Source organism: Spea bombifrons, chromosome 2, assembly GCF_027358695.1.
Source record: "Spea bombifrons isolate aSpeBom1 chromosome 2, aSpeBom1.2.pri, whole genome shotgun sequence".
Lineage (NCBI taxonomy): Eukaryota > Metazoa > Chordata > Amphibia > Anura > Pelobatidae > Spea > Spea bombifrons.
In genome coordinates, this window is record NC_071088.1 from 110,383,915 (window position 1) to 110,456,003 (window position 72,089).

At 39.9% G+C, this 72,089-nt stretch overlaps 2 protein-coding genes across 2 annotated transcripts; both read right to left on the minus strand.

Moving 5' to 3' along the window:
• Window positions 1–2,393: 2,393 nt before the first annotated feature.
• FKBP11 (FKBP prolyl isomerase 11) lies at window positions 2,394–15,785 on the minus strand. The gene is made up of 6 exons (XM_053455578.1): window positions 15,597–15,785; window positions 14,281–14,343; window positions 10,086–10,173; window positions 5,512–5,545; window positions 2,993–3,063; window positions 2,394–2,631 (listed from the first exon to the last, which is right to left on the minus strand). The coding sequence occupies exons 1-6, from the start codon at window positions 15,708–15,710 to the stop codon at window positions 2,414–2,416; spliced, it is 588 nt and encodes a 195-aa protein (XP_053311553.1). The 5' UTR covers window positions 15,711–15,785; the 3' UTR covers window positions 2,394–2,413.
• Window positions 15,786–47,368: 31,583 nt separating this feature from the next.
• WNT1 (Wnt family member 1) lies at window positions 47,369–52,506 on the minus strand. Its single transcript, XM_053457661.1, has 4 exons — window positions 52,118–52,506; window positions 49,449–49,708; window positions 48,448–48,713; window positions 47,369–47,885 (listed from the first exon to the last, which is right to left on the minus strand). Exons 1-4 carry the CDS (start codon window positions 52,216–52,218, stop codon window positions 47,394–47,396), a joined length of 1,119 nt encoding a protein of 372 aa, XP_053313636.1. The 5' UTR covers window positions 52,219–52,506; the 3' UTR covers window positions 47,369–47,393.
• Window positions 52,507–72,089: the final 19,583 nt, after the last annotated feature.

Below are 72,089 nucleotides of genomic sequence, written 5' to 3' on the forward strand. Positions count from 1 at the left end.
ATTCATTTGTAGCAGTGCCAGTTCAGTCTGTGAATCATGCAGTTGTAACCTCATCCTAGAGTGAGTCATCTGCAGAGCACTCAGACACAGACTCTGGGGTCAGGTTACAGCTCATTAATTCACAGAGGAACGATGACTCATAGAGTCAGAGAGTCGTTCAAAGATTCGAATGATTCAAATGATTCGAATCTTACAGGGATCCGGATGTTACAGGGATCCGAATCTTACAGAGATTCGAATCATTCAGAGAATATTACTGATACCATACTTTTATAAATAAATACATTAATAATGTTCACTGCCCCCAGGATTTAGATTCCCCTGAGTTTGCCCCCCTTTACCTATAACTGCACCTTCAGTTAACTTTATTAAATTAACCCTCAGTCATCAGCATAAAATTAACCCTTATACCCCATCAACCATAACTGCCCCTAAATTAACCCTAAAGCCCCCATCAACCATAACTGCCCCTAAATTAACCCTAAACACCCCATCAACCATAACTGCCCCTGAAATTAACCGTAAAGACCCCATCAACCATAACGACCCCTGAAATTAACCCTAAAGACCCCATTAACCATAACGGCCCCTGAAATTAACCCTAAATACTCCATTAACCATAACTGCCCCTAAATTAATTGCATGTACTCCAGATAAATTACCTAATAAATTGGTATGGTTGATGGGGTCTTTAGTGTTAATTTAGGGGCAGTTATGGTTAATGGGGTGTTTAGGGTTAATTTAGGGGCAGTTGTGGTTAATGGGGTGTTTAGGGTTAATTTAGAGGCAGTTATGGTTGATGGGGTGTTTAGGGTTAATTTTAGGGGCAGTTATACTTAATGGGGTGTTAAGGGTTAATTTTAGGGGCAGTCATGGTTGATGGGGTGTGAAGGGTTAATTTGAGGGGCAGTCATGGTTGATGGGGTGTTAAGGGTTAGTTTTAGGGGCAGTCATGGTTGATGGGGTGTTAAGGGTTAATTTAATGGTGAGGGTTAATTTAATTAATTTAATAAAGTTAGCTTAAGGTGCAGTTGCAGGTAAAGGGGAATGTAAATCCTGGGGGCAGTGATTATTAATGTATTTATTTATAAAAGTATGGTGATATTATCTGAATGATTCGAATCCCAATGAAGGCAGAGAGTCGTTCAAAGATCCGGATCTTACAGCGATCCGGATCTTACAGCGATCCGGATCACTGTAAGATTTGGATCCCTGTAAGATCCGAACGACTCTCTGCCTTCATTGACATCACTCGAGTAGGCAGGCAGGAGGGTTCATTGACTAATGAAAGGGGCGGGGCCAATCGTTAGTGTGCCTGCACGGAGTTACTGGAAAACAGTAACTCCTGTGAGTCACACTGAGTGATCCGAAGATTCGGATCATGAATCGGATCATTTCAGTGAACGAGTCGAAATGATCCGATTCACTTTAATGATCTGAACTTCCCATCATTAATTGTTAAGTGAAAGAAAGACCAGAGAGCAGAGCTTGGTGTCATCCAAACAATCAATTCTTGGAGGTGCATCATTTGGCCAAAAATAAAAATGTATTATTATAAATGATCCCATTGTAATGTTACTATTTACATCTCTTTAGCGTCAGAGGGTTAAGAAATAAAAATGTGTGGTCATGGAGAGAGCCTGCATCTAGACACTTTCTATTTTCCTCAGTAGGCCTTGTGGGGAATTAAACTTGAATTACTGGTTATATGTAAGCATCCAATGATGTGAAAAACACATAGAATGAAATCCTAGGAAGACTGCCATTATTATGGTGTTGGATCCGTTAAGTAGACAAACCATTTGGTTATCTTTCATCATGGTTTATGTTACCAAATATACTGTCATTTCCATATATTTCGGATGGTAAAAGTCAAGACTGATATATCATGGGGGTTTTATTGTACTGTCTGAACGGCATGATTTACTTTTCTATATACCATCGATATTAAAGGGGTAAATGCTGTAATGGGCAATATAGGCTCTGTATAAGGGATTGTCTTTACTAAAGCCTATAAGGTTATAACCTATACTTTCACACTGGTCTTGTGTCTTTAGGTGTGCTTTTCATCTCTAATTCACTCTTGTTCCCCTCTACCCCAATGCAGTTCTTTCTGATATAGAGTGTAACTTTATTTCGTGGTACAACTTGTTTGTCCATGTGAAAAATAGGTTGTATGTTTCTCGCTCTGTTATCATGCATTGAGTGTTTTCTGAGTAATTGGTGCCATGAATTATGGACAAATACTCTCTAGTACTGGATCTGTTTTTATTTTTGCAGCATGGCTTTTTGTGGTTTTCTGCTACAATATGCCAGATAAAAATCTTTTTTTTATGAAAGCTAGATGTGACACAGTGACATACTGAAAATGAAAAAACGGATTGACTCGGTGGTTTGAGAAAGCGAGAGTCTTTTATTTCTTTTTGGCTTTGTTCCGTTTTTCCTCTTTAAGCTTTTTCTTAGACACGGCAGGGGATTTTGATTTGGAGTAAAGGTGGTACCCAATAAGCCCCAGCAGTGTGGGCACCAAGCCAATGCATAGCAGGGGCAGGACTTTATTCACAAATGTCTGCCACTGTGTGGGCTTGGACAACGATATCACCTCCGTCTCAAACTGCAGCACAGCGTCACCTGCAGGGGGTGGACACAAGGACAAGAATTAGAGAAACAGCGGAATAAAATCATATTTTAACATCTTTGGCCAAATTGAATCCGTATGATAACTAAAGTCTGATTATTTTCTTGTATGTACTACATGATCCAAAACACATTTGCAACAAATAGAACAATATCTCTGATGCAAGCCAAACCCTGATTTGTCTATTCTTCCTTACCCTAGTGCTTGTCTCTTCTACAGCCTCATTATAGTTGGTATATATGGTGTTCATGGCCAACTAGGCCCTATTTACGCATAGTTAATGCTAATACAAGCATGTTTAGTAAATATACCGGTGTGGCATAGTCAAGGTTAAACTACATTCCAAAGGTGTACCTGGTATAGAAGGTGGATATCCTCTCTTGCCATATGCCAAGTGAGGGGGGATAATCACTTTGCGTTTCTCTCTGTAGATAAAAAGATTACAAAATAATCATCACTCAATAAGACATCACTTTTACACTGTGTGTGGGGGAACAAGAAACATGCCCTGATGGGTATACTCGAGTACCAAAGTTGAGAAGCTCTGTATTCCATCCGAATAATCACACCAGCGCAGAAACATTTAAGCTAAGAAAGGACCCACTGTAGTGCTCAGATGAAACACGCCAGGGGGAAGAGATGCCAACCCATGCTGCTGTTCTTTGCAAACAGCAGGTAGCAGTTCGTGTGAGAAACATTTCATCCCCCTTACCTAAAGAGAATTTAAAACAGAGAAATAATATATAGGGGTGCTGAGCCATAAATCTGTCATAAAACTCTTCCATCTGACAGTGACCTCTGGGGAACCAAAAGCTTTGGTGACTTCTACATTTTCTTTTTTTTATACAGGCCTGATAAAATGCATCAATTTCAACTAAATTCACAATACTTATATGTAGATGACCCAATTAAGGGTTCTTAACACTTCATGCCATTAAAGTATCTATGGATTTCTCAGAGGAAACGAGCAAGTATGACACTTAAATTATTTAGCAGAAGCACAGAAATTCAAAAGGGCCACACTTACTTTATAGACTACCAATGACCTTAGCGCTGGCAAATGTGTAACAATAAGTCAGTGCTTAGTAGTGGACGATGAGCGAAATATAAAAAGAACAAACATTGGAGCCATACACCTCGCTACTCCTTATCTCTATAGAATGACGTTCCTGCAAGTGAAAGCCTCCAGCATGGAAAAATTATTCCATTACGTCTTAACATGTGCTATTCTTAATGTCAATTACGCATGTTTTCAGTTTTAATGTTATTGTTCGTTTCCCCCCTCCTTATTGTAATAGTGCTGTGCAATCTGCTGGCGCAGTATAAATAAAATGCAGTAAAAATAATAATAGGGTTTTTGCTAACCTCAAAATGTCAGGTCTGCATAAAGTGTGTATATATATATATATATATATATATATATATATATATATATATATATATATATATATATAGTACAACACAGTGTTTATATGTCTGGTATACTAGCATGGGTGTGAAGCTGCTGGATTCAGCCATGGCTAAATGCATTGTGAATGGGTGATCCCGATGCCCGTGAGAAGATGCATGTGTTGCTGTCTGACTGGTGCCAAGAGGCCGCTGCCGGGAGAGTAAATAAGTTCCTGAAAGACAGGTAGCGATGAAGCTAATTGAGTTGGCAGCTGTTACCCAGGCGGCATAAGCTAATCTGCCACATCTACCTGAAATCCATAAATAAAAAGGTGTTTTTGTATTTTGCTGGAGGCTGCGCTCATTACTGAATCCAGTGACCCTGTCTATGCTGTTGGTAAGGACCCCTGTCTTATAAACCACGGGAAACGTTCCCAACCCACTCTACCCAGGGAACAGGGATCTGTTCCTTTAACATCTAGGAGACAGAAAAAAGGGGTATATATTTTCAGAAGGATATTATAACAATTTGTTCCAAACCATTGAATTGTATTTATTCAAAGTTTTGACAGGCAAGGAAGAAATACCATCTGTATACAATGACAGGGTTTAAATAGAAACATAGATTTTGACAGCAGGTAAAAACCAAATCGACCATGTTATCCGCCTTAAAATCCCATCAATGTTTCAGCTTTCTCCTTTCTCTGCCCTCAGCATGCATACCCATTATAGTTTTTATATGTTTTATCAAGTAGACAATAATTTAGTCCAGTAATTATTTTGTTATTTACTATTCTTGGAAGTTTGTAGGCTAATTAAACACTTCACCTACCTCACTATACATTATAAAAGGCCAAACTCCATCAGCTTCTCCTACAAGGAAGACTCTATTAGAACCTTATTTGGTCCCTGGTTGTTTCTTATATTGATATATTGTAAAAATCGAAGCATGATGAGCTTTCTACAAATGTATCTGTGCTGACAGCAAATACATTTTGTATGATAATCATAATATTAGATGGCAAGCAAGTATGCCCTGTTTTTGTAGAACAAAATGTGGTTTCCTTACAAACAAAATCGTGTATCATTTTGATTTATTTTTGGTACTTTTCTCAATACTCTTTCCAGCATAGAAAAAGCTTAACGGAATTTAATTACTTCCCCTGCGTGACTGTGGACTATATTTTTACTTGTTGGTGTTTATAAAGATGAACTGAGCCCCGCTGAGGGTACTGCTGTACACAAATTCACCAATTCTGCCCCCTAAAAATAAGCTTTCAATAATAATTCTAATTTGACAAACCATCATACAATGTAATATCTTGCTGATGTTGAAGGCTCAAACCCCCTTCTTTCTGCCATTCCCTTTTCAGAAAAATGGAACAAGTTAAGTGGTGGACCCACATAAATCACCTCATTTGATACAATGACGGAAACGTAAAAACAATCGGTATAGCTTGGCAGCATGTTGCCATTGCACTTACCCAACACACATGCCTATGAGGCTCTCTTCCAGACCTAGAAATACATAAAAATGGCAGACGTGTTATTGAAGCAATGGTCCCACTTGATATCACTTCATGTTTCTCTGATTGCACAGGAAAGCACAAATACACAGGAGGTAAAAATTGGTACCCCCTAAACCCTTATTCCAACAGCTCACCTCAAAACACTGACAAAAAATCACCGCACTCCGTCATAATGTGTGTATTCCACTGTATTCGACTGGATGCAGATTGGAGGATGCTCAGTACTACATCCATTGAAGTCACTGAAGCAGGAGCCAATCACATGTGTGCCAGCAAAACATCCGTCTTCTTATAGCATACATGAGCACGTGCAAGAAGCATACTGAGGTATGCTTCCTGCTTTCAATGGAAGCAATTGGGGGAGGACTTAAATAAGTCTGATTCACACCTGTGCCAGTTTACATGCCGTAAAATATGAAAAGAGGGTTGGAGTGCTCCTTTAAATGTAATTATTTGGTTTGAAGGATAATGTAAAGATCCTGGTTCATCACAAATATTATTTTCCATACACAATCATAGCTTTGTTCCAATATAGAATAAACTGAATAGCGCTCATTCTATGGTACTGGCACTTTGAACATCATTTGTTGTTGGGCCTGAAAAGGTATATACCGTTGTAAAACAACTTGAAAACATAGGAGGGACTTGGATTGTTATGCCTCTCTCCAAGTGAAATGTGCAGCATTTGAGAATGAATCACTGCTTGAGGACTCGGCAAAGGACCCTCAACGTGAGAAAAGGGGAGAATCAGACACTTTCACATAGACACAAAATGTACAGGAACAGGAAAGGAACATGGACTTCATTTTTAACAAATAATACAACAAAATTGAAAACACCTTTATTATAGACCAGGGCTACTCAACCCTGGTCCTCAAGGGCTGCACACAGACCCCAATTTCTGAATATCACAATCAAAGCGTCCAAAATAAATCCTCTCCTACTGTCTCATTTCCCCCATCAACCACCATATAGATTATACATTCGCAAGAGCAGGGCCCTCTTATGCTTCTGTGCCAGTATGTCTTAACCTGTGTTAAATCATTTGAAATTGTCATCTATTTTCATTACCTCCCTATAGTAACCTTTGGTATCAGACAATACATATAATTCCTGGCCTGTTTGTGTCCCTCAAGGACTTGAGTTATGCATCCCTGTGAAAGATCATTCTCAGTCTACCTGGCAATTATCTGGCTTACAAAATTGTAATTGTTATTTGCCAAAGTTCCGCTCAAAGCAGGAAGTATTGATTTCAAGAAATCACATCGACACTTCATAAAACAACAGGCTAAATTATACTATCACAGCAGTAAAAATCAAATACATCTAGTGACAAGGGTCATGATCGACATCAGAAATGCCAAGGCATTTTTCTTTTGATCGATACATTTCGCTAAAATGTTGCTATAGATTGGAATGTATCGTATTTAGTTAAGATGATGTGAACCTGGGATTTGACTTCAGGGGTACAGTCAAAGGTTTTGTCCCGCTCTGATGTCACATCTACTTCCGGAAGTGAAGAGAAGAATAAGGAGGCGCAGGGGCATAGCAGCCAGTGGGCTCAAGTGCTCCCCTCACCTTGCGGTGTCCAGGGCAGCTGCCCCTCTTGCCCCATGAAAGTTACGGCCGTGGCAGAACCCTTCAAGGCGTTCTGAAATTGCATTGCAAACAGATTGAAGTATTATAAATACCCGAGATTTGGGGAAAGCATATACAATGCATTTTAAACCAGACAGAAGGTGTCATAGGTAAAAAGAATCAGGGCTGGTGTTCCCTTTAAATCCATAAACCTATATATCTCCTCATTAACATAGTAAGAGATTTGTGCTCGGTAATACACGGTTCTTCTAATGTCAGAGTTTAAATTCATGTCACCGCGCTGGCAGCTTCAGCCTTTAGAAAAAAATGCAGCTACGGTATAAGCTGAGATTTTGCACATAATATCTAAGCCTAAATAAAACATGCCACCGAATAACACATTCTGGCAGTTTTGACTGGCATGTGCTCTATAATCAAAATATTTTTTTCCTGAGCACTATTACCATTCGCTACTCGAAAGGTCCATTGAACACGTTAATAAGTGGGTTTCTGGGACTGCAGCTCAGCCACAATTTTCTGAAGAGTCTAGAAAAAGGACGGGATTGAAAAGTAAAAGAGATGATCTTTCCTTACCGTCCAAACCTATTTCAGATGCCATTCTGTACGTTTCTGAGACTCACGATTATAATATGTTATATATTCAACCTAAACTGAAGAGAAGATCACCTTGTTGCGTGAAGTTACCTGTGTGTTCCTTTGGTCAGGGCTGGATATTATACTTGGTCCCTTTGGCCCAAATAGGACAAAACCCCACAACATAAATAGCGAAGACCTTTATAGACATGGCACAAGTAGAACAAATGCGTGTATGGATGAGACTGGATGAGCTTGCATTATGGGGTGTTTGGTTTTTACCTTGCAGTAATGTCAATGAGCCAAAATGAAGGTTTTTTTGTTGAGAAATGCTTTCAGTAGGGTATGTTGATAATGGCTGTGAAACAATAGTCGATTAGCATGACCAAAATAAAATTCATCAGAGGGTGGAAACACTAAAAGTAATAAAGATGTACCATTAGATTATATTAGTCTACTATTTGATTTAACCTTGTGGTTCTCAACCTCAGTCTAAACCATTAATGTATGTCAGGAGTTGAACATTCTTGGAGACACTGTAAGGTATTTGTCTCCAGTTCATTCCTTTCTCTTCCAAAGAAGGACCTGGCCATAGCAAGTGTGTTGGGAGTAGCAGATATGTAGCGGTGTATTCACTATCCTTCCTGACCACTTCCTGACCACTCTGAACATCTGCTAGAAGGACTGGGTTGGCCCAGCATAGTGCACAGGTAAAGTGTAGAGATACACTTAAAGTCCAGGATTTTGTGTTGGCCCAGTGTGTTGAATATGAACATAGCTGGTGTAAGAAGCCACCTGTGTATAACAAAAAGGAACGCTTCCATACATAAATCTGTGCATCAATGTAAATACGTATAAATAAAACTCTACTAAATAATGAGACAGCCTTCCAGTGTTTCTGTATTCTCCTCTGATTCTGTATGAATAGCTAAGCTTTCTCAGCGTGCTTAACACACGGGAGGTGTATAATCTCTCAGCCGGTCAGAAGACTGTATAAAGCTCTCTGAAATTCTTCCCCTGCAGGCTACTGTGTGTGTGGCTAATGGTTTCTTGCATAGATTAAGGAATATGCATGCAGAACATTTGGAACACATTACAACGCACAGAAAAGAGACAACCCCTAATCTGCACCTCTCTCATGCGCAAAGTAAATGACTTGCCATCATACTTACCTCTTATTAATAACCAACCTATTGATATTGTATCGGTTTAAATATTTGGAACTAAACCAAGAGAAGAAAGGATTTCAAGCTCTTCTTTTAAAAAGATGGTGTTAAAAATATACAGCTATTGAAACTGCGTGAAGTAAGGTAAAATGTAATGGATGATAGTTCCTTGCCACTGTACATCGCTGCAGAATATGACTGTGCCTTAAAAATCAATAAATAATAATAATAATTTTAATAAATTTGATTACTATGGATTACATTATTGCACTTATTATTGCATTGGAGGCAGCAGCTTTTTTGAGTGATAGATAAGAATCTACGGGTAAGTAGATAAAGCTGCTTCTTAAGATAATTGTTGTCCAAATTTAGACATTGTCCACATTTATTCTTTGTTCTATAGCATTCGGAAGAGGATTGTAACCATGGTGCTTTTTGCAGGAGGGGGCTCACGTTTCTTGTGGGTTTCACAAGAATGCGAGGTAGAATCCGTTAAGGTATGAATGAATGAATGAATGAAGCATTGAGAAAGGGTCTACTGACCCTTTTTCCCTCGATGAAGATGTCTGTCTGACAGGTGGATACAATGCTGTTGTTACCACAAACCCTTTTATTTACTACCGGTATTTATTTGTTTAGCATATGGGGCCACAAACACTCCCCTTTTATACAGACTATATCTTGAAAGCTTACATTTTTGGGTATCTTAACTCCAGAATTATTATATTATATTATATTGTATATTAAGTCCAAAATATTGTTTTTATTTCTGTTGAGGAGCTGAAACCTTTAGGGGTACTGTAGGTGAACAGCTGGATTACATGTACCACAATTTGTAATGAGAAGCTGTAATGTTGATATTCACAGTTAGCTTAATATGATTTCTTGATATGATATATGCTCAAATAATCCCCTTACCTTTTCAAATGTTTTCCTTTCTCTATGTCTAACCAAAGGAAGGCAATACGACCAAGATCCTGTGCCAACCCTAGACCTCCATAGGCTCAGCTCTATCCAATCAACATATTAATTTAAAAAGAACCAAACTAAAAAACACAGGTTACCTCTCAAACATGGCTCTTTCCAATACTTGTATAGTATGTTCCGTGCCAGTCTGTATTTGCACATCTTAACGCACATCACTATTTCTGGCATATGAATGAATGATACAGCCTTAAAAGTACCCCTTACCTGGGATCACCTGCTTCTTTCCAATTTCCACCACAAGGGGGTCCCGAGATAGGGAGCTGTCTATTACACGTCCATCGTCCAACCTTCCCTAAAGCCACAGACAAATATACTCTAGTTAAATGGTACATAATGATACAACTGTATTATTTATACAGGCAGCAGCTGCTTTTTCTTACCTTGTTACCTTACTCAGAAAAAAAAATAGCGATCACCTCTTACTCCTTAGATCTAGGCTCTTCAACTTGCCCTTTCGGAGGGGCAGCAATTGGGAGGCAGAACTAACAAATCCATTATATCAGAAACATAAAATTTGACTGCTCATTTTTTTTCCTGATGTAAAGACTCAGACCTTAATCTGTCCTTGGTCTTGTCCTAGATTCAGGATGGCTTCATTCTTATCCCATGCGTGTTTAAAGTCCCTCACTGTAATAGCCTCATCTCAGAATAGTTCTCCAAACAGGTTCTACAGTTATATGCACCGGAGAAAGCTGAACCTCTGCTTCATGGACAATAACATTAATGCACTTTAAGACAGAGAAGACAGCCCTGCTCTCAAGAACAGCTATTCACACACATCAGGCCGCTTGGCCTTTAAATGGATTCCCAGTCCGCAACTAAAAGCTTATAATTAATACTTTTTTTTTTTAGACATGAAAAGAAACTGGCTTTATATGCTCAAAAAAATACATAGCGATAGTGAGTGGGCTTAGTTGTAAAGGATGTTAGTGCAAACCTTGCATTTTATTGAAAGCTGTATGTCAGGCTAATGAGAAGTACCTGCTTGAACTTTACCTAAACGCGATGTAATGGTACATTTAATGAAAGCCAGTCTGGCAGATTTCAATTGCTAGTCGCGAGGGCTTTCGGGGGAAACTAGAGAGAAATGAATACTAATTTTCAGGCAGCATCTTTAAGATATAATTGCTTGCCATTACTTTTCCTTCAATGGGGGTTAAGCATATTATAGTGCAAAGTGGCAAATGTGGTCTAATCACCATGGCAACCTATGGAATGTGTCTGCAGTACAATTAATCTTTATTCATAAACCTACATGTGCTCTGCAAAAAGAAATAGTAAAATGAACAATTGTATTAACAATTTTACTTTGGAATATTGAGTGGTCGATGAATCATCATACAAAGTGTGACTGTTTTGGAACACTTGTGTCCTTTTGCAGGTTGTTTGAACAAATCTATGGATATGTTTTCTGGCTCCTAATAGGTCAGCAAGGCTCCTAGATGCTGCACAAATCCAACACGGAATCTATGGGTACATTCATCTCCTTCCTTATTTTTCTCATTGGTTAATTACCTTATTGGGCATGTGTGATATCATTCGGATTTTGATCTCCACAAACAGCAGGACCATAAGACTGGTCTCCAAAGTCCATGAGCAGCATAGTCACTACAAGCTATAATAACCATATCTAGGCACTTCTCAGGGCAGGCTATCTGGAGCCCTCCGTCTTCTAGCTTTGTGTACAGGGACATGCCACACATAGAGGAGTTGGAGGGGAGTGGGCAGGGAGTAGACCGAATTGGGCCAGGAGGCACGTGCCAGCTATGGCTTGTATGAGAGTTTCCGGGGGTTGAGCTCCCCGTTGGAGCTTTGCAGCCAGCGATGGCTGCTTTCAAAATATAGACAGAGGAGACGCTGCAGCTTCTTCCAAAGGCATGCGTTTTTTCCACTTACTGGTAAGGAATATCGCAATCTCCCTTACTGTTAAAGTTGCTGTTCCACTAAGAGGAAACACTATTTTGATTCTAATATGGTCTGCCTACATTGTAGGTTTAAATAAATAAAACACCTAGAAACTTAATTGCTTCTTCTTGGGGATTTTGTTACCTCATTAATTTTTATTTCTAAAAATAGTGCATAGTTCTACAGCATGCAAACAAATCAATTGGCTGATCGTTATTACAACCATACAGCGATCATATTTTTTCACATAAAAAGTCTGCTCTGTTCTTTGAAGAATTTAACACAAAATATTGCATCGCGATCCTTGGTATAGGTGACTTGCTGAAGGAGAGCTGTCAACAGGCAAATTTACATTGAACTTAAGAACCAGGAATGGGGTCCGTACTAAGAGATCAACATAAAATGGCATAAGGTAAGTTGTGAAACTCAAGGCGATGATAATGTGGCTAATGGGTTAATCTAGTCCTGGTGGTCAGTGTACACTGCATATATTTTTCAACTCTAAAAGATAATCTCATCATACACTCAATCACAATACATGGCTGCTAACACACCTTTCAGATTTATGTTACTAGTAACTCCTATGTAACTGGCGTTTCCAAACACGGAAGATCTAAGACATTTATATTAATGTGTAGTAGCGGCGGTTGGGCAGCAAACTATACGTGGAGTTTTAGATGCAGCGAGTGAGCTGTATAAAAATTCTCTTTTGTGTATTCTGTCAAACAGAACTTGATGAGCGTTCCCATGTTTGCTTGCGATCGGCGGAATGTCAATATTAGCTTTATAGGAGTGAGAAGGTGCAGAGATTGAAAATATTGTTTTGACGACATACAAGAAAGAGAAAAAAAAAATACTTCCTGAAGAGTTCTTATCTTTTATATGTGCATTTTGCCAAAATAGGGCCCTGACCTTAGATGTCCTAGAAGAACACAAACCCATTTATTTCAGTGTGGGGTATCTAGTAAGATTAAATTAAATTATAATGTAATGGTACATTGACAGGTGCCCATAAGGACATACCTGCTTTACCTATGGAAAACCTAGCACCTTAAACACCACTCCTGCGGTCTAGATCCCCCCTCATTTTATAAACTTGCTTCTTATTAACAACTGGCAAATTGGCCCCATATAATGTATAGTTAAATCAGACTGAACTATGCAATTATATAGGGCCAGCAGGGGAAACTTGACAGGGATGACTATGTATAATGAAAGCTCAAACCACAATCTTCTTCCAAATTCTCTTACTAAATCCTCCTTTCGTAAAAAACAAACAAAAAAAACGCCAAAGGCACACAGGAACTTGTCACAAGGTCTATAAACTTTTTCATGTTTTTTATTACACCTAAGCGGTCTTTGGTCAGGATAGCCACATTCCTATCCCATGCATATGTAAATTCCCTTACTGTGTTAACCTCTTCCACTTCTGCTGGGAGACTGTTCCATTTATCTACCACCCTCTCAATTTGGTTGCATCTTTTTTTTCATGACACAGGGTTTGGATGACTCCGGAAAGCCTCATGTTAAAATGTCTTTATCACAAATCTTAAAAGAAACTGTCCGGTCACCCCAGCTTCTGTATGAAACAGGCTGCGGCGAAGCATTGCAGCCTATCTAGCATCAGGCTAGAGCGCCAGTGGCATAGACAGGTAGCAAGAGGGTTCAATACTTCATCCTGCTAGCAGGGAGACTGTATGAGGACCATGGGAACGCACTCCCACCTTCAATGTCTGCGTACATGCGCGGCGGACCGAAAGACAGCCAGCAGCTGCTGGGACATCAACATGCGGCATCTCTACGTGAAATACCCAAAGTGCAGCAGACACTGTATGTGACAGCCATCCCTGGAAATTAAAGGTTTTTATACTCTCTTCTTTTACAGGACTGCGTGACTATATACCATCTGTCCTGGTTTTTGGTTGTGACAGTCCCAACAGTGTCACTGGCCAATTGTTCTTACTATAATTGCACCGACAGGGTAAATGAGCAGAATATGTCTCTTTAACAGCTACCAGTAAGGAGGACCAATTTCATTTTTTTGTAATGCTTCTCTAATTTGAATTTCGCTTATAACCTAAAGAGCACTCATACATACATATATCCATGCTCCAGGAATATATTGTAGTAAATAACAGTTTGTAATGTGGTATAAATATAGAAATGATACATACAAACTGGGGGTATACGGTTGCTTTGACTATCCGGTCCCGGATAGATGAGGCATGTGTTCCATGGATCCTGTATTTCCTGTCGTGCGAGTTTCTTTTTTGGTTTTAGGTGAATCAGCACTAAACCTCTTTTAAAACAAAGGGTTAATCAAAGCGCCCCCAAGTCCGAATCTCCGCCCCGTCCGGCCCTCTCCCCGCCCCCTCCGCTGTCGCTCCTCCCCGCGGTGTGCAGGCCGTGGATAGCACTGCTGACGTGTTATTGTTGTTACAGATGTTACGGCTTAGGCCCAGATGTGGCCTTGTGGAAGTTAGCGGGAACTCACCGTGTAGTGGAGCTGAATAGTGTCCCCGTGAGCCACCGTATCCACGCAGGACTCGGGCTTCTCCTGCACGAGAGAGAGAGGGATAGTGACGTCTCAGAGACAGAACCGAGTCACACACAATAGTTACAGAGTGTTATGAGGAGCAGCAATAACACACACCGAGTATATCCTCTGTAAGAGAATACGCACCGTTGTGCTCTGCGTGCTGAGAGTTACAGTTCCCAGCAGCTGGAGGATATACGGTTTGTATGCTTCAAACGGAGGTGTGTTTAGGCGGCAAGATGGCACTTTTTAAGTTTTGTTCTGCAACCCCTATCATGCTGAGCCTGAAAGTAGCAAAATCTGGAACCCATAAAAGCTCGAGTGCCCATAAAGATGCCAACCGAAAGAAGCAGTGTAACTAAGAAGGGAGCAACAGGCGAGAAGTGATGACAGACAGGAGGATGGAGGAGCGGACAGGAGACATGGTAACGGCGGGTGGTGAGAGCGACTGCGAGGGGAAGAGGCGAGTTAGGGGAGCAGCAGTGGCCAGGCGTCCATCGGAGGGATAACCGGAGGCACCCAATGCGTACGGGTGGTATATAATGAACGGAGACAGGGACATGGGGTGTCAGGGGGACTATCTTTACATGGAGGATGTCAAAAGAATAAGGAGGACTGACATCGAGGCGGGGGAAAGCCACGGGTGGGGAGAGCTGGTGAAGACATGGCATCGAGATACGGATGTATACATATAGGTAACAGCAGGAGAAGCAGAGAACGCAAGAGTAATAGGGGGAGGAAGGAGGGAGCCTGGATATGAGGAGAACTGCAGGATGCGGGGGGGGGGCATTACACCGGCAGGGAGATGTGAAAGTGTGTGGATGTGGCATCAGCTGCAAGATCTTCGGCAGGTATAAGAAGATGAGAGAGGAATAGAGGCAGCCTATAGATTACAGCTGAGTGAGTGGTGCCTACACATCAGAGATAGAGGAGGGGAACCTATAGATCTGAGCTGAGCGAAGGGTTCCTACACATCAGAGGTGGCTGAGGGAAACCTATAGATCAGGGATGCGAGAAGGCAGCCTATGGAATCCCCACCTGTCAGAATCAGAACATATCGATTACCGTTAATTGCACAGCTGGAAACTTTCCTACCTGCAGACACGGTAACGGGGGGTGGGGTTGTGGGGGTCAGGTTCCATACGGAATGATAACAGAACAGGCGGTAATGTCTGCAAGAGACCCGGTGGAGACCGCGGCTGCTGGCTCCGGGGTTATGACTGCACACCCGGGATAACCCTCCTCAGACCCCCGTGTCAGTCTGTCATACTCACCAAGGTCTCAACCACAAGTTCAGTCGCATTGTCACCAGCCTCTTCCTCCTCGGCTTCCGCCCGGATTAGTGCAGAGGAGGAGAGCAGGAGCAGCGGCAGAAGCCACCTGAACATTGTCTGGGAGACAGCGCAGGACGGAGGGGGATGCAACAGCTGCCAAAGCCGGGGATGAGAGGGAGCAAGCAGTGCGGGAGCGTGGCAATGAGATGCGGGGGAGGAGCTGGCTGGGCGACCGGCCTCTATCACCCGCCCCGACACCTGTCCCCGCCTCCACTATCCCTGACAGCGCACTAACTCCCGCACAGCCGTATACCTGAGCATTCACTATAGGTAACCTGCGGGACCCCCCTGCTACTGTGCACTACAACTCCGAACACGCTCAGCCACGACAGAGCTCCCATTTCAGACAATTCTAGATATGCAGATGATGCCTAGTTCCACTAAGTCACTGCACTAATTGCACTCGACTTTCTCTCAGATTAATGATGATATCATTTTGCTGTTATTAGTACGATCAATTTAGCCTCTGTCGCTGAATAAATTGCACTCCTTAGTATATTAACCCTATTTTAGACATACCGAACATTTTTGTTGGTCTTTGTGAGTTTTCTGAATAAGTGTTTTACACACTCCATTGTTTTTATTAATTTAACACCTTTTGGTTATTGGGGTTTCAAGCTTTTTACCTTTTCTGGTGGGACTGCAATGTGACCAGAGATACCCCTGAGGGCTTTGTAGATCAGGGATATTTGTTGTAACTGTAGGGTACCCTTGATGAGGTCTTGGTAACATCACTTTAAACACAGTTGAGAGAAAATGGTGTAAAGGAAGAATGTTTTCAAAAATAGACACATTAATTTTTTTTTGCAAGGTAAGTGAACAGAAGAAAAATTTAAATGAGATCAATATTTGGTGTGGCCAAAAACCGCATCTGTTCTTCTCGGTACACCTGCGTAAAGTCATGGGTTTTGTAGGCATGTATGTGAATTAGTGAGTATTTGAGAATGAGTATGTATTTTTGTATGTGTGTGATCGCATGGATGTGTAAGTGGGGGGAAAAGATGGCACAAGCAGGCTGTTTCGGGACTAATTCTTGCACAGGGTCCAAGGTCTCCACTAATGCAGACGTTTTAAGGCAGACCGGGGTTTCCAAATGGTCTGTTGAAGCTCTTTTGAAAAAGTATAAAGAAACGGGCAATGTTGAGGGCTGTAGACACAGTGGGCATCCATGGAAACTTGCCAAAGATGAAATCTACATCATGCTTTCTTCCCTTCACAATCCAAAGATGTCCAGCAGTGCCATCAGCTGAGCATTAGCACAAAACAGTGGGACTGGAGAAGTCTGTCGAGAAGCGGTTTTCATGGATAACTTGGGGCCAAAATTGCATACCCCTGACAGGGAAACAAGGCCAAGCGACTCATCTATTCATGTAAACACAGGAACTGGGGTGCAGAGTAATGGCAGCAAGTCCAATATTTGGATGTAGCAGAAAGCAGTTTGTTCATCGAAGGGCTGGGGAGCCATGCAAAAATGAGTGTTTACAGACAACAGTGAAGAATTGTGGAGGTTCCTTGCAAGTTTGGGGCTGTATTTCTGTTGTTGGGGATTTGGTCAGAAATAATGCTGAGAAGTACAAGCAGAAACTTAACTCTTGAGCATGACAACGACCCCAAATATACAGCCAAAGCTATTAAAAACTCGACTTTTGAACAAGGTCCAAAATTATTTTAGTTATTTTCTAGTTTTTGATTATCATTTGTTTTTGTACAGCAAATTTCGTTTCCTGCACTTTTGGTTCGGACGAAATTCAGAGGGCTTTTTTTATTTGGAAACTAAATTCATTGCCTAAAATAAATATCTGTCTTTGTGTGCCCCCTGCCTTCTAGCTGTCCCCCATCTTTTTGCTCACCTTCTCTGGCTGTTGTCTGGCCTCCTCTGATCTGATGATACTGACAGAAGAGAGGGAAAGCGAGTCAGTGTGTGAGAGTTTGCAGCTGCAGAGAAGAAAGTGATAGGAGAGAGGGGAGGAAGAAGGAGCTATAGTGTACGCAGTGCCTGCAACAGAAGCGGACCTAAATTATAATATAATCCTTGCTTGTCTGTGGTGATAAATTAATGCAAAGCTTTCCTTACAGGCACTGAAATGGTTAATTGTCCATTGCACATTAATTATACTCTGTTTTTATAAGATGTATTAGTTTGATAACATTTGTTCCCCTGCCCACAAAGTATACGTTTAGTTACAATACCCGGTATTATGGAAAGACTGGCTACCTGGTGGCAAAGTGTCCTTGGATGTTTCTTTCTTTTGTAGCGAAACATAAAAAAAACAATTTCACAGCATATCAGACCCATTCACCCATCTAGTCTGCCTGTTTTATCTGCTGTTTTCTCGACGCATACATTAATCAGTCCTTGACCTTGTCTTACATTCAGGAGCCATGTGCCTATCCTATGCATGTTTAAATGATGTCTCTGTATTATAGCCTCTGCCACTTCTGCAGGAAGGCTTTTCCACTTATCGATCTTCCTTTCAGTAATGTAAATCTTCATGACATTAAGTAGAACTTCCTTACATTAAATAAATGTGAAAATCCCAGGGGTTCTGTGGACCTCAAGTTACTAGTTTTGACATTTTAGTCTGCACTACTGCTGTGGGAGCAGCACAAGATTCCCCCCAAAATAAAAATAACAGTGGCTTGAAACAAAAAAAAGTCTCACTCAGCTACCCAGACATATAATTGATTCCTTGCTTGAGCACAGGTATGGGACGATGCTGTGATGACCAAATGCGTTGGTTTTAATAGTCGAGGCTTTATACATGTTACACTTGGGATCGATGTTAGTTATTTAACCTCTATGGGTGTTAGGGTTGTATCATATCTTAGACAGCTAAGTGAGGCAGCAGTAGTTTTCTATTAAAGCCACTGTTAACTTTAAGGAATTTAGTGCTGCCTCCACAGCAGTAGCGCAGACTAATATTTCATATTTCAGTAAATTGAGGTCAAGAGAACCACATTTCTTGTACTACAAAACAGTTGTTTTGTCTGACTGGTTGCATTGTATAGAAGAGTAACTTAACACTAATGCACATCCCCGGGAATGTTTTCAACCTGCTGACCCCTTGAAATGTTAACATATTAATAGACCATCGTGAAGATTCTGTGTATCTACTTTCCAAATGCGTTAACCAAACGGCTTTAATACTAATCCTCATGAAAACTTAGATGTTTCCATTATTTAAGGATTAGGGCAAAAGACCTGAGACTCTGGGTCAAACCCTGTATATTCCCAGATATGCTAATAGGGTGCTGCACTTGAATAGGTAATTAATGATTTCATGAAGAAAGTTACTGGTGTGTTTTAACACTTTGTTTGTATGCATGGGTTTGTATGTATGTACAGTCGTGATCAAAAGTTTGCATACCCTTGGAGAATTGGTAATATACGTACCATTTTAAAGAAAACACATTTCTTTTATTTCTTATGGGATTCATATTCGACTGTAGGTTATAACGGAATGGCATAATCATAAAACAAAACAAAGAAAAAAAGTTGAAATGACCCCTAGTTCTTAATTCTGTGTATTGCCCCCTTTAGCATCACTGACAGTGTGCAGTCTTTTGTAATAGTTATCTATGAGGCTCCAAATTCTTGCAGGTGGTATAGCTGCCCATTCGTCATGGCAAAATGCCTCCAGGTCCCACATTTGAGATCTCCCCAGAGTGGCTCAATGATATTAAGGAGACTGATGGTAACTCTAGAACCTTCACCTGTTTCTGCTGTAACCACTGGAGGGTCAACTTGGTCTTGTGCATCGGGTCATTGTCATGTTGGAAAGTCCAAGAGTGTCCCATGCGCAGCTTTCGTGCAAATTGTCTGCCAGTATTTTCTGATAACATGCTGTGCTCATCTTGCCATCAATAATCACAAGATTCTCTGTGCCTTTAGAGAAGTGGGAAATTAACCTTTAATTGCCATTTTAACCTGTGTGTGTCACTTTGTGTGTCTGTAGCAAGGCCAGACATTCAAGGGTACGTGTAACCTTCCTGTTCATTTTCATGTTCGCCCGAATACGAATGCATAAGTCTAATAAGTACTGTTTTTTGGCTCTGTACCATTATTCATAGTAATTGTCCTGCTGCCCGGCATGGACTGCTTTGGGAGATCTCCCCTGTGTGGCTCATTAAAGTGAAAAATAAATGGTGGTCTGTCTGTGCTGGTGCCCTTCCTCCTGTCCCACTCATTTCTGTGGCTGTCCCTGCCCATCCCCACACTCTCCAGCACAGGTGTCCCCATTCCAGAATGTTACAAGGTGTGGTTTACTACCTTCCTGTTACTGCGTTTCAGCAGCATTATCCTGCATGTCACTCTATGGACACCCTTTCCTGCTTCCAGGATCTCTAAAGCCTCTGGCTTATATCAAGTATGTCTCTGCCAGCATGGTAGTGTCACGCATGCTGTATGTGATTTACTTATGCGTGTTACTATGAACTGCTCCTTTGCTTCCGGTATCATAAGCTACTGCTCCAATTGCTAATTGTGTTTTTCATACATGATCACTGCTGTGATCTGTGGAGTTCTAAATACTCCTCAGAAGTTCTGTTTTAATAAAATAAACTGTAGCACATTTCTTTACGAAGAATTGGTTGCTGTTAATCGACTCTTGCTTATTTTTGCTTTGCATATTGTGTCCATCTTATTCAATACAGTATTGTTCTTCAAGTAGTAATGTTCTGTTAAGCTGAATAGACACCAGAGTCTTTAGCCTGCAAATGAAATGTCTCAAAAGTATACGTAGTTTAGAATTTCCTTGTACAAAGTATATGTGAAAAAGGCACATATATATAGATAGATAGATAGATAGATAGATATATGCCGCATGCGAAAAAAACTGTTTTTTTTTTTTACAACATGAGTCTGTTGATCCAGTTGTTCTTAACACTATGCACCTAGGCATTACATTTCTAGCAGCAGGGAATTTAGATTGTGTCAAACCAGTGCGTTATCAGTAGAGATAAGTGTGTTCGGTTTCCTAGAAACCAGGCCTGCATCACACTAAGGCAAAGAATACTAAACGTGCAGTTGCTCATTTTGTGTACAAAAAGAGGACTTCAAAAGCAGGAGGCAAGCTGTCTCATATCATGATTTGGTGATCTCATCACCTAGCAGAAAAGGTTACAATGTAATTTGGAGCTAACGTGTCACTTTATCACCAGCCCATTCTTTGCAACAATCACTTAAAGCAACTAATCAATTACAGGAAAGCACACATATTAAAAAAAGGGAGCACTTTCTTTACATGGAGGGTCTCATGGATACTGGGGGTCCGACGGGGAAAGTTTCTGCAAAATCCCTCCGTGCAATTACAAGGGAAAACTAAAAAGGGCCAAGCCAGCTACTGTAGTGTCTCATTGTCATGCCCCTCTCCCCCTTACCTGCTCTCCCCAGCTGTCCTCCATCACTGCAGGCCTCCCAAAAGCTCCGCGGAGTAGGCCAAAGCTGCGGTCTTTACTAGTTGCTTCTACCCGCAATTGTGATCGTGGTAGCACGGTAGGCCAAAACGGCAGCCTAAAGTTACAGCAAACCCCAGGGAAGACTTCCAGGTGTTGCCCAGACATCAGCATAACGTTGCACTCCTGTGGAGGGGGTAAAGCCTGCCTCCACCATCAACTATCCACCAACGATGATCACACACAGAAACAGTGCTGTGGAATCACTCCTGTAATTACCAGTATTATTCCCAGAGCACCATATCAAATAGAAAATCTACATCTCAATCTATATCTTAATTTTCAATGCAGGAGTCTGAGTGGTTGCCTAACATTTGGAAGTTAAACTTGCCAGAGATCATTTGAATAAGATCTCTCATGGGATTTATTAGTCAAATAAAAAAGATCAACATCATCATTATTTCTATTGGATAAATGAACTTGCCATTGGCATTTTTAAGTCAATAGTGAAAATGTGAACCATTCTTTCACCATAAACAAGTTTTAATATCAGTGCTGTAAAACACACAAATCATGGATTTCATAGTCTAAACCATACTTCTAATTTGATTCACTCTGCAATAGATAAATTATAACTAACATTTCCATGGGACTGTTAGCTGTAATATAGATTTCTCAGACATGAACCACTACATGTCTAAAAGCATGTGGATTTCTGACCATCACACGTATAGGAGCTTGTTGGACACCCCATGCCAAAACCTTGGGCATTAATGTGGAACCCCTTTCCATCTGTAACAATCTCTACCCTTCTGGGAAGGCCTTACATAAGATTTTGCAGTGTCTGAATTTGTGTCTATTCAGCCAAAACATTGTTTGTGAGGTCAGACACTGGTGTTGTGTGAAAAGATCTAGCTCCCATTCAGTGTTCCATACATCCCAAAGGTTTTCAGTGGGGTCAAAGTCAGGGTTCTCTGCAGGCTACTTATGTTCCCCCACACCAAAGTCATCAAATCATGTCTTTATGGGCCTTGTTTTGTGCATGTGAGCATAATTATACTGCAATAGGAAAGGGCCTTTCCTAAACTGTTGCTACAAAGGTTTTTGTTAGTTTTAACATTAATTTTCACTGCAACTAAGGGGCCTATACAAACCCTGAAGAACAGCCCCAGTCATTATACATTAGGCACTATGCATTCCGCTAGGTGTAGTTCTGGCATCCGCCAAAACCAGATTAGTCCCTCAGACTTTCAGACACTACTCTAGAGTCCAGTGGTGATGTGCTTTACACCACTGCAGCCAATGCTTGCCATTGTGTATAGCATACCTGCTACAGTCACACATTTCCCGGGTCCTCTTCTGTCAATTTCGGGTCTATCCTGATGTAAAAATACTGCATATGCACAGTGCATTGCACTGTATAGGCAGCATTGCATTTAAACTGTTTATGTCTAAGACACACACAGCTTAAACACTTGTATATGAGCTCCAAATTACCCAGTATCTGTACTGCATAGCCTAGAACTCAATACTGCAGGGTCACACAGACGCTTTAGCAGCCTGCCTGTGCCACCTATGCCACATATAACCACATTATTGAGTTCCCCTGTACTAGAGGACTGCACTGGGAGGCGGGTCCCGCGGGTCCCGTGGGACCCGCCAAAAAACTTGCGGGCGCGGGCGGTCTTGCTGGGGCTGCGGGCGGGAGCGGGCGGTCAGGCACTGTACCTGCGGGTCCCGGTAATCCCGCGCAGTCCCGCAAGGCTGCCTTCTTGCTGCTCCCTTACAGTGTCTCCTAGCTTGCTCCGCCCAGGAACAAACCGGAGTCACGTGCTGTGACGTCACTTCCTGTGACTCCGCCTTGTTCCTGGGCGGAGCAAGAGAAGAGACGCAGTGAGGGAACAACTCGAGGGCAGCCGCGCGGGACTACGCGGGAAATCAGGTAAGGAGGCGGGCATGATTGGCCACAAATGTGGCGGGAGCGGACGGGATTGGCCACAAATGTGGCGGGAGCGGGCGGGAGCGGAACACCCACATTGCGGGAGCGGGCGGGAGTGGGATTAAAATCCGCAGGAGCGGGCGGGAGCGGGATTAAAAAAGTAGTCCCGCGCAGGGCTCTACCCTGTACCATGGTGTACCTGGAGCAACTTCATTCGCCTAGCTATTAACCCACTCTAGCATTTCAGTGAATATGTTACATGCACCTTTCAATTCAAGATCTGCACAGGTAAAGTTGTCCTTTGGAAGGTCAGCTACTATAGCTTACCTTCGAAATTTTGTGAGGCTAAACCCAGGCTGAAGATTTTATTTGCTTTAGTGATTTGAAGCCAATATTTGCTCTCCTTCTTGAGTACCATGGTAAAACTGGACTGGGAAAGCAGACTAGATGTTGTTTGTTTTTTTGTACAGGAATAGAATCATATTACTGTGTTATCAGCAGTAGCTAAACAAAGCCTGACATGACTACTGCAAAGCTGTTCTAGAAAACTGACAAAACTTTTAGGCATTGCTTGTTATGACTTATTGGGAGATGCAGTAAGGTGTGACTAATTTAGTGAGATTTCTCTTCTTTGCGAGCAATGTGCAGGCAATTTTCCCAGGTCACATATGCATTTCACATGCCATGTAGTGTCCACATGCCATTTCCCTTCCTGCAGAAGTGGAAACTGGCCCAGAGACCCCAAGAACCAGCACTTCACCCAGAGAGCAATACCCCTCTCACAATGTAATTGAACATACTACACGCAAAAAAACATATAAACATTTGTGTTTTATGCCGTACACTGTTGCGAGTGCCCTCTCCATCACTGTATGATTGCATTTTTTGTGTAGGATGTCTAGAAAATTACTAAAAAAACAAATGGACAGCTGGCTTCCAGCTGTTATGATTAACATGTCTTTTATGATTCCGTGGATTTCCAGGGTACATCATATTAAATAGTTTATAAAAAAATAGGAATATTTTAAGTGCAGGAAATAATAGAAACCAAGGCTATTGGAGGGTACATTCTGTATGGCAGGGAAGGGCACAGCAGGGTCACGTAACAGCATTGCATGATCCTGTTCTGGTAGAGAAACTGGTTTAAAGGTGGGCCCCTAACTCCAGCTCCACCCCCCCCTCGACATACCGCTAGGCCAGCGCCAGAATAAGGACATCAGACATGGTGCATGAGGAACTTGAGGGAGCAGAAGAGCTGGCACCAGTCAATCCACTCCTGGGCCAACAAAGGTAGGTTGCGTGTGTAAATGTGTTTAGACTTATCTACTGCATTTAGCTTCCTTGACCTTACAATGATATTCAGATGCCTAAAGAAGATGGCTGTGCAAATTTGAAGCTCCATCTACTAAAGTAACTTGTGGCGTGCCCCTAGGATCATCCCTATCACCAGTCTTGTTCAATATATGCATGAAGTCACTAGCAGATCTAACCGAATCAAGAGGATTACATTCCCACATGACACACTCATATACCTTGGAGCATTAGAACATAAAGCATGCCAACCTCATGCCTCGTGAATCAGAGAGATTCAGGACTGGATGATGGCTAACCTACTAACCTACTGTACAGATAAAACTGAACTGATGGTGAACTCCAAAACTCACCCATCAACCATTGAACTCCTCCCAACCATAGGTAACTCCCCTGAGGCCTCTCCCCATCAAAACTGGTCAAAAGCTTAGGTGCAGCAATGGAGAACAAGTTTTCATTAAAATCTCAGATCAAAACAACTACAAAAATTGCTCTGAATCCACAACACATGGTACGCTGAATTGCACATCTTCTGGACAAAAAGTTAACACAGATAACAACAATGTCCTCTATTTGGGCATACCAGAGTACCTCTTTTCCTCACTACAGGCAATCCAGAATATTGCTGTCAGAATTAGACTTGGAGCATGGAGCAGAGAGACAACCGCTCTGAGCAACTTGGCCTTGAAGACGGGGATTTCAGTCCCCCTAGCAAAGGGCAGGGTAAAGAAACTTCGCCTTGGGAGACTAATAGCTTCGTCGTCATGAGTTAGGGCCTCCTTTGGCATCAACCAGAGTTACTTTTACAGACTTTTAAAATCCTGGTGCCAAAGCTGCTGCGTACTGTTACCGCGTTAACCCAGTACTAACCTATGCTAGAAAACCGGCAAAAAATGAACACGAATAACGTACATGAATATCCGCCCCAAAAGAACCTGGAAACACGAAGACTTGGCCGGCACCCAAGTCTAGTCAGAATCAGCGCTCGCAAATGCAAATCACATATCCATTGAACTACAAGCGTTGAAACAAGCAACTTTCAAATTCCTCAGCATGTGGACCGTTACATTTACAGGTTCGTGTTTCACCCTATTTCCTTTTCACCAGACACTTCCAATCCCCCTCAACTGCTCTTGTAACATGCAACACATACTACAAGAAAAGCAAGGACGTTGTTCAACTTCTGTACTAGGTGCACCGCTCTGGAACACCCTTCTTCCACTTATCAGGACAACAGAAGATCTCCTCACATTAAGGTGACTTAATGACTTGGCTCTTTGGTAATGCATGCCTTTCCCTGACAATCCATCACCAACTCCCTTTTTCCTTTTTTGCCTCCTTAAGCACATAGAAGCAGGGTTAGATAGATAGATAGATAGATAGATAGATAGATAGATAGATAGATAGATAGATAGATAGATAGATAGATAGACAGATAGATGGTCAGACAGATATTTAGTCGGACAGATAAAAATACCAGGAGTTTAAAGCTGTTTTGAAGCGTTACTATTTGACCACAAGAGGGCAGTAAAAGATTGCTTAAAGCAGTCTGTCCTAAAATAACATCCAAGCCTTTTTTTGTTTAACTAAAATATTAAGACCCACTTGCTTTTCCCAGTGGCAAATCACAATGTTATTCCTTTGACACAATATGCTTTAGTGCTAAGCCATCCGCTTTTCATGTACCTGAGCATTCTAGTGGCTAACATGCAGGTGGCATAAGGACAAAGGTAGGATGATCTGGGAGTATATGAACATTATCTCCCAGTGCCTCTGGATGCGAAGTGTATGTGTGAATGCATAGATACCCAACACTACTGCCGCACTGATGAGAGGAGGCAGCTGAGTAAATAACCTAGTAATATATATGTATCACTGAAATGCTGCGTGGAGTACAAGGAAACAGGAATCAGAGATCTGGGGTACAATATTGATGGGGTAGCCAAAAGTTAACGTTAAATATTTAATTTACTAACTTTGTATTTTTAAATGGAAATTTTATTTGCATTGGCAGCACTTCCACTGTAGAGCTTGTTAACTTCACTTTATACTTGTGAGATATGCACGCTGATTTGCTGTTTACCTAAAAGGGACATAAAAAGTATTTTAGGAGAGTTGCCATAAAGAGTATTTTAGGAGAGTTGCCAAGAAGTCTAATTTTGATACTCCAAAAAAATAATGCATGGGTCAATTCATTTAATTGGATTAATTAAAACGCACCGGTGTCAATTGGTTGATGCCAGAGGAGGACCCTGCAGATGACCAATAGGCTCATCCGCACTGCCTTTTTAACTCCTGATGGCGAACCTACGGATTTCCAGTCCCGTTAACCCCTGCAATTCTGCATAGATAACGGGAGTTAAAATCCGTAGGTTCGCCATCAGTGGTTAACTTGGTGCAACATGGCCAACAGAGACCACTGGGCTCCCTGCGCCAACAGTTAAAAGTCCGTACGAACGAACAATAAAGTCGCTTGTATGGACCTTTAACTGTTGGAGCAGGGAGACCAGTGGTCTCTGCTAGCCAAGTTGCAGCACCAAGATTTTAAAAGCCTGGTTTAGTCAACGATATTTATTTATCCATAAAGAATAAGAGATGATACAATGATAATAAAAAATTGACCTGTCCACACATTACAGGTTTGGCTAGTAGCATAAATCGGCAACTGTCTTAATCAACTCTACTCAGGAACAGGGTAAAAGGTCTTCTGCAGTCCCTGTAATACACTACAGCAATCACTACAGCTTCTCCAATCCACCCACAACAGTACATTTTCTGCACTAAAATAAACAATTCATTTGCATGACAGGCGCATCATCCAGAGAGGACTAAAAGGAACAAGATAACCCCCCAAACATCAACCCAATAAATGAGGCCACACCAATGTGTTGGAAAAATACTGTCCACAGCTTTATTACAACCACAGAATTAAATATATAATATATATGATATAAACATATAAAAACATACCAACAATAAGTCATTGTCCAAACAACATAACAGTGTAAACCCTTTACACATTCCCCCACATGTCAATAACACATAGACAATGACCCCCCCAGATAACAGATGTAACAATAAACATCACCATACCGGTAATCTGCCAATAACCTTACCAAACCAACAGTAGGGGCATACCGTGACACCCCTACACCCCCCAGGTTCTGAGCCACAGACCAGCTCAAAACCTACCATACCAACCAAAAACACCAACCAATCAACCATATTTAACCAAAACATCCCAATTCTACCCCCCACCTTACCAATCCAACCCCACCGCTGTGAAAAAACAAAATTCAGGGAGGGAGGGTGGGACAAAAGCAGGTAAGCGGCTCAAATTAAAAGTGACCGTCATCTAAACTGTCCGCCCTTTTATAACACTCAGAAAGACCCCACCTACTAAACCCTGTAACCAACCCCAGACCTAGTAACATAATAAAGCCCTCCTCCGCTAAGCTGCGCTGCTCCTCTGGCTACAGGATGGTAGGTGAGTAATGAGCATCAGTCTCGGTCTCAGCCTCTGCTAAGCTGTCATTGCCACACACTCCATCTCCCATTGGTCTGCAACTGCTACTACTGACCAGTTAAAATGGTGTCAGCACACTTATATATCTAATGCTTGTCCCTCCCCTTGCAAATCCTGACAGGCCAGAATGAATCAGACATGGAGACTATATTTTCTTTTATTTGTCCTACCTGTCTGAAACAGGAGGGGGAGCCATATCAGCAAGGTGGCTTAGTTATTTACAATAAATGTGAAGTGGAAAAAAAACTTTACTTTTATAGCAAACAAAACTGCAGTCATCTGCTTCTCCAAATCTTTCCCCTCTCTTGTTAGTGTGACAAAGTTATGGCATTCTTATGTTCTTCCCCCGAACCTACAGCATTCACGCTCCCTCCAAATATTCAAGAAACATCTCAAAACTCACTTTTTCACAGAAGCATACCATCTTAGCCGCTAGAACTTCCTTGTTATTGATACAACCACCACACTACCTCTCACCCTTTTCTCTGTGCCTTATGTTTGTCACCCCATTCCCTCAAGATTGTAAGCTTGCGAGCCGGGCTCTCTCCACCGAATGTATCGGTTTGTCTTAGTCTGTCAATTCTTGTCCTGTCATACCCCTTGTATATATGTATTGTATTAAGCGCTGAGTAAATTGTTGGCGCTAAATAAATAAAAGATAATAATAATAATGTTGTACAAAACATTACTGTGACCCACATTTTACTGGGTACACAGTAGGTGGTGGAAGACATGTTCTGCTTGGTTCCCCTTGTAATGTCCATCCTTTTATGCAAAAGAAAATGGAAAAGGAAGATCTCATCGTTGTATCTCTCAGAAATATATTCTTACTACCAGCAACTGTAACATAACTGGATAATGAAAATGTAGGGAATAAAATAATTTATAAAGCTGTTTTAGTGATATATTCCACTCTGCTCTGCACGAAAAAGAGCTCATTGTAGTCAGTCATTCCGAGAGATTCAAAAGATTAATATAATTGTGTAACTTTTACTAACTGTGAGCTATATGACAGGAAGAATCCTTATCATTAATATGAGTGACATCACTGTGTGACAAACACAATTATGATGCCACTCAGTATATCTAAGAACACTGGCTATTCGGCAGGTGCCTCTAATTCTCTTGTAATGTATATTAAGATCAATATGACTGCAAATGCAGTGTTAACAAAGATAGATGAAGAAGCTGTGATGTGAGCCAATAAATGGATCAGTGCATCTGATTACTTTTTTTCTACATTTAGAAAAGAGGCCAATAAAAAGGCTTGGATGGGCCTGTTCTGCAGTGCAGTATCCAGCTGTCAGCCTTAATATTTTTCACCCTTACTCTTTCTGTGGGTATTCAGTGCCTCTGTCATCCTGGCTCCTCTCTGGCTAGTTCCCGCCGTGGGATGAGGTGTCATTTCTGTGGTGAGACAATCAGGGGGTCATCCAGAAGCCAAACCACCAACCACAGGAGTGTCCACCCCGGAGTGAGTCAGAGCCAAAGGTTAACTCCGTGTGGCCTGTGCGCTTATAACCTCAGAGACCTATCTCTCTCATTCCTGCACCTCACACATGCTGCACAGCTGCTGCATGTGGGAAGAAAAAACCCACAGCATTATGAGGGCAAACGTTCAACATGCAGACCTTGGTGTTAAACATGTCTCTACTCATGTCCTGTATGCAAATTCAACTATTGGGGGGCACTATAATGACCAGCGTTATTCGATTTATCGAATTAAATCATAATCAGTACACTGCGTTGTTCAGCTTTGTAATATGGAAAGTCCTTTACCATCCAGTTAGCTTAGATGGCTGGAGTCCTTGCAAAAAATCCTAAGTGCTAATGACTAAAGTTCACCACTAGACATTCGTGGTGAGTGCTTTGTCAGCGGGAACTGTCTGCAGTTCATTCACATTCAATTATATTGCAAGACCTATGTCAGTGATGCCCACTGCTGTCCTGCAACAGTATTATGCAACAAACCATTCTGTATCACTGAGCAATGTGCAAAGGAACGTACCGTAGTTAAAACTTGTCGTATGTCACCCTTGAGGATTGGAGTCAAACACTCGATTTATGTCATAAAACTATGGGTGGTATTGTTTGGTTTTAAATACCTGCCTGAGAGGGTATGAAGTGATGATGGGGCAGGAAAACCAGGAATCGAGGAAAATTTCGCCCTAATTACAGAGGTCGAATTTTATAGGTTGTAGACAGTTTTGCAAAGTAAACAAATTTTAAATTAACACACAAACAGTTTTGAGAAGTTTGAGAAGGAAGAAAGCTAAAAAGCATAACAGTACAGAAGTCAATTTTATGTGGTGTAATGTCAGTAGTACCGTGTCTAAATGTAAAGGCAAGGACATCTGTATAATCTGTTGTCTCGCCAAGACTTTGGAGCCACTATTAGGGTATTTAATAAATGTTTCTTGTAAACCACCTAACATATATATCATAATTTTTATTTTGGAGGATCATTGGAGGGTTGAACCCCCCCAATAGAGGTTTCCTCATTGAGGAGCAGCATTTTCAGAGACATTTTGTGTTTGGTACCAGAAGGCCACCATTTTATATGATTACTTTAATGACATTATTCCCTTCATTTCAAGACTGCGGAAAATGTTCATCATATAGAAAAGAGTTTATACAGATATTCACAACGGAATACAATTTAAACCCATTAGTTTGTGTACCTCTTTTTTTCATGATTTTTTTTAACATACTTTTAGTATTCCTTGAATTCTCAGGGCAGCCAATGACCACATATGTGCTTATTTCACTACTACTACTAACAATTATTGTGTGTGCTGTAACTGCTCAAAGCTGTGTTGAGTCACACAGTCCAGAGGGCATCTTTATGACTCATCATGGAACACTCATGCCAAGGTCATGTAAACTCATTGTTTTTAAGTATGAATTACACTCTGGTCTCACAACCCCCTCAAAGCACCATGGTGGTTGACCCTTCAATGTCCCACATTACTTTACTCCATCAAATGAAAAACAATGTTGTTTTGTTTTAATTACTTGGTTGCACTTTGCCAATTTTATACAATACAGTATTTTTACTTATTTGTCATATTTTAATGTTTCAGATCATCCAACTAATTGTAATAGCTTTTGAAAAATCACTTCACTGCGTTTCTGCACCTCTCTATCTCTGTGAATGTCAGGAACTGGGTAAGCAGGTCGGGTAGGAGCCCAGTCGCAGGGGATACTTGGGGCTCTGTCTGTACCCCATGATGCATTTTAGCTGATGGATAACACAGACAGGTGCAAAGAAAGACACCACAGGCAGAATATTATAATACAGTCTGTATTGAGGAAGGTGGCATGACAAACAAGCATAGATAATAAGTCTGTTGGCAGGAAGCCCACTGGCGGGGCGCACGGCAGGAAGCTTTACACTATATTTAATGGGACCTATATAAGGCATAAATATTGGGGATTCCATCACACTATATGGCCATAAATTGCTTAACCTGCCAATATGTAAAAGTACCCCATGTTTGGCAATTCCAATCTAAGCACAGATATATGTATACCTCAGATGGTATCATATAAACAAATCAGAGTCATACAGAGAATTATGAAGACCATAACAGAAAAGATTAACAGTCTCCACCTGCAAGGAATAACAGTAAATAATACCATCACCACTTGTCTACATTTTCCATTTTCCAATTGCAAAACAATCAACATAAATCAAACAATAATATAAACCCCCATCCCCCCCTCTAAGGTCATACTGCATTGTATTTTTAACCCAATGAGATTCACATGCAATTTATGCACCTTTCACACCTCACTACCTTACGCCTATCACAAATAACAACTCACTCCCTCACACATAACACTTTACTTCCTAACATTTATCACATATCACACCACACTCCCTCAGACCTATCACTTATCAGATCTCACAACCTCACGCACAACTTAGGGTGAAATGGAGGATTGGGGAGAGGAGGTCACTGGAAGCACCAGCAAAATGACTACAATTTTGGTGACATCCTCTTCCATGATTGGAGGATTGGGCCGAGGATGTCACCGGAAGCACCACCGTTTTGGAGGAAGTTCCCACTGTGTTTTGGGTTAAATCCGCAGAGATGTAGACGAAGATAGCCGATTGAAGATAGCAGATTGATGATAGAAGAAAAGAGAAAAGTTAAATGCGGAAGCAGAAGTGGTCAGCTGAAGTGGAAGTAGTCAGCAAAGAAGGTAGGAAAAAATTTAGAGAGAATGAGAGAGTGAACAAGAATGAGAGTGTGAGTGAATGTAAGTCAATGTGGGTTCGTGTATTTTGGATACAAATTCTGACCTTTTTGCTTTGCTTTCATCTGACTTGTTGGTTGGTCTGGCCACGCTTTCATGGCTTCGTATGACTTGCAAAAGTGACCAAAAATTCTGTACATTTGCAATTTGTAGTATCTGAATGTGGAGGGGGTTCATTAGTGAGGAATTAATTATTGCAGGTTTATCAGGACAGGAACATAAGTAGGGGGAATTTATAAAATCCTATACATATAAACATCCTAGCTTACACTGGCTCTTGCACCCACACAACTGCTTGTCCTTATATAAGGACTTGCTCTAACACTTTCAAAACACAAACACATACTCTCTGTCTCTGTCCTTTATCTCCTATCTCATTATCTCTCCTCTTTCTCATTCGCTCTTACCTTTCTACCCATGTCTCCCCTTTCTCATTACCCTGTTATCTCTCCCCTTCTCTTTGATCATCTCACCTTTCTCCTTATATTTCCCCTTTCTGCTAAACCCTCCTTCTCTTTCTCTCTCCATTTTCTCCCTACTTTTCCCCTTCCTCTCTTAGGCTCTCCTTTCTCATTATCTCTCCTATTTCTCTTTATATCATCTCTCCCTTTTCTTTTTATCTCTTCTTTTTCTTTCTTTTTTACTTCTCTATTTCCCTATCTCTCTCCCCTTTCTGTATATCTCTCCTCTTTCTTATTATTCCTCCTTTCCATCTTCCCCCTTTCTTTTTATTTATATTTGTTCTCTTTATCTTCCCAAATCTTTCTCTCTCTCTATTTTCTCTTTTATCGCTCCCTTTTCTCCCCTTTCTATCTCTTCTCCTCCTCTTTCCCTTTCTCCATACCGCTCCCTTTTATCTATCCCCCTTTTCTTTGATGCCACCTTTATCATTATCACTATTTTTTATCTCATCTCTTCCATTTCTGTTTGTCTCCCTGTTTTCTCACTATCCATCCCTTTCCTCATTATCTCCCCCCTTTGTCCCCATCTCTTCTGCTTTTCACAAGCTCTCACCTTTCAGCCCCTATTCTTGCAATCTATTTTATTTCTCATTATATCCCCTTCTCACTATCTCCTAATGAAATCTTTCTAATGGAAACAGACCCATTCATATCACAGTTATGTTTGGAACACAGGTACTTGAACTTATGTCAAAAGATCATTTTGTAAGTATTTTTTTTTCTCCTTAAGTATATTTAACAATGTACCACTTGTTAATGGGAGACGAGGACTTCTTCTTTCCGTTGTCCACTTGATTTCTACTTGAAGAAAGTACACGGTTTGATCTTTGTGTGTAAATTGTAAAGCGTCCTTGTAATTTCAGGGGAGGTGACAGGCCTAGCTGCCCCTTTCACCCTCCTCGGTCGAGGCCCACAATTCTCAGCATTTTGTGTGTGAAAGTTGCATTGTCTCTGAGGCTGGAGCCTCAGATAATTAGCTCAATTAGTTACAATAGGAGTGTAATAAATACCGGCTTAGTGACTTCCATCCCGCTCTGACATCCAAGATTAATGCAGGATGGACGGGCACACCTGAAAAGCTTGATGGACAATTCATTACTTTGCCTGAGCAACACACAGGCGCGCCGTGACGCTCCACATTAACCCCCCCTGGAGGAACTTTTGTCTGCTCAAGCCACTGGTTAGAAGCCCCTCGCCAGCAGGACTGAGATACTTTGGCTGCTTTGGCAGTGTCAGGGATTAGAGGGAGGTGTATGTTGTCCTGGAGTTGCAGCCATGATGAGTAGGAATGTGTCTAGAGGTGATTAGAGGAAAAGCATATACTTAGAGGGTGGGGAGGGCATGGAGGACAACATGGATACATGTTAACTCTGCAAAACCAGGAGGAATTGATTAAATCAGTGGTTTGAGAAATAAGAAAAGAACAGTAATAAAATTCCCATCAACTATGATAGGGTCCACTGCACCAGGGGATTAACCTAAACCATTCAAAACATCCAAACCATTTAGGAGATGACCCCCTGGGATTCCCTCCTTTAACAATTGTTCTTAAACATTCCCATCCATTTTAACATTAAAACACCCTTTTATGAGACTTAGTTCCCAATCCACTTATTCACTGTTATTATTACACTCTACTACACATGTTCTTTTTTGAACTGTCCACTCATATGAACAACCGCTAAAACTTATATATGGCAATGTTTACCCGATGATGTGACGTTCCATAAAACTAACATTTTAGTAATGCCTTAGGTAATTGGAGTTTACCTGATTAAGTGTCATTTTGGCTTTTTAAAAATAAGGCAAAGCAATATTTTTTAAATTCAAAGGTGCCATAAACATTAATGCAACCCTTTAGTATGGTAAGAAAATGTGCCATGGCAGAACTAAATTTTTATTCTTTTCTCTAAATTTGTGATCTCCTAAAATATACTGATACTTTTAAGAAGCGTTTTCTATTACAGTAGAAGCAGTGCAAAAATAGATTTGGCTTTCAACAGTACTTTCAGCAGAACTGGTAACGTACAAATGCCTTGTTGAGTTACAAAAGTGTTACATTTAATATTGTGGTTATCACTATAACAAATTCCTATTGATGTTTTAAAAACTATGTTGTTTTAAATAATGTTTTTGCTTTTTTAGATAATAATCTACCTGTAAAATAATAATAGAATAACACTGCTTAATATACTGATGGCTCTTACAGTAGACCTGGTGTATGTAGAAGCCTTTATTTTCCACACCAATAGCCCGCCCTTTCACAGTAAGGGATCTATAGGCATAGCACACACATACATAAATTGCCATTATATTTAACACTGTGGTGTTTGCACATGAATCCGTCACCTTGAGTTCACTTCATTGACCTCAAATAGATAAATAAACCACAAGTTGGGAAGTGGTTAGTGATGGTGACAGATGAAGCCGTAATTGATTGTACATTGCCTCAGCACTTTACATTTCATTGATATAGAGGGCCTTGCCTGTGGTTTGTGTTGGAGTCTCATGACACCCCTCTTGTATTTCACAGCAGGCTGCCAGTACGGAATAGACAGAGAGGAGGGTATCTTTTGAGTTGTTTTCTTGAATGCATGGTTTGGAACTCAGCAGAATCAAGTAATTAAACAGCTGGGTTATGGTGACACACAAAGACATTTCCATATGTATAGTACAGCAAGTACATACCCGGGATTGCTCACCATGCGCACCATCATTACGAGAATGTACACAAAAATATAGTATAGAGATTCCATGAAATGAAACAAAGTTGGTGAAAAAGGTGTGTTCATATCACCACATTTATTTATAATCTGTGCCTTTGCACAGATGTCTCGAGGCTTCCAGTTGCCTTGTCAATGCTCATAACCCATGTATAGTGTGTCTACCATGTAGAATAGACTGTAATTCTCTATTGATCACTCCAAATCCTATCTTTTGGGATGATGTCATCTCTGATACTGGCTGGAGGGACTGTCAGTGAAGAGGTATGTAGATATGGTAACTGATAACACCAAAATAATAAACAGAATTTTTATTTTATATTTATATATATATATATATATATATATATATATATATATATATATATATATATATATATATATACACACACATTACACGAAAGCAAGGAATCAGCTCTCACACAACAAATCTGAGACATAAATATTGATTATTCCTCTCCCTTTCTGGACACCATTAATGAGGCACCTGTGTGGTTAATCAGCTGCTTAACCCTGTGGTCTGTTCAGAACTAGAGGACAGAATCTCTCTCAATATCATCAACTTTCCTCCTTGAACATTTCCTTCCATATTTTTGCATTTGTTTATTATTTAAACATCATCCTGTGTGACCATAGCTACATACTCGTTCATTGAGGTTCACACCAGCCAGTAGCAAATGTGACATCGCGCGGGACTTGGAACAACTGATAGAGACTAACGTTTTATATATTTCCTATACACAGGTATATGGGGGATGGCACATTAAGACAGGGACAAGAAGCCCCAAAATGCGGGCACAAAAATAAATGTGATGCTATTAGTGCACCATTTCACTAGTCCCATTTTATGAGAAAGTTGAGATTATGTAAATCTGCCATAATTGTTAAATATTCATGTTGCAGGTCTGCCGTTTTGGGACAAGGACTGAACTGGCAAACCATTGCAAGACAAAATGAATGCTTCACAAAGTTTGTTGAAAAATCAATCACTCTCAGGCCTGAACCTGGCATTTAGAGGATAAGAGTCAACAGGATAGTCATAGAATTTCAAGCATAATGTACACTGTAAAATGGAGTAACACATCTTTTTATGGCTGTTTCTTCAGATAAGTGGAGCTTCCATTCTTTGCCACGTGCCGTGGGCGTTATTCCCCAATTTGAAGGTTTTAGGTGTGTCTTTTCTGGAAGGAATGAGTAACACATCTCTGATATTCTCAGTTTACCTCTTTACTCATCACCCAAGCAAAGATTAGCTATTTATTTCACTTATTTTGCAGAATTCACAGGGAATCTCCCAAAACATTATGACACTGACCTGTGATTATTTTTGGATGAAATGACATGTTTGGCTCTGTTGCCTTGTTTGGTTTTTGTCACCACAAGAGGGATTATGTATTTTAAGATACAATTTTTTCCACCCATCACTTGCTCCAGTGGGTATTTGCAGAAACGTCCCAGCACTTGAAATGATCTTGTCTCTCTCACCCCTCTCATAAGCCTGTGCCAAATTCCACCCACCCACCCACAACAATGAACAATAAATTCTTCCACAAACTTCCACTCTAAATATATGGGGAATGACGGCCAAAGGCAGACAGAGAGCAGTGCACATGCTGTGTATGTTATTATAAACATGACCAATTTAAAAACACGGGAAACCAGAGGCCTAAAACTAATACAGTTGGTGGTTTGCAGTGCGGGGTGGAAAATACAGAACAGTCAAGGGTTATGACTTATCAAATACAAGATATTACACATTTAGTTACTAAAAGCACAAACACAGAATCTCATTCACATTCCTAGTATCTTATCAAATATGTTTATCCCACAGCATGATAACACGACATATTGGAAATATAAAACTGTAAGATTCTACATCCTCAACACAGGGAAAGATATTAAATCACTTTTTCCATTGTTGTTTGAGGTAAAATTCAGTAGAGGGGTGTAACATGCGGTTTTGGGGGGGCTTAGGACTTTTTAACGCACAAGTTGGAACTAAAGCATCTATTGCTAATTACCAATTTCTTTCAGAAATGAAAATGTATGTTTGGATAGAATGTCATCCTATGGAAGGAAATAACCAGAAATCCCATGGGGTATCCAGGTACGTTACACAGGCCCATGCATGGCTTTGAGTGCATGAGGGGCTTGATTCCTCTTGGTGCATGAGTGGGCCCTTTAAAACGATCTCTTATCTGCTATTAATGATGTTGGCTCATATTTTGAGCAAAATTGTGTTTATTTGCTCCATAATGTAAGTACACACAACTGAGCACTAATTTCACTTGTTCAATAATGTGTTCCAAAATATAGACATTTAAATTGAAAATGGGCTACAAACGGAAAAGCCCCTCAACACAGCTTGCATGTGGGCCATTGTGTTGTTCATCTATTCTCCCTCCCATATCCCATGTCCATTGAGTTGGTGTATCCATAAACCGCTTTTGGAGAAGTATGAATCCCTCCCTGAACTTCTGCCCTCCTTCTATACCCTTCCTCTTTCCCATCAATTTTTAAATGGAGGAATGGTGTAAAGGGAGTATAGTTGGGGGCCTGTACTCACCCACGGTTTATTTAATTACCTACTCTGCCAACTGCACATGAGGTGTTGGGAATATGGAGTGATTGATGGCAATCCTTGGTTAATAGGAGGATCAGGGACACCCATTTTGTAATTTTTAAATACATTTTTATAGCCCAATCCCCACTGAGGAATTAATTGCATGGCATTGTAAAGCACAGTTGCCCCTATGCTGGTTGGGTAAATTATTGTGGAAAGAGCGTGATACACAACTAAACCACAACACCGTGTATCTTCTTCCTATTCTTATGTTACTCAGATAATTCCAAAAGGAGATGGCAGATTTTGATTAAGCAATCTGATCAATTTATTTTAATGTTAGGCGATCACAAAAGAAGAACTCATCACATACACACTCTTAGCAAAAGAAATGCCCAACCATCATTTTTTCTTGCATTGGACATCTCCATGGCATGCATGGACAATATTTTATTCAGTATTCTGGCCGTTTGGTTTTTACAAGAATGTAAGCAGCTATTGGTGTTCAACTTGAATACTTTTCTGTTGTCACACAAGTCTTGATGAATGTTCAAGATGTTTAGGATTGCCTTAATTAAGTAAATGAAATAAAATTAACTAAGTTAGATTTTGGTGAAATTGAGCAACGCCATTTGTCAATTTAGCCCTGTAATTATAAACTTTTCATATTTTGCTTAGTTGTGATTGCATCACCCTTTGGAAGGTCAGCAGAATATTTTAGACAGTCTCCTAAAAAAAGAATACATAGTAAATTATACATTTTAAAATGCATTAATTACACCAGCAAACAAATAGTCACCTTCAGTAGAAGCTGCAGCTCTTCTGTAGTCCAATGTTCCACAGCGAAAAGTTGGTGGGTCTGGAAAGGGGCATATGGCATTTTGGAGGATTTTGCAGAATACATTTGTAAGGAGGACAACATGGAAATTTATAGGGACCACTCAGCTATCCCACGTATTAAAGTGAAGTGTCCCTTTAAGATTGAACTCCCTACATGCCATGTATTATTTTTTGTAGACCCATTCTAGCCTCAACCAAGAGTTGGAACTTGGAATAAGCACCTCTAGATATGATAATGGATACCCATGTCATTTTTTATGTTAATACAGCTTGAAGGCTATATTTATCAAAACCAAAAAAGTGATGATGATCAAAAGATACTAAAAAAGGTACTGTTGTTGAATTTGGTAAAATGACAGATTTCTATTTGAGAAATCCATACATTATACTGAAAAAAATAAACCTGTGTCTGACCGGGTAAAGATCCATATTGCCGTACATTGAAAGACTCTCCCCTCCATCAATTATTACCTGCAGGTCAATTGTTGCAGCCAAAAAATGTGAAAAGAGGGGACCTATGTACTCTTTACTCCCTACATGCGTATTGTCTGTCTTCACTTCAAAACATCCAAACACTGTTAGGAACATGCAGACTCTTGGAGGAGGACTGATTTTCCCAAATATTATAGAAATTAATAAGAAAAGGCTCCCTCAGAATTAGGATGGTGAAAAGGAGTGGCAGCAGCAGTAGTAGTAGGGCGCTGAACCTGGGCAGGCAGGCACTGGCAAATGATGAACACATGCAGCCCCTTGAAACAGGACTGAGTAGATTGAGTATGTTCAGAGGTACTGTTGCGGCTCCTGCAAGTAACTCATGGTAGACATAGTTTAATTTCTGACTCCAAGCAAGAAGACTTCGGACTGGTATACCAGTGGTCACCTGGTACTTTTTCGTACATGCCTGCTGCCAGCTATGCCCAACCCATGAACAGTGGAATCACCCCTCCTCACGGACATTTCCAAATGCTTTATATACTTGTAAATAAAAATAAAAAAAAATAATTAAAAGGTAAACCTCTACTCAGGAATTTCACATCGACAAATGCCAGATTTTGACACCGATATTTATTATTCAGCAATGAATTGAAGATAATAAAAACATATTTTGTGTTTTCCACAAATCAGAGGTTTGGCTGGTACTTAAATGGACAACTGTCTTAATCAACTAAACTCTACTCAGGAACAGGGAAAAATGTCTGCTGCTGTCCCTGTAATACACTACAATAATCACTACAGCTTCTCCAATCCACCCACAACAGTACATTTTCTGCACTAAAATAAACTATTAACGAACTTGCAGTCTTCAACTGTCACACTCCAACTGCCATCAGTCTGTGACTGCTGCTACTGATAACATGGCGTCAGCACACATTTATCTAATGCTTGTCCTTTCTCCCTTGTAAATGCTGATTGGCCAGAGTGAAAAGAGGAAAAACTTCCACAGGTTGTCGGGCCCATCAATCACAGCCATAACTATCCTGTTTTTTGGCTACTTCTTCCTATCAGTCATTGATATGTACCGTCCTACACACAGTCCCTCCCACCTCACCTCATCATCCAAAACAGCTTGAAATGGCAGCAAAACGGCTTGTGATGACACCACAAAGGCTTTTAACAATGGCGGGTATACGTGGCGACGGATGGATAAATCAAGACGAATTTCCAGAACTTTTGCAATTCGTTTTTATTATTTTCGTTGGAGAACACATTCGTTATCGTTGATTCGTATGAACACAGGAAACAGTCAATTTACGTTAAAAAAAAAAGTTTGTACGAAAACGAATGCACAAGTCTACATACAACAGGTACAAAGAGTATGACTTCAGTGATAGCTGACCATGGAATGAGGGTCAGTTTATCTCAGTTTCACTGCCTACTAGGAAGGGGAGACAACTGACTAAATGCACCATAGTGCATATTTCAATGAAAGTGATAATAATACATCAGTCAAGCCCAAAGCCACACTTCCTAATCTCAGGTAATGACTAAGAACAACAGGTGGAAGATAATTGTAAGAGGAGGAATAATCATGCACCTCCTGTGGTATACACCTATGGTGGTTTCCTAATTCATGTATGTTTAGCCTACATATGTAGAATTTGGGGAAAATGACATGTTTGTTTTAAAACTACATGTACACTATCCATAGTATGCTGTAACCAACTCTGGCACTTACCTTGACAGCATATAAATATATTATGTGCCGTTACCTATGCATTTATTGAATTTTAGTGCTTACTTTTGTTGTGGCATATAATACAGAACTGTATCTGTACAGTGACTATACTATAATGTAGAACTGATATTTGAGATAAAATGTTTCTATACTTTAAGTAACTTCTTATTTCTTAATACCCCTCCTTTCTCTTTTCATTCTTAAGGCTACATTTGCAAACACTACCTTATTGACTTGAATATTAGCCTAAAAATGTATCCATCATAAAATGACTATGGGATAATCATTAGTTTGCTTTTGTAAATCAGATTTTTATTTTCAAATGCATCCAAATGAATGACTGCAGCCTAGAATTGTAGGCTGATCAACAGTGGCGGAACTACCGGGGTCGCAGGGGTCGCGACTGCGACCGGGCCCCGGGGGCAGGGGGGCCCAAGCCAAGGGGCCACCCGAAATCGGGCCCCGGCGGCAGGGGGGCCCAAGCCAAGGGGCCGCCCGAAATTGGGCCCCGGCGGCAGGGGGGCCCAAGCCAAGGGGCCGCCCGAAATCGGGACCCGGCGGCAGGGGGGCCCAAGATCTTTGTTCCGGGTTTTTTTTTTTTTTTTAATAAGGCAAGCCGGGCCACGGAGCTGGCGACGGCCGCCTAGTCATTGATGCAGCATGAGGGGCGAAAGCTCCGCCCCCTCACGCTCAGAGTGCAGGAGCACCGGATGGCATCAAAGGTTGATAAGGTATTTGATGGTTCTGAAAATTAGATCTTATGTTTTGATTTTTTGTGATGGCTGCTCAAAGTGAAATAGTGTGTAGTAATCATATTAAAAAATAAGATATAAGGGTTAAAAAACACAAACATCCTGTATTTATGTAAACATGCAACTGCCCTAATTATGAATTTTAAGGGAATGAGTCACTGTTTTTTTTTAGAAAAAAATAAAAATTAACACCAAAGGGCAAGACATGTTTATTATTAAACACTTTGTTTAACCCCTTCACTACTGGGTTTTTTTAATACCCCATATAATGTATGTTTTTGCCATTTTTACTATATATTGGTTTAATTAAGACCCCCCTTTTCCATGTTTGATATACCTACACAAATTATATATGTTTCTTTTGTCAGGAAAAAGTAGGGCTTTCTTTTGAAACATGCAATAAATAATTATCTTTACTGCTAGTATGTAAAAAAAACTATAATAAAATTTAAAAAAAAATCTCAGGTGTCAATTATAAACATAAAAATAAATATATGTGTGTGTCTGTGGAGGGGGACAAAACGCATAAGTTTTTTTAAAAAAAAATTCTTTAAAAAAATGGAGATTCCTAGATTTATTTTTATATAGATATAATTGTCTAGACACATATATAACACTTATATATAGATTAGACACACAAGTTCAGCTCCCCAGTGTCACCTTTGTCCCCATCCAGCCAGGCACAGTATGGGCTGTTTGGGGACAAAGATGGCAAACCCTACATGTGTTATCTGGGTGCTGGTCAGGGCTGGTTTTGGGGTGTGCAACCTGTGATCTATGCCTATAATTTAGGGGGTTTTATCTATACCTTTAATGCAGAGTTTTTATGTGAATTCTATTTGATCTATTTCTGCAATGCTGGGTTTGTGTGTTATTCTGTTGATCTATATCCGCTATGCTATGCTTCCATACATTATTTATGTATTCAAAGAAAAAGGGGCGCATGTACAAAAGGGGCCCTATGTACATGCGCCCCTTTTTCTTTGATTATGCCCTTTGTACATGCGCCCCTTTTTCTTTGATTTTTTTTTACAGATATGATTCAATATGTAAATTGAATTTGTTGAATTTGTTGAAAAAAAATTGTTGGGTAAAAATCATGTTTTTTTGGGGGGGGGTGAGGGGGTGGGGGGGGTTCCCTTAACAGATTCTCGCACCCGGGCCCTGAGGCGTCTAGTTACGCCCCTGCTGATCAATATTCAGACCAGTGCTGCAAGTCACAACAATTGTTTCTTTTTAAAGTCTACTGCTATATTATTATTATATTTATTATTATTATTATTATTCTGAAACAAAAAGATGTGATTCTCATGTAAATAAACTGTATTTATTCTAAAACAGTAAATGGAGAGTTTGTTAAATGAATGTATAAAGCTATGGCTGTAGTTCCTGGAATCCACATGTCCCCAGCTTCTGCTCTTATGACCCTAGTCAAGGACACTATCAGAGCTTCCTTCCAGCAGATGGTAAACTTACTTAAACGCAACCAATCCCTGGAAATTAAAAGCAGCGTCTGGGAAGAATGAGCCACTCTCTGTGTGTCTCTGTGTGTCTCTCATGTGAAGCGTGTTTGTGGGGATCTTGGGCTGATCCCAAGAACCGCAGTTTATTTCAGACGCGCAGCCGTCCATCTGCCGTGAGGCTCGGTGGAAGGTGCAGAGCTGGGAGGTGAAGGCTACACCCAGTCTGGATCTAATTGGAAGCAGGTGAAGAAAATGCTGAAATCCTCAGCTTTTATTTTGGGACACGGATTTCACAGTCTTAGATCTGTGTCCTCCTCCTCTTTAATGTCCTTCTACTTTCCAGCAGAGAGATCGCGGCTGAGGAACTGCAACTAGATTTCCCCCAACAGGTGAGATGTGATGCACAGCAGGCTGGGGCAGAATGGACACAAGTGTCTGGGCCATACTTGATGTCTCCCCCATTGATGTAGAAGCACAGTTTGTGTTATAGGAATTCTATTCACATTGTGCTGTTCCGTGGTAGCCTGCGAACAACAGAGCCCCCTGACCTACCTTTAGCTCCCCCAGCTGGGTTTCAGCACCACGACCATGGACAGCTCAACTGAAGCCCTCAGATCTCCTTCCACAAACTACTCCCTCCCATCAAGAGAGATGCAGGCACACCACAGATCACAAGGGCGCAGCCAGACAGAAATGCCATTACTCATGCTCTGATCTTCACTGCTTTCAATGACCACACAAGGAGCAGCCCCCCACCACAACGAACCTTCCGTCATCCCTTTGATACTCACATAAATTGAATAGTCATTTTCTGGCTCAGTGTGATGGGAGCTGCAGTCCACAACAGCTATCTTTCCAAACTATTGCATCACTCCCTTCTCCTTACATATATATATATATATAGAATAATACCTGCTTCAATGTTTTGGAATAACACTTCCAGACACCGCAACACTTTGATGTACAAAAGTTACAATAAATACTTTTATTTACAAGAAAGCACACATTTGGACATTTTACAGGTAGTATTGGTATAAACTAAAAAATAAAAATTCTCAGACTTCTCTCTAGGAAAATATTTGAAGTATACACATAAGAAAAATAAGGCATATGTTTGTCAGTACTGTAAACAGAGAATAAACATCTGTTATAGTGCAGAATGTTGCAGGAATAATTAGATAACTTGAATATGACATCAAAGTATATGAAACATCCACAAATGGGCTGAGAAGTATGCTTATCCCATGATTATATGTCTGGGATGGGCAGGGTACTGCAGTCAGATCTTGTAGTGGTAACATGTGTGATACAGAACAGCCTAAAACATCAGTGGCCTCCACATTGAATCCCAATGATAGTTTGCAGTATGGAGTTTATTCACTAAACTACCAGATGGAGTTTCCATTTACCACTTAACTATGCATTATAAAGGGCCCACCTTCATTTCTCTCTGCAGTAGGAAATTGACCCATTGTAATACATAATGTAGAGAGATATAATTCATCTCACTTCAATTCACCTACAAAAATGCTTTTATATGTGCATTTTCATGTGTTATCTCTATGTAGTTAAATAAAGATAAAGGTAAGAATTTGTGTGACCTTTTGCGGGACCACTACATGGGTAGTTAACTGGTATTGTGGTGCATACAATGGGAGGATGAAAGTAGTGTGTAATGAACATATAGAGTACACAATACCTCTATAGCATTTTAAAATAACATGTTCTATGAGTGAAATAATAATTGGTAGGGGCAGATGATTTATACATTGGTTAAGCAACTTGCAAACACCGTGAGACAAAGCCACTGGTTAATGCTTAGTGAATACTTAATTATTAGGCACATGTTTAGATATCCAATAATTTATGTATCCCTTTGCATATAGTGCTAAACACTTACCAGTACCAACACACCATGGGTCAACACCCCATGGCCAATGAATGCTACACCAGTTCTTAGAGTTTAGCTCTATACCTGGTTTTTGTATGCATAAATAACAGGGTTATTATCATGGGACAGACTTCTCAAGACAAAACTACAAGAATTCTGTGTCAAAGTGTTACATAACGAACAGCAAGAACATCCTATTGGTTTCTATGGTGATTGCTCCAAAATAAGACATTTTCCCAAAGATTGCTTCAGTTTTTCCTGAAAAACATGGAGTTTGGGACAGCTAACAAACAAATATTAAATAGTATTTAATATGTTGCTCATAAAGATTGTTTCATATAAAACAAACAGCTAATTGTTCCTATCCTTGGGCAACTTGTAGAGCTATGACTTCCTATCTGGAGGTAACTACTCGTTATTACACGGTGCCAATTCATGATTTTTGGGTACTTGAGACAGGATCTTTCACATTATAAAATATTATTTGAAATAAAATAAGCACACTTCATAAAAATATCTGCATTGTTTAAATTAAGATTTGGTTGAAACGTTTCATAGTTGGTTTACTTCTAAAAAAAATGCCCCACTCTGTGTGGAAGAATACAAAGTCTGCTCCCCAGATTTCCACAACATGAAAACCTTTCCACTTTCCTTTTGTTTGATAAATCTGGTTCCCACCAGTGTCCAAGCTGGGCGTACAGATAAAAAGCCCTTTGGTTCTGGAACATTGTAATATTTTTCTCAGTGGGGAATTTGGTTTCTTGGCATGTATATACTTCAGGTCTCCGACAATATTTAATTCAATAACGTTAGTAAATCCTATATCCCTTAACAGAAATCTCATAACTGCCATTAACAGTGGCAGATCTACAGTGATTGAAAAAGGGGTATAAAAGGCATATAATCTACTTAGGATAGAAGTTGATTTGGGGCAAACTTGAAGTTATCACCATAGTAACCAACTGAATGCTCCTGCTGATTGCACCATATTAAGCACGATTTAATAGAATTGTTCCAGTTTAGCCTAAATAAATATCTCCCACAATCTGATAGGTGTGAAATAAATCATTATAATCACTCTTTGCACATCATCACAAGCCATGACCTACTACTAGCCAATTTCACATCTTTCAGTGTATCAAGGGTTAATCATAACCAAAACACGCATAAGTTAAGTGCTGTGTAGCTGTCCCAGCCATGTTTGAATGAATACAGTTGCAATCTTCAGCTAACTATAATGAAATTTACCATCTGAAGAAGAACTCTGTGGTTTTGAAGGCTTATATGATTCCACGTCATTTTTCTTTGTTGGCTTTATAAGCCGTTTTACCTGTGACTTTGTTTTCTATTTCAGAATTACAGTTTGTATAGTATGCGTTAATGCTTGAAAAATGTAAAATTATTGTAAACAAAGTTAAAGAATATCATGCAAAAAACAGAAGATTGCAACTTATTGAGTCGCTACACATTGTTTTGGAAGATAATTCTGGCTTTCTATACCTACATACATATACAATTTCTATTTAGATGTTGAGATTTCCAACTATACATTTGGGGGTTTATGTGTTAGTTGCACAGGTTGGCTGACATTGTAGGTTTGTTTTTTTGTTTTGTTATAATAACACTTGCCATGTGACCTACCATTCCATGAACTTCTGATTTCCAATGTCTTTTTACAGAAGGATACAAACCTATAGCTATGCAACAACAAGTCAAGCATTGAGCACCATGGCTATGGAAAGACAGTGATTTCATTCATTTGCGACCCCTGCCATCTCGTTCCTAAAACAAACCGGCTTATCGGCTTGCTGTTACCCTGCTACAAACCGGCACTGGCGAAATACACCTTTTTACATTTTTTAGTTTGCTAACTATGATACTGTACACATACCATACCTTTCAATGTCTTTGTATATAATATCAGTTTGACTTTTTTTCTACACTATGTGATGTGCAGAAAAAGCAGAGTGGTATAACTTTGGTCCAACTGGTTGTGCTATGAGGTAATATAATTGCCATGTTCGACAATGACCCCTTTAATAGGGCAGAGGTTAATGTATAGAGCCCTATTTATCAGTGCAGGACTATCAGTGCATTCATACTATAATCAGTCACTAGTGCATACTAGGTAGTTCTGACCCCATAGGCACACAGACTGGGCATAGGGGATTTAAGGCCTGTGTAACAATGAAAACAAAATATTCCACACTGAGGACTGTTCGGTTTTAAATATTGAACTACTGATTATTTAAAAAGTTATCATCCAGGAATGCTCTATATATATAAGGCTTCTATGTTGAATGAACATCCCTTGTGTAGTCTTTGTTTGCCACCAGAGTGACAATAAAGTTTTTATTTGCAACCGCATTGCGGCTTAAGGGCAGGAAGGGCATATGATGATCATGTACGCCCCATGGTGTGCAATAATGTTGGTGTCACAAACACTCATGAACCATCTGTGTGGTGGTGCAATTCAAACAGGTGACATGGCAGCACCAATGGAAGGTACAGTGACACCGCTCAGTGACTTTCTCGGCCCTGGTCCGGTAGCCTCTGCCGCAGCACAGAAGCTCACAACCGTCAAGACCTAAAGAGGTGCTGTTGCAAATCCGTCCTGTAGTTCCAGTAGTCCCTGCCTTTTCACTGTGACTGCAGAAGTTGGGAGACTTTTCAAAGTATACAAGGTCCCTTGATGATGGCATGGCATGGCTGGGGTTCTCAGGTTCCAGGTGTGGGACATCACTACGAGAGTTCCCCCGATTGCTACCATTGTTGCTGTAGGTGACCTTTGAGGCACCATCGAACCGATCCTTTAAAGCATCTCCCACAGCGCGGAAAGGGGGTAACCTCATCCAGCAGGTCCGGAGAGAACAGGACCCTGACATACCATGACATTTACACTCCTGTCGCATCTCTGAAAGAACTGTCTGGAAAACACAAGCAGAATGATAACTGTTAACATTGTGTGATACCTAACATAAATTGTCTATTTACTTGCATTACACAAATAGTCATAGTAAACCAGTGCAAAAAAAATGAGGAAACAGTGGAATTTGTGTCATACCTCTTGTAGATGGGGATCTAGCACCCACTGTCTGATAACCTAGTGTGACATAAGAGGGGCATCTATGTTGTAATTTATACTTATACTTGTAAGCAGTACAATTGAGTTTCTCACCTTGAAGAACATATACAGATAAACATACTCCAAAATAAAATAATACTATCTACATGACTGTTAAGTACTTAACATAAGGGTCTATTATTTGCTATTTACGTAACAAGTCAAACGTGAAGATGTGAGCAATATTAAGTGCATCTTTTTAATAGATCTACTAATTTATACTTATTAATAATTAATGCTACTTGGCTACAGGAATGTATTTCAATATGCAGGAATTAAAATATTGCTTAAATGTTAATTAAAATACTATGACCCCATGTATCCAATGTGATTATTGGCCCATGCTAAAGATCACTTCTACTCACCATTCTTCCTGCCTGATTATTATGCAAATTAACCAGGTATTTCAGGTCTCTCCCTCTCTCGCTGGAGTCCACAAACTCCCGTCCTATATAACGACCAAATTCAATGTTGTCACTACAGCCTCCCCAGTGCCAATCGGGCCCTCCAGGGCCTCTCCGACGGTAATCACAAGAGCAGGTCTCAATAGACCCCTCTGAGCAGGACCGGGCCACTGAATGAGTTACTCCTGCACTGGTGATGGCAAATATGAATGCTGTTTCTCTGCAGCCTGTTAAACAAGGATAATATCTATTAGCAGATAGACATGCATACAAGGCACTGACCAAACTAAAGGACTGTTTGTAAATTAACATGAGGTTAGATTCCAGAAAAGACCAATTGAACTTGAAAGGTATAAATCACAATTGATTTTTACATAAAATTGAATTACACATGGGTTTATTTAATGTATGTAAATATAGTGGTGTTGCAACCAAACAATGCTTCATCAGATTTCCCCTCCTTGCCGTCCATCAAATAATGCACCTAGCCAACCAAGCTATGCCACCCTTGGAGGTTTGGACTATGATTCCTATCATAATGTAGTGTTTCCTATGCCTGATTATTGTGTTGTTACACTTAAAGTATCAACATCACCCTACATAGGTTGTTATAGACTAGTAAAGCTACCACTACCAGTGTAAATCATAGCAGTTCATCAACTCAAAGCATGCAGATGGAGTGATGGAGGTTATCTGCACTGGGCCATTATGTTCAACTGGGCTATCAACAAATAAAAATGTTTCAAAATAAACTTTGTAATAAAAAAATCATTAAAAACATAATACAGTTTTCTTAAGCTAACATCTACAACCTGTAGGTTTTACATATATTGGATATTCTGTTAGATGCAGAATTCCAGGTACCACCTCTGAACATTGTTCTTACAACATTATCAATTATTGCACCTTGACTACTCCACCTCACCGCCCCCCCCACACTGTGGACACCATTAACCACTAACCTCTGTTAATAATTTTTCCAAACACCTGATTTCCAGGTCCTGTGGGACAGTTCCATCGCCTGTTTCTGAATTGCCACTTGCACTCTCGAACGGCACTCAGCAGGCCTCTAGTGATGCTCTGGAGAATTCCGGGGTTCTGACGAATTAGCCGCCTTTGCTTCCTGCTTAAGAGCTGCAGACTGTGATCTAGCACCAAAGGGACAGGCCCATTGTCTGATCCGGGAAGGACATTACCAGTAGTAGCTACGTTTACTATCCCCCTGCAAGACACAACAAAAAATGTATCAAACTGGAATTCAAATATAAAAACAATGGTTTATTCTCGATTTCATAAATGTTTAAAAGTCAGGCATGTGCAAAGGCCCGAATGGGGCATCTGATGCTCTTTGTGTGTTATAGGAATCAACTATACTAGGATGATGTGAATTGTAGTCCAACAGCATTTGATGGTCACAGAAGACCCAATTGAACACTTAATTGATCAGATTGATCATATTAAGCACAAATCTGTCAAAGAATAGCAAATATAAACAATAATTCAAAGCCGTGTATACTGCTGTATAATTGCACAGAACTTTTTGGATGGGATTTTTTTATCCAATGGGATAATTCTCTTTTTAACATTCATCCAACAGATTTATAAAATTGCACATTGATTTTTCCTTCTTTATGATGTTTCATTGGTGCTATACACTATAGGGTATCTCATGAATGACTTTTGTATGAATATGTCTGACTAGTGTTCTCTTATCTGGCTTTTGATAGATGTGCTTTAATTAATTCAGTGATTTGACAAAATGTGTTCTATATGATCCATGTCAGGGTCAATGAGCCTTTTAATGCATAATTAATTTAAAGGAGAATTGTCATTTTTAGCATTACAAAGTTTGTTAGTTAAGGTCTAAAGATCTTCGGCTCATTATATAATTATATAATATAATTTCCCGTCCCGAGTTTTCTTCTTCTTTCCTCTAACTCAGCCATGTAAAGGCTGCATGAACCAATCAACAACAGTCAGCAACTTAATAATAGGCAGAGATAAAATAATGGAAGAAATAATAATGCTGTTTCGTCACTGTATATGGTGGGCTCTAATACTTATATATTGTTTGTTTTAGTTTATAAACAAACCTATAACTATTTACATAGCATATAGATAACTGTAAAATGTATTATTAAAGGAGTGACAGTACTGCTTTGAGTTTACCACAGTGATGTGTAAAACAAAATTCATACTTTTTTGCATTTCAAAAAAATCACTTTCGGGAAAAAGTAGAAGTTCTGTGTCTAGCCAAGAAAAAGTCAATGGAAAAAGGTATCATAGGAAGATTCTGAATTAAATACATAGAAATAGAACTATTTCTTGAATAACCGCATTATTTGTCAGGTATGTACATATAAAACTTTTTCTTTCATTTTTTTAGAGTTTACAAATCTGTTTCAATTGGAAAAGTGAATTAATGTTTATAGAAGGCATATGGAATGACCTTGGAATCTCAATGTAATCTTCCTGTCCCAGGGTCAGATGACTTAAAGCCAACAATAATATCTAAACTAACCCACACAGTATATGTAGAAGCAAGACATAAGACCTTATACATATGGACAAATCACAGCTTAGTAACACAACATAGGATATCTATGTGACATTAAAGTACAGGTAGCTATTTTAACAGATCTTGGCCAACACAAGCTAATTGGTGAAGATGGACATTGCTACTCAAAAATACCAAAATAGCCTCCTGTAGGGAGACACTGCATTGCATGTTACAGATGCACTGGCTCTAGGTGCAGGGCAGGTTAAATGTAACAGCAACTAATAGTAAGCTTGTACTAGTACAGGCTAGTTGTATTATTATGGAAGGTGTATTTTAAGATAAATGCAGCATGGTGGTACTTTACAGCAGTAGTAGTGCAGCCATATATGCAACAGGTGCAATGAACTGGGTAAGCAACCCTACAAATCACAGCACAGTGTAGACAAGTTTTCAGTGTCATATACTGTTGTCAAGAGGAGATCAATCATATTATGGTGTCTGGTTAAACAAAACCGTGTTAAACAACATAATATTGAAAAACACTTTTTTGCAATGATTTTGGTGTTGCATTAATCAAACAGAAGAGGTTATTGAGATGGTTAGGTACAGGTAATTATTAAGGCATTGCAATATGTACTTTTGGATGGAGGGTTGATGCATCCTGGAGGATAATTCAGGAAATGCCTGGACTTTACATGCTATGTATGTAGATGTCTATTTGAGGCTGCTGATGCAGGTCCATAATGCACCTTTATCAGTTTAAATTTTTAGCACAGATTAGGTGCAGGAAATATTGGACATTAATGCTGATGCCAGGTGGATGTAGATTGAATGCAGGTGATGAGGGTGCAAGTTAGGTATAAGTTAGGTGCAGGTGTTCCTGCCCTCAGTGTAAAAGTTCCATTTCAGAGGTGGTGGTCTAGGACAGCTGGACTTGCTGTATCATTGTGGATGTACGGTAAATTAGGTTACTCCTATTGTTATTGGGTGGTCAGATTAATTCAAATTTGCTGAGAGCTCAGTTAAAATATATATATAGAAGCATTTAAGGCAGGGCTATCATTATCCCTACAGTTTGCAGTTATTGTGATCGCAAAATACACTATTACTGGTGAAAGGTAAATTACTTACCACCATTTACCGCTGTTATTCACAGCCATCGTATTTGAGAGAGAAGAAAATGCTAAAACCCAGAACGTCTTAAGGCCGGCCAGAAACGCGAGGATCCTCATGTCTGAGTTGGGTACAGAAGGTCCAGCAGGTGTTTGGAGTTATTCAGCGCAGGCTGCTCTCAGGTCAGCACTGAGATGTGCTCATTCCCCGGCACTGATCCCGGTTATGGGGTTTAAGCTCTGCTCAAAGTGGTCCAAACTGAGCTTAAAATAGTTTTAGGCAAAGACTTAACCTTGAGTGCTCTTAGGTCTCTGGTGCAAGCTAGGGCAAAGGAATACCAGCAAACCTGCAAGTCGCTTCTAGTTTCAGCTCGAGATGGGATGAAGATCCAGTTGTGAACGTTGTGTCGATCCTAGTAAGCACTAAATAAGCAGACATCGGCTTATCCTAACAATGAGGACCAAGGGACATGTTCTGCTCCTACTGAGTAGGTGACACAGCGGTCAGGAGCTGTCTTTCCATCAGAGGAGGCCAGAGTGAAAGAAGGTGGGGAGAGAGATTAATACCCTTAATGTCCATAGAACCCAGATCAGTCATTGTACAATTCCTCCCCAATCCTTCTCTGCATGACAGCCACTAAATCCAACGCAGAGGGGGCAATCCTCCCACCCCCACATCTTCAGATTTTACTGAAAAAAAATCAAAAGCCGGGGGAGCTTTTTGTTCCTTCAGTAACTCAACAACACAGTCTACTGTATGTTTCTTTTTAGCTTTTGTAAAGACTTGTTAAAATATTCCAGCTAGTAAAAGCTCTGGTGATAAGTGTATGAAGTGGGAGATGGGATGGTGGCTGAGCTATCTCCCATATGCATGGTTTATGACAGACACCAGGTTCTGTGCCATCTGCGTGGAGTTTGCAGGTCTTATTTGTCCTGATCCCACACAGTCCTCCACTGCCTCTCCCCTTCCTGGAATATCCTATCACACTGGCATTAGAGGCTTCTATCCAAAGAGGATACTTTGGGAGCTCAGCATCTCTGAGGTTTCTTTAGTGGCTTTTTACTCTTGAGTTTTTTTTTAACTTTCACTTTTTTGGCAGCTGTTCTACATACGTCATGTTGGTTTAATTCTCCACTAACTAAAATACTGTATCTACTTTTCACCCAGGCTGGGAGATTCTTTAACATTATGTCTGATCGCATTGCAACATTTATTTAATAACAGCCTACACCATAAGCCTTTGAATGGTTTGTAGCCATGACTTCTCTAAAGCATGATCAGATTGTGTTCTATCTGTAAACTTTTTTTTATCATCTTCATTCTTATATTCTTCAATATAAGAATGAGAGTGAACATTAAGTCACCTAGGCTTGTGTTTGTGTCTATACCACAACCCCCTTTTCCATTGAAACTCCAGTGTTCTAAAACTTTCCTGCAGTGCAACATATGTATGAAAAGAGGCAGGGAACACCCCACTCATTCAGATGAATGTATGGTGCTGACGAAAAGTTGCATACTTCTTTGATTATATGTTCACTGTGTTAATTATATTTTTTAATTTCCCCTTTCTTGCACCTTTTGTGGTGTTACCCATGGGGGTTTGGACAGCCCGTCCATCAAGTTGTCGACTTGATAAAGTTGGCAGAGGAATATTGATTTAGGGAGAGAGCTTTTGGCCAAGTAACACACATCTCTCCCACACAAAACCCCAGCTCTCACAGCTGCTCCCATAACCTCATGCATGCAGCCAGAGTGGCAGAGTATATAAAATAGGTTATAGATATCTGGAAACAGTATTTGAATGTTTCTTGGGTTTCGCCCCTGCGACTGTTACTGTTGCTTCTTTTGAAATGATATCCAGGCACTCTTTTGTGTGTCAGCTAGAGGCAAACAACGCAAGATTGTACAATGAATGCAAACCAAGGGAATGTATTTATTAATATTACATTACTCATATGCCATACCTAGATTAGACAGTGGAATATAAGTTATGAGATAAACAAAATATATTGTTATACTGTAGAAGGCACATTCTAAGGGCGTACTAGAACATATAGGCTGGTGTTAGTCAATAGGAGAACCTTTGAAGCTGTTCTGATCTATAATTTCTATTCTGAGGGCCTGGACAAGACTGTGCCTTCCCTGACATTTGTCAACTCACACCATCTCACCCCAACACAACAACCCTCAAGTAAATCCTCTCAAACTTTCATTCCCACATTAACACACAAATGTCAATGTAATACTCAGCCTAACCTCTCAAAATCCCTCACATCTACCATGCCTGTGATGCTTATATCTTATATACCTGTATCTATCTGACATTTCTAGCTTCAGCCAATGCTACACCCAATCAGAGGTGGGACAACTCTGGTTCCCTCCTTTAGTAAACCTAGCGATGATGTTGAGGCTCGTAGTGTTGCTGCTTGATGCACAAGTACAGTAATATAATATGGGTAGCCAGTAATTACAAAATATTATGAAAACTATATCTAGATCAAGTAGATAAAGGGGTAGCTACTAGGGAAAGCTGCATGCATTGGACCTGGACAGGTTGCCCTTTTGCCCTGCAGTAAATCTACTTGTTGGCTACTCCTGTGTAGAGGAACTCCAACCTGCTCACTCCTAGGCATTGTCAAGAAAGCATTAGCTACGCAGTGATGGCAGGGTGGCAGGTCCAGGGGAGTGAGAGTCCCCTTGATCCAAAACCATATTACCTTCTTGGATGATCAAGTCCCCGATGTCCCGCTGCCCAATGGACTGGTTACAAGGGAAATCTTTGATCTTGCCAACCGGCCTATTTATTATAGATATGATGTCATATCCTGGCGCTCCATGTATTACAGGCTCTGAGCTCCTTTTAATGCATTGAGGATTCCAATCGTGGAGGAGGTTGATAGGGGCACTGCCCTAAAACAGCACCAAAGATAAATACACCAATGCAGCTACAGCTTTATGCGCAGGTCTGCGGGGGTTTTAACATAGCTTGTATGAAACATGTGAAGTCTCATCTCCCAAGCCTATGTTAAAACCACTTTGCAAAAAACATTTAAGAACAGATGTAACATAATTCCATTGAGTAAAAACAGCTTTTTACTCAAAAACTTAAAGCCTCTCATTGGCATTATAAACAAGGTATATTGGTGTAATTTTTTTTACAACTTTAAAAACTATTTTACTCCATTTTGTAACATTTGTTTCCATTTGAAGATGAGACCTCTGAGGTCCCAGAAGGTTAAGGTTAATGGCCCATTAAAAGATATATTCAACTGAAGACTCCATCATCTTGCACTAATACAACTATATACGTTTTCCTTACTAATTTTCAGTACGGAAGGGGTAAAAAGAAGGGAAGATGGGGCATTGTAACCCTGAATTAAAGATTTTGGGTCTCTGCCTGACCTGAATGTTTTCCTAATTTTTTAAATTTAATTTAGGCAGCATTTACATACAGATTGGATCCTTTCTGCACTGTTTTATGGGCTTATCCATAGTTCCATTTGGTGGCAATGTCTTGGAAGGAGATGGACACCATGTAGCATGCCCTGAAGGTACCTCTGACCCACTGTACTACAGGACCATTTGTCTAGGTCTGCCCTCTAGGTTGAAAGTTAACAGCCCTGCCATGAAAGCATGTAACTGTTTACTAATTATATTCAGGGTCATCCTTAATTATAATGGGCCCTAGTTTAAGGCCTCAAGTCAAGCCATACCTGCTGCAGTGCAGTGGAAGTCTGTGCTGCCTGTAATATTCTTCAGTCCGTGCAACACTTGATAAGCTCCTAGATATAATGTCATATCTTGGCCCTCTGTGACAATAGGTAGTATACAGACCACGAAGAAGGAATCGCTCATGGAGAGATCTGTTCCAGTGGTAGCACAACCTACACAGCTGTTGAGTGGACTCAGGGGTCAGCTGCGGTGGGCCTCTATGGCTAGCCTGGGCTATTGGCAGCATGTTTTACACTATAGTAAAGACGGGCCTGTTCAGATTAGAAGGGATTTGAGGGTGACAAATTGCCCATAAACCTGTTCCAGATCAGAAGAACATTAAGATACGTAGTATTTAAACTGTTTGTATCCCTGATATCTGGATATCCACAGAGAAAAGTCGTCTTTTTTCATTCATGTAGAGTTTTCATAATTTAATGCAGTTATTAATTTGGAGGAATTAAGTGCATAGAACAATGAAATGTAACATCAGGGACACCATCACATGACTTATTTTCACACGGTTAACCCTTTCAGAACCAATTCCTCCTTCAAATTGCATCTTGTCTGACAGAGAAAGGTTTGCTGATAATCTCCAAGAATTTACATTTTAAAGTCTGTAAAAGAAAACTCCTTTTGGTATTCAGTTAGAAATCTCATAAGATGCCAAAACACTGAGGATTAACCCCAGGGGAGATTCACTGTCAGTGACCTTTCAAGCAGAAAATGAAGTGCATTACACTCTGGGATACTTTGCAGTAGGTTTAGCATTTTATTGGATCACAATAATATATTAAGCTTGGATCATGGTGTACAACTTATAGAAGTCCCCATGTGTGGTATCCTAACACACTAGGAAGTTTTTAGTGTAAGAATTTATTAATAAGCATTGCTTTAATAATTAGCAGTTTTAGATTGGATAAAAAAAAAAAAAAACGTTAGTTCCCACATTCAATTTATGAAAGACCCCTCCCTATAACCAAAAAGCTGTGATTTGTACAATTATTTAGTGGAAACCATTGGGAATAGCTAGGTAACATTTTTATATATTTAACCTCATAAGGACAATGGGCGGTCCCTAAACCCATTGAAAACAATGCATTTTGTCATTAAGGGGTTAAAAAAAACAATGTCCACTTTTTACACTAAAAACATAAGTGAATTTGCTAAACTGTCAGATTACTAAAAGTTACACTCCAGCGATCATAATAACATTAACGGATAAGATAGCTGAGTGTCACCTCATATTTTAGTTTATTTTGCATAAAAATGCATAGAGGGTTTCATGAGAATTCTCTATATTCACTTGTTCTGTCCTGTATTAGTTAGTATATAATATATTCATTCATTTCAGCTTGTTTCGTTTTTCCACCTTTTGTTATGAACTCTGTGTATTATTTCAGAATACAAGAAGCTAACAAATGTCATGAGAGGAGGCGCACTATATATTAATGACTATTTTAAGGGACATTTTATAAATGAGCCCAGTGTCCTTATCAGCGGAATAACACAAACACAAGGCCTATATCATAAATCATAATTACTAGTATGCAATATAATTTTTTACCCAAAATAATATTTACATTTGGAAGGATAAAGCTATATTCACGAAGGAGTAATGTTTATTTCACACAGCTCTATTCATCAAATGAGATTACCATGGTACTGTACACCCCCATGGTACCAAGCTATGTTATTGTATGTATTGATGAAGAATCTACTTATATATCAAGTATTGTAGAAGAAAATGTAATGTGGGGTCATGTGGCTTAAAAATAAAAATATAGTTGTATGTAACTCTGGATCTGTGTAGCAAATTACACCAGATCATAAGATCTGTCAATACATAACACTGTAGTTATCACTGGGACACTAGCAGATGTATAAAAAGATTGTTGTGTGTGCATGAATGAGCTACATCTATATTTTAGACACCTGTAACTTATTGATCCTGTCTAATGTTGCATTATGGATGGCTTATAAGGGTCTGATGTCAGGGAATTATTTCTCCTCAGACTATTGACTGACCGAGTAGTGTGTAGATCTTCCAACAATCACTTGCAGCTAAATCAAAGCATTACCCAAGATACGGACACCCCTTCATAGCATCTTTAAGGATATATATATATATATGTATGTATATATATATATATATATATATATAAAATTAAACCTGTTTTTTTGCTAAATAGAACAACTGGCAATTGTAGAAATGGTCTTGTTATGGGGACAAAGCTATTATTCGGTCCAGAGATGCAGAGGACTGATGATCTAGCTGAAGGGGCAGATAATATTGCACCTTTGAAGGCACATAGCTTTCTGTGTGCCCTCTTTTGCTCATAGTTATTCACTGAGTAACTGAGTTCTTTGTCATAATGACAATATAAATGTAAAATTGGATAGCGTACATCAGATAAAAGAGAATGTCCAAGCAGAGCAAAAATTCTCCCTTCCGTTTTAGAACATGCTGCATTTTAATATATATATATAAAAATAATAACCTGGACAGCTCAGCAGTATTCTGTTCAGATCCACCACTGGTACATCTGTAAACAGTGGCAGGTTGGCAGGGGAATTAGCAGTGGGTGTAGTGGGTAAGGCAGATCAACAGAAATATAGGTTGCTGAGGATGCTAGGAAACCTAAATTTGGTTGTGCTGTTATGACGTCTTTGACACTTACATCCAGTTTCCATGATGCACCATATGAACAAAAGCATTGGGGCACACCTCTTATTTGTTGAATTGCCTGCATTTACAAACATTTGTGAAAAAATGGGTTGTTCTGTAGAGCTCAGTGAATTGAAGCGTGGTACTGCGATAGGATGCCACCTTTACAATAAGTCAGTTTGGGAAATTTCATCCCTGCTAGATATTCCACGGTCAACTGTAAGTGGTATTATTGGAAAGTGGAAGCGTTTAGGAACAGCAGCTACTGGAAGGTCATGCAAGGTCACCGAGTTCTGAGGCATATGGTGCGTAAAAATGGCCAACACTCTGCTGATGGTGTAGCTGAAGAGTTCCAAACTTACACTGGCAACAATATAAGCTCAAAAACTGTGCGACTGGAACTTCGTGGAATGAGTTTACATGGCCAGGCAGCTGCATGCAAGCCTCACATCACCTCAGCCCCATTGAACATCTTTGGGCTCAACCGAAATGGAGATTGCGAGCCAGGCCTTCTCCACATCAGTGGCTGACCTCACAAATGCTCTACTGGATGAATGGGCAAAATTCACACAAAACACTCCAAAATCTTGTGAAAAGCCTTCCCGGGAGAGTGGAAGCGATTATACCTGTAAAGGAGACCAACTACATATTAATGTCTACGTATTTAGAATGCAATATCATAAAAGTCCCTGTTGGTGTAATAGCCAGGTGTCCCAATACTGTTGTCCATAAAGTGTATGTAAGACAGCCTTAATCACACAATAAATCTTAAGTGGGTTAAAGAAAAGGCCATAAAACAACCCCTATCAACCCCACTGTGCCTATTGGGGTGCTGGTATGAAACATTCTGTAGAACAGCTAAGCAGCTACCCCACTGCAAGGTGGGAAAACAATGATAGTTGTTGCTCAGATTTTAAATAGCTATGAGTCGATTAAACTTGTTTCACAGATCACTGAAATATAAAATTGAGCATGACTGCCCTTTTTTATTTTTCATATATGCTCCCACAACAAATTATTTGATCTCTGTATATTTCCGTCCCTACACCAGCCCTCCTTAAAGTATCACCTTGTTTAACTAAGCTGGAAATTGATCTGATAAATTGCTAAGGAAAGAAATATACGGTATGATATATATATATATATTTATTTACACATTAGGATAATTTTCTTTTATAGATAAAGTCTTAAAAAAAGAACCCCTTTTTACCATCCTTGACATCAGTGGCGGGTCTTGAGGTTCTTCCATGAAAGCAGAGAATTGTGCAACACTGGCTGTTCATCCTACATGACAAGAGGTAAGAATGTTCCTCTGCGGTCACTGATCACGCTCCAGCAATGGAGTTTGTGTCTCTGCAAATACTTCTGCTGCAGAAGAGGCTCCATAAATAAGCACTATGCTCCCACTGAGCAGTACAGGCAAACATAACAATGACACAGCAGCAAGTGTGGGGACCCTTACCACTACAGACCTGGGGGCAATATAATTTTTCCTCAATGTTAATCCGTCTTCAATATACTACTGGTATGACTAACACAAATCTATTTACTTTGATGACTTTGAACCCTGGCCTGGCATTATTTATCTTTTAAGAATTTTGACTACTTTTTCCCCCTTGGCAAACCTATAGATTCCTTTGTCAATCACATTTAGGTTAGGGATCTCGGAATGGTACATTAAGTATATTATACAATAAATAAAGGGTGTGATGGATGGCTATGGGTCATATATACATCACATCCAACACTAAAACATGGAATTACTTTCGAGCACTGTTGTAAGTGATTAAACATCTATAATGTAAAAAATATGATTTATACATTAAATTTTATATATTCAAAATGTTACCGCGCTTGGAGATAGCTAATGCTGCAGTGTCTGTGCCTACGTTTTCAGGTAACCTGACCCTTATTGTTAAAACACAATCATGAAATGACATAGATCTTTATTGATGCGCTATAAAGTCAGGCCACTAGGGGTGCTGTCTGGCTAACAATGTCATTACATGAGATTTCACAAAGAACCATGCTGTAGGCGGATATCTCCTGCACAACATGATCCATCACTTAGTCCAGGGCAAAGAAAAAAACAAAACACACACCCTTACAGTGCTGAAATAGTCTGTACTGGGATGCAACTCTTTCCAGCGGAAGTGGAGTTCCTAAGAAAATGAGTTACAACAATTTGGAATCGTAACTAAAGGAAAATAACCTTTTCAGTACCAGAGACATGCACAAAGTATTCTGTGTGATGCTCACCTGAGGCTGAAATGTTAAATGAAACACACATCCTTATAGATAAGATAATGTATATAAAAAAACATGAGAGAAAGTGCACCCTTTGCCATATTGTATCTTTGCTTTAGCATACTGGTTGGTGGCCGTAGTTTTGTATAGCACAGATTTAGAACTTTTACCGTGGCTATAGCCCCAGTAAGCTCTTGCTCCTAGAACATATGTGGATGTCCCTATATAGAGCAGGTATAATTCAGTGAGAGTTCTTGAAAGGCACCTCAGTTATGCATTATATGGGGTCAGCTCAGACCTTCTTGCAGAGAAATCTGTCAAAGATGACCTGTTATAATGCATAGTGAATTTAAGAGATTAAATCCACAAATCTCTTCTATCAACTCCTACTTTAGCAAAATATGAGTTATTTCTCATCTTGTGGTAAGGTACTGCGCCTGTTTGGCAACAGCAGGTTTGAAAGTCCCAGATTGGACAATTTTGTGTATTTACCAAACAATGTAAATGTTTCAATGCCTTGTCCATGAATATAACATGTCGCCAATCAAGTGCATAGATAGGTTAGAGGCCAGCAGTGCAATATCCATGACCTACCCCCGAACTAGGGCCAGTAAGCAACTTAATAGCCAGTATTTGGATAAAAAAACAACACTAGATTCAGTACGTGCAGAATGGCGAGGCAGATACCAACACCAAAGCACGCAGATCATATGCCTATATATATATAAACAGTGAGCACAGTGTAAAGTGCCCACAACCATAAAGTAAGACAAACAACTTCAACCATCCAGCTTGAATGAAAGATCACCTGTAGAGAAGTTTGAATACATATGTAGATGTAATGGGACTTGTTTATTTTTGGTTTTCTGGTTCCATTGTATAGCCGACAAGAGGCTGTCATTAGTTTCTTTTTCTCCCAGCCATTAGTGGGCATCGGTTGGAATGTAACTGTCTTCAGCTTGAATGAAAACATGGATTTCCACACTTCTGTGTGCCTCAAATAACTTTCAGAACAGTTCTTTCTAAAATGTAGGCTTTCTAACAGTTGCAAAAAGTGACTCATAACCTTATACTTCTCTCCAAAGACCCTTCCATGTTTTCATTGTGGTTTATGCCAGTGAGGGTTATGTCTTATTCATTGCTCTGAAACTAACACATTACACAGAAGAACAATCCATTCTTCCAAAAACAGAATGCCTATACCCCAAAACTAACATAATACATCACATGTCCACATAGTGAATGATCACATTCTATTAATGTTTCGAATGATATGAAAAGGCAGGCCTGCTCCCCTGTGCTGCTGCTGCTGCATACCCCAAAGACTGCAAATGAATTAAAGGGATCAACAGGCATAGGATGAAGTCATTTGTAAATTGCTAAAAGAGTGCACCTGACAGTAAAGGAAGAGTTAAACCATGCCTCTATAGCAGTGTATGGAATGAGCAGTCTTGCTAGGAAATCTAAAGATTAGTGGAATGGGTGAAAGCCTCGGTCTATGGGATTCTCTTTGTTTTATACATTAGTGACTCTTTTCAGGCTGTTTTATTTCCCTTCTAATCCCCAAATCTAGCAGCTTTAAGTGAAGGATCCCTCACACATTCACTGCTGCTGGAAACGGATTAGCTGCAATCCCTTTAACTGGTCCCATTCTACACAAATCGACTTTCAACTCTTTTCCCTCCTAATGCCTATTTGGGATCTCCAGCCATTGATTTACACATTAAATTAAAAACAGCGCAGCCCCTGTGAGGTTAGGGAGGTTATGGCCCTCTCATTGTGCTGAGAGGCACTAGTTAGGTGGGAATACAAGAACCAGAAGAATAAGGAGTAGGGATGAGAGGAAAAAAGGAAAAGATAAATGCTAAGCCCGCAATGACACATCTAAGGCTTTTGTGTGGATCTTGGGACGTATACAAATATGTGGAAAGATTGTCAGCTGAATTGATTCAATTTATTAGATAATGATACAATGTAGTTGTGTGATTCAATAGACACGCTGCAGAGCGCTTATCAGGCTGCAAAGTCTACCGAACAAACCCATCCTATTACATTGTTACACATTTCAACTTATTTCTACCCCTGAAACCAATATTTCATGTTTAACAGTTAAAGGCCTAGTATAACTCTTCATAATCTAGAAAAAAACAGGATTATATTGTATTGTTGGCATGTATTAAACCACACCTGTGGTAGAACAACATACAATGAGGGTAATAAAATAACATAAACAAATACCGGTACTTTTGTCTTTTTTGTAGTCTTTCTGGAAAGGGTTTGATTTATGATTTTGATTTCTTATTATATATTTAGGTAACATTTGTTACAGATAGCTAGAGAGCTACAGTATGTTGACTAACATAGCTATCAATATTTCCATATACTGTTGTTGTTGCTGTGTTAGTGTTTGGCTGATGGCTCATTTCTTAGGCCTCAACAATGAAAAGGGAAAAGGCCTCATCTTATCTTTATTACTCTAATCACAAGCATTATGGGAGTCTAGGTCCACTGCAAAAAAATAAGTCACTTCTTTAATATAACATTATTTTTTAAAATATTTATAATTTAATTAAAACATATAATGTATCATAAAACACGTATCGCTTTTTGCATATTGACGATATACTGCTGGCAAGCACTTACAAGTTTTAAAACAATGAATATGCTGAAGCTGGAGATGACACTAGTTATGTATTACACACTGAGACATGGAAGAATTATTTGTGATCTCAGAGCTCCTCCAACCAGTGGATTGAGGTATTATGACTGGGAGCTTTCCACAAATATTCTTTTAAAACACAGAGCAGCGAAGAGTCACCAACCTCGGCTAATCTTATATTCACCCCGGACCAAAACATTTTCCCACTAATGAGTCAAAAGACAGCTTGCCTGAATCCTCCCTTATTCAATGTGACAAGATAGACATTCTATTAAAGGTGCTGTTCCACCTGTAGCACCAATTCTTTTAGCAGATTAATCATTAAATTCTTTCCTCTAAACATTTAAAAAAATTAAATAAGGACACTTTTCTTTTTTTTTTACTGAGGCATTTTAATGTCTCACAATTTTATGTTGTTTCTATGCATCTTATTGTGACATATGGGACTTCAGAACACTGTGATACTAAACTTATACCAAACAACACCCTGAGCTCTTAGAAAACAAGGACATATAGGAATGAAAGAGGGAAGGTACTGCTCCATACACAAATTAAGGAGCTGCTTAGGACCTTCACCAACTTATCGGCATACCTAGGAACTTGGTTCATGGTAGTGGCAGCTTGTGCAGAGAGTTGAAGCTGTACTAAAGATAAAGGCTCTACAGATAAGAGGGAGAGCTGTGCAGGCTGCACGGTAAATTGGAAGAGGAAGAGGAGGAGACGAGGAGAGGAAGAGGAGGAGAGGTAGAGAGAGTATGTATTTTTGTATAAATGTATGGTGTCAGTGTGTGTGTGTGTGTATGATCACGCTGTGTTAGCATGTGTGCATGTATTGTGCTAGTGTTTGGTGTCAGGGATGAGCCTAGGGATAGCAATCCCTGAGACAGGGAGAGTGTGTGCGTGTATGTGTGCATAAGTGTATGGCAAGTGAGTGTGTGTTAGGTTATGGTGTTGCAGTATGGTTATGTGTTAGTATGGGTGTTATTTACAGGGGGAGGCGGTGTGACAAAAATGCTGCACCCAGGCACCACTAACCCTACATACAGTACACATAAAGCACACACATGCACATGCAGCATCTGTTTGAAGCTGCTGGGGAAGCCTTCACACCAAACTATGATTGGCTGCTACTGTTTGTTATTAGCTAGTATTATCTGGTTTATTCGCAGTGCAGTCACTGCTCTTGCCTGACTGCTCACTCTGCAAGTCAGGACAGATAAACCCTCTATCAGGGTATCTATATAAACTGTCTACCAGAACACAGGACAAAGTCCCCAACGTAGGGATTGACCACCCAAAATTTGGATGGTTGATACACTAAATGACCATATGTTGTACTGCAATCAAAACACACAATAGCACAACAAATATTCTAGTAGTAGCATAACATTTTAAACTGAGAGTGGCAAAAGGGTAAAAAAAAATGAAACAGAAAAATGGAATCGTTAAACATAGAATATGACAGCAGATAAGAACCATCTAGTCCATCCATTTTTCATTGCTGTATTGAGAGTTCTTACTGGGGACTTGAAAATGTAAATCAGAAAAAAGAAAATGTATCCCTCATCCACGAAACATTACAGTTGGCACAATGCAGTCATGCAGGTAACGTTCTCCTAGTATCCACCAAACCCAGACTAGCCTATCAGGTTGCCAAAAAGAGAAGCGAGGTTCGTCACGTCACAGAGTACATTTCCACTGCGCCAGAGTCCCGTGGGTTTCTCCGGCTGAAATGGTAACCAACCAGGGTGCAGTATTTTTTTTCATTATTTTTGGTAATGAGGTGTCTGTGCAAATGCGTTCCTCTAGGAAGTTTATTGTTGGTTTCGCCAATTCTGATTCACACTGGAATAGATGATATAGTATTAAATTATAGCAAATACAGAATGTTTGCACTTATTGTAGCAGTTAGTAGAACTGGTCTTTGATCAATTACTTCATTTCTTGTCATTTGTGTAAAATCCTATTCTTAAGAGTCTGTCAAGCACAAAATATTTTTAATGTTGATATGTTTGACAAAAATTCCTTAGGCAGACAAGGTTAATGTCAGCACAGACATAATGATTTAAAAGAGGCTAGACGGGTAAGATGCAAACGTCAAAAAGGAATGACATTTACACATACCTTTATCGTTCTCTGCTTTATTTACCTCTATAATAAATCTTCTTAGAAATAAATGGACCATAAAGTTAGGGGAAACATAATTAAAAAAATAATAAAATAATGAATATAATTTATTTTAATACATCTAAAATTGCCATGATTTTACTATGTTCAGGGGGGATCCACAGCCTTATGTCAGGAGGAACATTCACACCAACACACACACACACTAATACTCACACACACTAACACAACCAGAAACTAACAGTAACATGTCCCAACACTGAAACACTAACAAACACACACTAACACACATGCACACAGACACACATAATAACACACCCGGACACTCACACTAATGCACACACCAAGACACTCACACTAATACAACCAGGAGTTCAACACTAACACACAACCAGACACTCACACAAACACTCACATACACAGACACACAGAAAAAGTCACAAATGCTAACATATCTAGACACACAGACATACCCAGAAACACACTAACATACCTAGACATACACACAATCTAGCATACACAGACACACACTAAGATCCCCAGACACACATTAACACACCCAGACACACAGTTACAGACATTCACATACCTATACGGTACTCACGCACAACTCACTTGAGTGAAGCCTCAGCCCGTCCTTAATCGCAGTACTTGCTGCCCTGCTACTGATGCAAGGTCACGCAACTCGATGTTACATGACCGTCTCCTCATTGAAATTAGGGGCATAAAGAGGTAAATCTTGACATACTCAGGACATACCTCTTTATTACTATGACCAGAGCAAGTAGCTGTCGTTGGTGGGGGGCAATTACCCCACTATCATCCCGCTGGATCCATCCATCTCTATGTTTTATAAGGGATAGAATAGCAGTAAAAATAGAATAGAAAGTAGTCTATTCTATATGTTTATTAGTGTTATTTAAAATTTACATAGTTGGGACAAGTACTAACTAAGTTCTTGGACATTCTACAACAGACAAATTTTAGCTTTCAAAATGAATAACCTTGTGTCAGGCATAGCTTCTGCTTACACATAACTTTGCCAGGCACCATACCAGCTTGGAATAATAGAATGATGTGCTTTTCTGATGAATAATCATATCCAGTCTTCCGGAGTAGGCCGAAAGTACGCTAAACAAGAGATGATTAATGTAAGACTGCATAAGGTCTATTTTTTTTAAAAAAAGTAACAATATTTCACTTTCATAAGGCCAAATGCCAATAAATCAAACAACTCTTTCAACTGATAAAACAATCCTTCAAGGCGATGTCCATCAACATATATCATTTAACACTAAATGAAACAAAGCCAGACTACTAGTGAAGATGAGAACACAGGGCATGCGGTCACGTTCCTCTCCAGACAATAACACAATGGGATAGACAAATTCTACAAGTGGATTATGTTTATCAGTTAATTATTAATGTTATGTTTTAACATCATATTAATCAAAGTTAACGAGCCATAAGATAATGATACACTTTATTTTCAAATGCCAGCAGATTTTATATAAATAATGGGTCATACACTGGGTCAGATTGGGTATAGTCAAAAGGATGCACTACAGATGCTTCATTATCAAAAATGTCTTAGGATTTCAGCAACTGGGTGGGCTCCACAATATCCTGATTAGAAAAGTGCATAGGGGATCCAGTCATTATATTAGTAGTGAACTGGAAGGGTGGGATGGCCCTGCTCATCAGCTTGTAAAGAGGTATCTTTTAACAGCCCCTGCCATGTGTTAGATTCCAAAACACCCTCAATTAACCCATTGTTAGCTATTTTAGTGAATTTAAATTGAACACTACAAAAAAACCAAACATATACTTGACCTAGAACTTGCAGCCCTGTTGCATGAGCTACCCTTTTCTTCCTCTGTGGTCCCACATTTATTGTCACTGACTAACTGGAAAGCCTTCTCATTCAAATGGGAGCACTGGACAACAGAGATAAAAATATGAAATATTCCAATTAAAAATACACTCATAAGGGACACCACCCATACTCCTCCTCTAATCTCTTGGGTCCCATGCATCCTGATCCAAATATCAGTTACTAGTTATTAATAAAATTCAGAAATATATTAGTCATACTTATGTCTGTCATCTAAGATTATGACTGCACATTAACTTCGTCTACATAAAACAAGTCAATACATTTTTTTTCCAGAAGTTGAAGTGTTATGCCTAGATGAAGATGAGGTAGGTTCAATTTCATCTGCACTCATGGCCATGTATGTTATCAGTTACATGTCAAATGGTACTGATCCTGAAAATGTGCAGTGATCATAATATTAAATGACCTACTCACAACTTTCACAGCTCCTAAAGTGGAAAAACACTCAAACAATAAAATAAAAGATCTGGGAAAATTAGACACTAATTTCACTATATAAACCAAAGTTATGACTCGGCCTCAGGCGGTTATGCAGCAGGAAGGAGAAACACTATGTTGGGCTCTGCTGGAAAAAGTGTAAATGGCTCAATTGCAATGGAGATCTCTTATATGTCCAATGATACTATTAAGCTGCGCCAGTCCAAGGAGCCTGATTGTCTTTGGTAAAGCGGCAAAGTTGGTTGCTGCAACTTCAAACCTATGGAAGCAGTCATCATAATTTCCAGTTCTCTGGATTTGCATGGTGGTTCCTCTTATTTTTCTCTCTTGTATTGTGAAGTAGCTGACAATGGTAGTTGGTTTGGGAAACCTTTTTATGGGTTTGGTTAGTAGAAGAGAAATACATTTAGCACAGAAATTGATCAGATCTTTTCGTCTGCCACATTGAGACAAATATCAGCTACCATGAGGGGAAAATGTAAATAAAATATCTCTATTACACATTGTGAAAACCAAAGCACGAACTATAGGTACTGGCAATAAATGGATTCAGTTATGGTAAAACGATGACTGTTCCCCATTAAATAGGTCATATTAAACTAAATTGTATCCATTGCCTTGTGCTAATACTGATAGACAGATACCTAAACTGCCTTGTTAAGAGATGGAAAGATGTGTATTATATAAAGTCAAGGCTTAAACTGGAACCTTTTCAGAATGACAGAACTTTGATCTGTCTTTTCTCTGATGTGCCAGCTCCCCTTTCTTTCAATCTAAGAGTATATCCTCCACAGGATGTTTTTAGGATGTTTCCATCAAAATCTCATTAAGGCTCCAAAATGTGACAGTTAAAGGTACCACAGTTGCTCGAGAGGATAGTGGGCTCTGCGATGATTGAGACGTGTGGGCAAGTGCTCTGTCCCCTCATTTCCCTGCTCTTCCCATCCTCCACTGACAGTAGCTTTGCATTCTTCAGTTGGTTACACTCATTTAACCCCCTGTGGGTACAGAGCCATGGGGGAATTCTCAGACAGCCTCCCTGCGAGTTCAGGCATAGAACACAGGATCGAAACTGTCAGGAATTTTGGCAGTTTCTCTGATAGAGAAACTATATGTACGTGTATGCGTATGTGTGTCCAAATCTACAGCTTCGCTTGTATTACTGCCAATGATGGCTTGCACGTCTGAACATATGTATCTACTCATTTACATACATTTAACCGCAATATGGGTGTGTGTATTACTGTACGGGGTAACAGGTAAGCAATTGTTTCCAAACACATTGTTATTAATATGATTAACATTTCACTTAAATATGTTTAGCAACGCTGTACAATAGGAACAAAGACATGTTTTCTGAAATGAATGTGGTTATTTTGTAGAAAATAGGCCATCAAATTATTTGTATCTCAATTTGGCAAACAAGATTTTGCAGTCAATTCTGTTTATGTGGCAAACATACCTACATACCTTGTGAATTAGTTTGTTCCAGACCTTGGGTGAGTTTTATAATCAGGCACACCTTATATTTATAAAAATATATTACATAAAACACACAGATAAGAAAACAAGTCCCTGGACTCCCTTCCTTGCAACACCATATATTTTGAAGGAAATTATTTGGGAGTTGATTCCAATTCAAACAAGTGCTGACCGTGATGGTAAATGCTGTTTCTTCATCGTAAATTGACACTTGACATTTGGTAGTGATCAATTTGGAGGTCAGATCCAAAAGGAGAGAGGGGCTTATAACCTCCAACTGATGCATCAAAACTCTTTGTGGCATTGATGTATCACCGAGGTGTGGAAGGTGAGCTTCTATGCTTTGGCCATAATATAATCCTTGTGTCCAGTGGTGTATTTAGGTTGGGGGCTGCCCAAGGTCTGACCCAGGGGACCCCACCAGCCACCTGATAATATTTTCTGGAGAGGGTTCTTTATTTTTATAACTCTCCATTTCTTCAATATGAATGGCAGCATGTGCAATATTTGTACCATTTGGAGAAGGAAACCAAGTCTACTATATATATAGAAATATATATACATTAATATGTATGTCACCTGATGGATCTCACCTGATGAAATTATCTAAGATTCCAAATGTTTTCTTCTGCACCCAAGAGATCATACCATTATATCACTAGTTAGACCTTACTACAGTGTTATAAACAGTAATGGTGACCCACATGTCCATAAGGAAATATATTTTCAACAGAGCCCAAAGGACATTCAGAATAAAAATGATCAGGGATGACTTAAGAGCAGGGCCGGCCCTATAATGGGGCAAACTGGGGCAATTGCCCCAGGCGGCACTTTAGAAGGGGCGGCACTTTGCCGCCCCAAGCGCTTTTTTTTTTTTTTTTTTTTTGAAGCGGAGGAGAGAGAGAGGGGCACCGAGTGGTTTTCGCTTACCCGCTCGGCGCCCCTCTCTCTCTCTCCTCTGCGGCGAGTCTCCCTGTTCGGTCCCGGTGCCGGCTTGTAATGCAGAGCGCCGGAAGTGACGTCAATTTCCGGCGCTCAGCATTACAAGCCGGCACCGTGGCAGAGCAGGGAGACTCGCCGCAGGACTGTTTAAAGGTAAGTACCGGGGGAGGGGCGGAATCGTAGATTATGGCGTCGGCGAAGTTTAAAATGCCCCCCCCGACGTCGACCGGGGGGGGGCGTTGTTTTAAACTTCGCCCCAGGCGGCGTTAAGTCTTCGGCCGGCCCTGCTTAAGAGTTACACATCTTTGGCTTGGAAGAAAGTCAAGAGAGGGTGATCTCACAGTAACATTTAAATCAATAAAATACGTAAAGTAAAATAAAGGAGCACATAATATTTTAAAGGAGGAGAATAACTATGACATGAAGTCTAAGTCTAAAAATAGAGAGTTTGGAGCTTACATGTAATTTTTTTAAAGTATTTCTTCACTGAGAAAGTGGTGCATAGGAATATGACTGGGAATATGACTGGGAATATGACTGGGAATATGACTGGGAATTGAATTAGTATATGTATCCTGAATCTAAGACAAGACCAACGACTGATTAAGTTCGGAGTAATCAGGAAAATTCTATATTTCTAGAATTGCTTTCCAGCAGGAAATACAGAAATTACCATGTAAATCCAATCCAGCTGCCTAGCAGTTACATAGGCCACAGAGCATCTTAGACTTGGATAGCATTGATCTTTCTTCTGATAATATTGCAGTTGCCAGTGTGTGTAGGCCACCTCGATATCAGCCTTTGGTGCCACCGAGATTAGTGAGGAAGAGATATGTGCCATCTCACGTCCAATATCCTACCTCTGCTTTTCCTTCACAACACTCTGAAGAATAGAATAGAATAGAAAGTGTCTCAGAGGAAAGCAGGAGAGAGGATCCCAAACATTTTCATACCAAGGGTCCCAAGCCAAGGTACCATACACATTCTCCAGAGGGCCACTATCCAGTAGTGTTTTAGTTGAACAATATCAAAGTATATGACTGTGGGTTTATGTGCGTGTTCACCACTTTCTCCAACATCAAGGCATTGTTGGAGGAATTCCTATTTTGACTAAGTAGTAGGAAGATTGGAATTCAGATCTGTCTCACATTTATCACAGTCACATTTACATTGCTTGTCATCAACAGCCAATTAAGTATTTTGCCATTTGGGCTTTAACTACAAAAGGAATTGCCTTCAGGGCCATTTTTAGGTTACAACTGAAAGTCAAAATGCATTATTCATGATATGTAAGAGTTTAAAGTGTCCTGTATGAAAATTATGTTAAATCTTTTTGTTAAAGGGCAAATAGTTAGCAGTATTATCATTAACCCCATATCTCCCAGCTTAGGTATCGTCTATGTCTGTTTTGTCGTATTACAGGAAAAGAGCATTATATACATGAACCGCTGAGCCTCAATTTTTTGATACTGTGTGTACAGTGCTGTTAGCAGCAGTTGCTATTGTGTGACGAACACTCCTCAGATTATATTTTGATTGTATAATAATCTGACTAAAAAGTTAAAGATTGGATTAAAAATAAAATATTATTGACGTATATTTGTTCCCATTGCATCCAGTTACAACGAACTGGTAAATCATGGATTCACATTGTTTATGGAACTGGCCTGATTTAAACAGGCAATTCTCTCATCAAAATAAGTATCAATGTATCATTTCAACCGACATTCAGTATATACTATTTAGATGTAAAGATGCTTTACTAAAAGGGTGGTAGATAAGCAGAATGTCAGAAGCAGTAGAGGGTAATACCGTGAGA

What these genes read in the sequence shown, in the direction of transcription:
- FKBP11 (XM_053455578.1), bottom strand. Translation starts at nt 15,710, where the DNA reads ATGTTCAGGTGGCTTCTGCCGCTGCTCCTGCTCTCCTCCTCTGCACTA. An exon ending in AACTTGTGGTTGAGACCTTG is followed by an intron (nt 14,344 to 15,596) that starts GTGAGTATGACA and finishes TCTCTCGTGCAG; the next exon opens with GAGAAGCCCGAGTCCTGCGT. An exon ending in CTATTCAGCTCCACTACACG is followed by an intron (nt 10,174 to 14,280) that starts GTGAGTTCCCGC and finishes CTGTGGCTTTAG; the next exon opens with GGAAGGTTGGACGATGGACG.
- WNT1 (XM_053457661.1), bottom strand. Translation starts at nt 52,218, where the DNA reads ATGAGGATCCTCGCGTTTCTGGCCGGCCTTAAGACGTTCTGGGTTTTA. An exon ending in TGGAAAAATTATTAACAGAG is followed by an intron (nt 48,714 to 49,448) that starts GTTAGTGGTTAA and finishes CTTGTTTAACAG; the next exon opens with GCTGCAGAGAAACAGCATTC. An exon ending in ATAATCAGGCAGGAAGAATG is followed by an intron (nt 47,886 to 48,447) that starts GTGAGTAGAAGT and finishes TGTGTTTTCCAG; the next exon opens with ACAGTTCTTTCAGAGATGCG.